The sequence below is a fragment of the Labrus bergylta genome, chromosome 6, assembly GCF_963930695.1.
Source record: "Labrus bergylta chromosome 6, fLabBer1.1, whole genome shotgun sequence".
Classification (NCBI taxonomy): domain Eukaryota; kingdom Metazoa; phylum Chordata; class Actinopteri; order Labriformes; family Labridae; genus Labrus; species Labrus bergylta.
The window spans coordinates 26,336,154-26,392,512 of record NC_089200.1 but is presented as its reverse complement, the minus strand read 5'-3'; the positions used below and the strand labels follow the sequence as shown (position 1 = coordinate 26,392,512).

Here is a 56,359-nt window from a genome sequence, read left to right as displayed (position 1 = left end):
AGTCTGAAGAATCAGGAGTTGAATGCAAAATGTTTAATCTCTCTGCACATCTGATCAGATGTGCAAACTGTACCCTCTGAATTTAGAAGAACCTAGACCCTCCCACCAAACCATCACACCCTGAACTCCTTTCCAGTCTACCAGTCAGTCCCACATTTAGACCTCATTTGCTTCCCCCTACCTGTGAGGATTGTTGTTCACTTAATATCACTGACACTTCTGCAGTAGTTCAGCCCTCTCTGTGTATGCTGCCTGTTAATTACAAGTGCTATTAATGTCAATGGTCAGGAGAGGGGGACGCCTCTATTCACAGAGCTATTTTTGGCCACAAAGCTAAAGTGCTGTACAGCTCTAGCAGTGGAGGCCTGAATAGCACTGACTCATTCACCCATTGTCTTGTGACCCTCTGTGTAAAAAGGCTTTGTCCCTCCCCATTCTGCGCAAGCACCAATAATTTCTGGGTTTCTCTTTTTGCACCGCCTGGAATGGGACTTCACTTAATTCCACCCTTGTCTTGCCTGTGAGCTATTTTTAATCCACTCAGCAGTAAATTTAGCCCTGATTACGTAGACAGAGGAGGCTGTGAAGAATGAGCTGTCATGAGGAGTCACTTCCCCCTTAACATTTCACACTACAATGGGAATTCTCCTCCCTTCAGTGTAACTAGATCCCTAAAAATGTGCAAAAGGTCAAACTCTACTAGAGTTCTAATGCAGGAATAAAGCTGATTTCAAGAAAAAGCAGCAGCTTTTAAAGCCGTAAAGAACAATTTCATTACTGCTTGGTGAATTTGAAATCTGAAAATTTGACTCAGAACTGCCTAAAAACCCAAACATTATTTTCCAAAGGAGAGTTGCTGGCTGCACTGAAGGTTAGAAATGTGTTGAGTAGAAACTGCAACTGTGTCATGCCAGGACATATTCAAAACCCTGCAGGGCAACATATGCTGTGCACGCTGTGAGAGTAAGAAGCATAAACTGTTGGTTACATCACGACACAGTGTGACTTCCTGCAAGGATTCTTAACTTGCAGTTCCTGGAAATGATGGAGGCAAAACCACTGAGATTTGTTCCTTGTTCATTTATTTCATTCATCTTAACAAGGCAGAATTTCATGAACGATGCACAATAAATATAATTTGTTAAATTAATGACACATAAAAACATTAGTTAATGGACAAGTCTTAACAATTGCATTGCCCTTAAAATAATAATAATAATAATAATAATAAACTGTGAAAAGTTTCCCTTTTGAGTTATCAAGGTGACAAGTCTTAAATACTATCAAACAAATGTGCCGTTACAGAAATGCTTGGATTTGGACTAATCTCCATGAGGAATTCTTCAAGCTGAGAGCTCTGGTCCGTTCCAGCATGGTCCAGTTCTGGGAGTCTTGTCAACGGTAAGCTCTCTGTGTGCTTTTTTCCCCCTCCCAAGTCCTGCACTTGTGCTCCTGCCGCGTGAACTTGTCCGCTCACATGATTCAGTTTCCTGTGAAGGCTTCTTTCCCGGCAGAGAAAGGCGCAGTCATAAGCTGGAAATCCTGGAACCCAGACTGCTGAGTCACTCCTCCTTGGCCCATGAGTTCACCCTGACCTGGTAAAATGTTGGAGCATTTTTCCTCCTCGTGTTCTTTTTTTTTCCCTGCCCCTCCCATCTCTTACTCTCTCTGAGGTACTTTCCAGAGAAGTCCAACACAGACATTAAGACAGGCCTTGTGCAATTACTTTTCACCAAATGCACACAAAATATTATATTCCAAGTAGTTTCATCGGTCTGGCAGGTTGATAACAGGCACCCACTGATCCAGACAGCGGCTGTCTCTGCAGAATCGGTTCAGTTTGCTTAGTGCAGGGTCCTTCAAAAGGGATGACTGAGGATTCTGCAGAAAAAAAGGAACAAGGCAGTTACAATCTGCAGTTTACTGAAAAGTGCAATCAAGCTGAAAACATTTTCTTGCAAGAGCAAACAATGGCCTTCATACCAAACAGTGCTCAGTGATTGCAAGACAACTCCCCTTACAGTCTGAAGGGAAGTGAGCAATACACAGCGCTTCTGTAGTAAGCAGACATGAGTAACTTCTTACCGTCACTAGAACACAGTGTAGATCCATGGGCTCCCCTCCAGGTTTCACTCCTCCCAGTATTTCTGACAAACGCCTCATATTGCTCACTCGCAGGATGTTGATGTCGTTCTCGCAGCAGAAAGCCTGGATCAAGGTGAAGTGAATCTGGAGAGCCACATCCTCTTCGTCATCTGTGGCCAGCAGACACAACACCACATTGTCTGGATCTCTAAAAGGCACAACAAGAAAGCGACGTACATGAAGGAAAAGGACAATGGCTCTTGTATATTGATGGATAACTGGCACTAACTGATGCTACAGTGCTTCTCTTGGTAGTAACTTACGCATTTAGAGACTTTGCTGCCTCATAAACTCCAACAGTGATGCAACCCTGAGGCAATGCAGAGCTCAGGACCTCCTCTAATGCTTTAGCCACCGATTCCATCCTGAGGGAGGACAAATGAAAACATATTTGTTCAAATATAAGTTCACAAAAAAGCTGCAATCGCAAGGACTGATTTGCATTTCTGATTTTCTACCTATCTAAGTCATACTATGGATTATAATAGGGATGGCAAATGATGCAACATTGCAGGACTGATGCACAAAATGCAACGTGTACGAACCAAAAAGTGACAATGAACACATCAGGTAATCACACACATAGGCTTGACACTGAAAAAGCACATTCTCAGCAAAATACCAAGCTTGTATAACTAAAGATTAGCAGAGCGACTTGACGTCAGCTGATGTTACAGTCTGAAGTTACGAGACCAAATGTCACCTAATGACAGTAAGAGCTGACATTGTCAGATAAACCTCTGTTGAATCAAAACCGGAATAACTGTGTCTACTTTGATTTGCATTAGTTCTCTAGCTGTCCCAAGGTTGACAATGAGCCGCCCCGGGACAAGGTTTAAAAACGATGTCAGCTGTTTCGCTTTAAAGTGTACACGGAATGCGAAGTCAAAAAAAAAAAGAAAAAGAAAAAAAGATGCATAAAAATAATATAAACACTGTGAGGTGAGCTTACCTTTCTGAAGAATTCTCTCCACCGGTTTCTTCAAAAGTCATATTGCACATCCGAGCGGCTTTGCTGTTCAGTAATATCCAGCGCGCAGTGTGAGTGCTTCTGTGTGCTCAGAGTCTCTGTGTTATTCTGCTCCGTCAGTCTAACGTTTCCAGTAGTAAAGCCCTTTGCACCTCTCCGCTCATTTACATAAAACCGGCCCCCCCTCTGGTCACGAGGAGCGACGCATTTCATTTTCAACTTGTCCTTAGGGAAATAGCGACACCCAGTGGTTGTAGCAAAAACTGCACCTGAGTTTTGAATTAGACTAGACGTAAAATAAGGGGGGATTTTAGCAGCGTCAGACTGCCAATGATACAATTAGACGATATAATAAAGTGATGCATTGATTGTTTGATTTTATTATTATGATGTGTTACGCTCGCCTATAAGGCATAGTCCTACCATATAGAGGCTAACAACAACCCAAGGGAACCAAGTTGGTTAAAACCAAGAGATTTATTATTTACAGACAACTAAATCATTAAACTAAGATCAACTTGAAAACTAAGTTAACAAAACACAACAGCCCACATTCCCTGACTGAGCAGTCCCAAATCCAATAGACACTGTCCTCCTGAGGTCAGCACTGGGCCAGGTGCACCTTATCGAGAAATCTGTAGTTTCACCTGGGCAGAGGTGGAGACAACAGATGTATATTTATGTGAAAAGAACAATATCCTGGAACTCACTACAGGATCACTTGAAACGTGTTGCAAACTTCACCACTCTAAAGAGAGCCACTAAATCCTGTCTATCTTGTATCTGTTTCTAATTTGATATGTCGATGTTAAATGTGTGTATCAGTGTATCTCGCTGTACCCACTTTAGCCTTACGTTTCCTTTTCAACTTATCTGTTTTATTTACACAAAAGCTCTTCTTGGGATAGCTGTTGCAAATTAGCATCCACTATAAACACTGTGATACTTGGTTTGCGGTCTGTTTTTGGTTTTTCCATATTGTGTCCCTAACACTAAACTATTGAAACTATGAAAACTATGAATTAAAGAAGGTAGTCATACTGGTACTTCCCAAATCATCAAGGAACATAATTGTCAAAGTTTAAAGCATTCAGATCTCAATTAAACAAAATTATAATGAGGCATATGAAACACAAGAACTCAGATCATCAGATGTCTGCTATCACTTTATGTTTGAAGTCTTGTCCTTTACATTGTCTCTTCAAACACCTCATGACGATCTGTATTGTGTGTATTAACAACATTGTTATGTCTTAAACTCCATCACAGTTATTGTACTTCAAGTATCCTGTACTTACTTAGATCTTTTTAAAAACGAGAAGGATACTAGATATATTTTCATCATATACCAGAAAAAGACTGCAAAAGAAAAAGAGTCTGAAAAGCCAGGCATGTTATAATAATGCAATGGTTTGTTTCTTACACACTTGGCATGATTTGAAGCCAAATGTTAAATTTCCTTCTTCTGAGACTTTTCATATAAGTGTGTAGACTTTATAATAGTAGCTACACTCCTCTTATATAAACGTTCTATCTATTGCTATTCTTATTACAGTCAAAATGTCTATTGTGGCAGCTTAGACTGAAGAATGCCACACAGAGATTTCCGTATACTGAAAAGGGTTTTAGGGTCTAAGTGGGTCTATACCATGGGATCCATTTCACAAATCAAATCAAGGTCCAGATGAGTTCATCAATCAATCAATCTTTATTTATAAAGCACCTTTCATACAAATCAAATGTAGGCCTAATTCAAAGTGCTTTACAGTGACTGAAAAACGAGAAATAAATACAATAAAATAGTGACAGAACAGGGTAGAAATAAAAAATAATTTAGAAGTAGAGACTAATTCACAACAATAGAAAAACGTGTAGTTAAAACAATTTCATTGTTTCATTGTTTCATCACAAGTTCATTTGATTTATTAAACAAAATTGTGAAACGTAATGATCAACAAAAGTCCAAAAGATGATGATTATTACGATGACTGATATTAATAACGGTGAACAGAAGATAAGCTATTCAAACCCACTCCCCCTCCGCATCTATTCTCCCGCCATAAAACTGAACAGGTCAAATTAGGTAAAACCACGCCCACTGCAAATTACCGGAAATTATAAACCCATATAAGGAGCGAAAAATCAACAGAGGTATAATAGGCTACACATTATGGCTCCCACAATAGTGCAAAACAGCGGAAGGAATCAAGAAACCACATTGTTAGGTGCATAAAAGAATACTTAACTAATTTAATGTAGTTATAGGCTACTGAGACAATAAGAGGAAACGTTTATTGTAGAGACTACTGTATATGTAAAGAGCGATAGACACTTAAATTAAACATCATATTCAAAGGAGACATCTTACTTGTCAACTCTAAAGTCCGAGTCGATCATTTATTTCAATGCAGACAGGAAAGGAGGGGGACAAAGAGTCACTGAACACAGGACGGATGTAGGCGGCTGTAAGAAAGAAATAAGCTGAGATTCAGCCAGCAAGAGTTTTCATTTATAATAATGCGCCTGAGCGCCTCTAGTGGGAATGCAAAAGAACTTGCGGCTTTTACAACAAGCCTCTGAGTTGTTTCCTCTGACTCGGGATCGGTTCCCGTTTCACTCTGCGCCCGTAAAAATCACAAAAACTGACCTGAGACCTGCTTGACTCGACTCCTCGGTAACCCAGTGTGACGGTCCTCCTGGCTGCATCTTCCCTACCGGCAACGTGGCAAGTCTACACACTTGAAAGTTGTACCTGTTCCTTCAGCATGTGAATGAAACCCCGACGACCAGGTTATTCACACCAGAGTGACACAGAAAAGACTCGCGATGTCTTATTTATTCTAATCAGGATGGACCTGGACGTGATTTGGTGTTTTCCAGCCTTGCGGGACAGCAGCTGTCAAACTCCTCAGGGCGTGCTCCACTGTTTACCTTCAGCTGACTGAGAACACACAGGCTGCTCACACAATGCAAATAAAACGGAGATGAAGGATTTTACACATTTATAAGCTGGAAGGTAGGGTTTATTTAGTTTTCATGAATGCTTTGGTATGTTTTTGCCTTTCCTATGGATGATTTAAACTACTCTGGAAGTGTTTCCTGTGCACTAACTTCCTTGTTATGGTTCATGTAGCCTGTGTGGGTCAGTGTTTGTGAACTTTATCCTCTTGTTATCATGCGAACTTGTTATCAGCACGTGAGCTCCCTGAGAAATGATGTGGCAGCTTTCAACGTACTTTGACTGTGTGTGAGGCATTTGTGAGCTGTTAGAACCTAATCAAAAATCTCCGTTTTCACCTCTCAGAATCGCAAACTAGACCTTCCTGTTATTTCAAGGGGTCATCATCATGGATCCGAGAGGTCAACCCCGGCCCGACTCTGCACGGAACTCCCACAGAACGAAAGACAGAGAGGACTACTACAGGTACTCTCAGCAGGACGGAAACCAGGGTCATCCACCACAGGACCCCAGGGAGAGGGACAGGAACTGGGCTCATTCTGATGCTCACTACAGGAGTCACTACAGCAGCCCTCCTGCCAGGCCGGAGCAGCATCCTTACAACAGTCAGCAGTATCAGTACGGGTATGGACATCTGGAACACCAAAGACCCCAGTCCAGGTGTGTACACAGACTGCACATACTATTCTTCTTCATTAACATTTGTGATGTTTTTACTAATGCTCAGGGGTTTCATTCAGTGATAGAGATAGTGCATTATTTTTCTTCATAAACATGCAGAGCAACTCAAATGCAAAAGGTGAAACACTTCATGAAGAATTACAAGGCTTATGTCTGGTGTAGAACTGCAACTAACGATTTTTGATGTTGGAAATTTTGAATAGGTCGGCACAATATGAGAAAAGTATGCAATGGGCAATTACATGGTTTCTACATTACTACAGCTATATTCATTACATAAATAAACGTAGCTATAACTTGTGTTTCTATGTGCATCTGCTCTTGTTCATGTTTTACACATTATTTGTTTTTAACCATTTTATTAGCACCAACTAATCTTAGCCTAGCCGATAGATAGCTAGTGCTTCTTGTATGCGGTGAAGGGGCCCATGACCTCACATCATTATGACAGCATCATAAATGGTGTGAAGGCATGATGACCAGTACATCCAGACTTTCATCCTACAGGAACATAGTGAGAAAGCATTGCCTGTTTTTTTTATTAATTGAAATTGCTCATATTGTAGTCACAATGAAATTACCATCTATTTTGAAGTTTAAAAAAATTATCACCAGAATTGTCTAGAGCGAGTGCAGTCTTCAGTCAGCTAAAAAGATGATATATTTCAAAGCAGGATAAAAATCAGCAACTATACAGTCAGGAAATTGAAAAGGAGAGTGGGATGCCAAGGTGCATGAAGAGTGAGAGTGATGAAACTGATCTTCATACTACAAGTTTTCCTGGAGCTTTTTGACCTCAGGAAACTAAAAAGACAAATATCTGACATTTTAGCTTGTATTATCACATGGTAAATGGTAAATGGACTTGAGCTTGTGTAGAACTTTTTTAGTCTTCTGACTACTCAAAGCACTTTTACACTGCAGCTCACACCTACACATTCACACACTGATGGTAGAGGCTGCGATGTAAAGGGACCACCAGAATTCCATGTATTTACATTGATACGCTGCTGACGAAGCAGCGGGAGCAACTTGGGGTTAAGTGTCTTGCCCGTGGACACATTGGGGTGGTGGCTCAGTTGGTAGAGTCGGTCATGTCCTAACATGTTGATGTGTCCGTGGACAAGACACTTCACCCCAAGTTGCTCCCGCTGCTCCGGTGGCGTAAGAATGTGTATGAATGGGATTCATTACTTCTGGTGGACACTTTGAATAGCAGCCTCTACCATCTCAGTGTGTGAATGTGTAGGTGTGACCTGCGGTGTAAAAGTGCTTTGAGTAGTCAGAAGACTAGAAAAGCGTTTACAAGCTCAAGTCCATTTAACATTTACATTGGATGACATGTGGCTTAAGGAGCTGGGGATCAAACCCCGACCTTCTGGTTGAGAAATTACCGACTCATTATGTTATGATTAATCTCAAAATATTGAGTTATTGATTTTCTTAGCGATTGATTTAGCGATTTATTGTTGCAGCTCTAGTCAGATACAGAGCCCGCTTGGTAGAGTGCATATTTTCCTTCCTGCTGGTTGGTGCATCCTGACACCTGACTCTTGTCAACCTAAAATATGTTAAAGGGAAAGCTGAACACTCAGGATAGGATAGATAGGTTGGATCTTTGAATTGATAAATCAGTGTCTGACATGGTTATGCTGTTTTGGAGTGAACGCATTAACAGGTGAAGAAATTAATGAATACAATGATTTCTTACAGACATGGGTACGACTATCCAGCCCACAGCCACTGGGACTACAGAGACCACTATGGTTATTATGATCAGGACTACTTCAGAGGACAGCATGGACGCCAAGGTAAAGAGACTCAAAGCACTTCTATGACACAACTTCTCTTTTTATCAGCAGTATTCTTCTTTCTTTGTCTCGTCAATAACATGATGTACGTGTGTGTTACTCTGATCATACAGATGCTGGACAGTGGGCTCCCCAGGACTCCTGGAGAACGGACAGTTACCATGAAAGAGCTTACAGCCAGGTACAACCAGGGAGCTCCCAAACGGAGGAGTACAGGTGAGCCCTGAGATTCAATTTTTATAAATGTAATCAACCTTCATTTATATCACGAGAGATGGTAGATATACCACCCTCAGTTATAATCACATGAAGTCAATTTGAGAAGCCATAAAAAAGACAGATATAAAAGTGTCTCTCTCCCCCCCTCAACAGGAAAACCAAAATAAACACGGACATTTAACACTGATGTCACCTTTTAACTTATATTATCCCACCTTCATCAGCCACCAGACACATCTGTCACTTTAAAGACAAAGACTTTTCACAATACACTGGAGCACCATCTTTTGACTTTTCAGTGCCTGATATATGTTTGTATCTAGTCTATGCACACATGTTGTTCTTACTGTTTTTAATGCACATCTTTTTGCACATTATCTTAATACTTTTGGGCATTTATGCCTTTATTAGATAGGACAGCTGAAGAGAGACAGGAGGTGTTGGGAGGAGAGAGTAGGGGATGACATGCAGCAAAGGGCTGGGGTTGGATCCGAACCCACAGCCACCGTGACTAGGACTATAGCCTCTGTACATGGGGTGCACAACATAACCGCTAGGCTTTCGGCGCTCTGTGTTAACTAATTTTATATACTTTTTTACACCGGGGTTCAGAGAGAAACAATTTTGTGATTTTCCTGTAAGTCCAGTATGTATGGCAAAATTGAGGATTAAGATGACTTTGACTTAAAAAGCAGAGGAAAGAACAGAATATAGTGTGACATGAAGGTGAACACAATTGAAAGGTGCAACAATACAATACAGCCGTGGCTCAGTTGGTAGAGTCGTCATCTCTCCCAGCCCCTGCAGCAACATGTCCGATGTGTCCTTGGGCAAAACACTGCTTCATCGGTGGTGTATGAATGGGATTAGTTTCTTCTGATGGTCTCACTACATCAGTGCGTGAATGTTTATGTTTGACCTGCAGTGTAAAAGTGCTTTGAGTATTCAGAAGACTAAAAAAGTGCTGTACAAGCTCAAGTCCATTTACCATTAAGCATGTTTTAGCACCGATAGAAAGTATAAATCTGGATTTATATTTGAATAAAAATTTAATATATTGATGTTTTTATAATCTCAGCTATGAGGGGAGAAAGGGAGAAGGGAGAAAAACCTCGGAGCATTACTTCAAAGACTACGAGGATAATCCCTCCAGAGACCAGGAAGATGTTTCCCCGTATTACCTGGGGACGTTAGAAAGTTCTAAAACCTCTGGGATGTCGTCCAGCAGCTATGAACTGAGTCAGTACATAAATGGAGCTGAACACAGCGAGCCAGTCCCACAATCCGCTCAAACATCTGAAGCAGGTGAGTAGACTTAAAGTTGTTCTTTTTTTGTTCTGCCCTCACCTCAACCTTAGTATTTCCTGACGACTCCTGTTCCTTCCATCTCCTCAGCGCATCAGATGTCCGCCCCTCTGAAGTTCCCCATCCCTCATGCGGTGGTAAGTTTCGGACCTGCAGGACAGTTGATACGAGTCAGTCCAGGCCTGTCCACACGGGAGAACGTCAGCCAGCTGGAAATCCACAGTGTGGAGGTAGGAGCCATAATGTGTATGTTAGCTCTGTTGGTTATTTAATATGTTTGGCTCTTTATATGGCTTTGATATCACTCCTGATCATTTGCACTTGGGCCTGGTTTGACCTTATTTGACCTTATTTGACCTGATCATTTGTGAGGTGGGAGGCAGACAAAGAGGGGGAGTGGGCTTGAATATTTTCTGTAGATCGTCATCGTTGTTTTAATAATCATTATTATTATTTGTACTTGAAAAAAAACCCAAATCATTTTGAAATTCTTTGACTAATAACCCTCTTAACCTTTCTGGACTTATTTTGGTAATAATGAGGCACAGTTAAAGACCCACTTAGTCTCTTAGCGATATTTTTCAATCGCAGTCGACACAATAATATTTCAATCAGGAGAGACTTAAGTAAGAGTTTACAATTATTTATTTAACAGTTTAGGAAAAAGTTTTTGGCGATTAGACTCCGTCATGCTCCATGCACTCAAAGGGGTAGCTAGGCCAACAGCAGGATAGGAGGAGAGGAAGTGGGTAAGTTGAATGTTGCTTCAGAATGAGCTCAGCATAAGTTCAAGCAGGAACTTACGCCATATCTGTATTTGGGGTTACTATCTCCTTTCAATCAATCATACCAGGGACACAAGACAATATTAGTACAGTTCAGAATCTCAGTATAATGCTTTTTACTGTGTTTCAATGATGTTAAACACTTAAGCATTTTTTAGAATTGCTGTTGTTGTTGTTTTTTACTGAAAAAGGCAAATGTTACTTCCTTTGCATTGATTGCACACACAGACGTGTGATGATGTTGGATGTTACAGGGACTCTGATAGACATGCGGCAGTGACATGCAGATCTTACTGTTCAGGTTGAAGGAAAAGTAAAAAAAATTAAAACTCTGTTTGTATGATGTTGTGTCCCTAATGCTATGACAATTCTCCTCACTCAGGTTATACATTTGACTCATAACCCTGTATCATGATGCATAATGTACTGCTAGACTCTTGTCTATTCAAGGCCCTATCGCTGAAATCTTGAATAACACTGAACAGAATGAGTTTGTCTTCATGTCTGGACTCAGGTGATTCTTGGTGACACAAATGAACAGCAGGAGATGAGAAACTTCCCGGGGCCCTTAACCAGGTATTGTGTTTATGTCATTTTGTCTCTCCTTTAGAAGTTATCCTGCACAGTGTCATATTTTTATTTTATTTGTTTATTTAACAGGGACACATGCAATGAACACTGCTTCATATGTAAAATACAAAGTAGATGCATACAGGTTTCTAGGCCTGGCCATCAACCCCTCTCCTTGCTCAGCTTTTGGGATTAAAACAGATGCATTAGACCTAAAGAAATACTGAAATAGTGGTACTATACAAATATAGACATTATGAAGTCAATACAAATAAGAGACTCAATCACAACAAACAGTACATTTTATTATTATATTATAAGAGGAAACAGTCAATGCGCACAGACTTGCTTCAGTTTAAGCCATAGTTTTACCTGCATATATTTTATAATTATAATATGTATACATATAACTGCTATATTTATTTGTTCTTTTTGATGTTTTTGAAGAGAGGACTTGCACAAAGTAGATGCTATGGAGTTTGCCCACCAGAGGGCAGATGCGTGCATGAAAGATGACAAACTGCCTGATAAGAAATCTGCCGGCCTCTTGTGGAATCTACTGATATTGCTCTGCAGACAGAATGGGGTAGGTGGATCATGTAAACAAGTACAATTTTGCTTTACATCAAAGTAATAATGGTGATTTTTTTTATGACCCTTTTATGACCCCAGTTTTCCCTGATTTTACTTTATTTCAGAAAATAGTGGGCTCAGATATTGCAGAGTTGCTGATGCAGGGCTCACATGCAGATGGGAGCTGGGAGGCAGAGCCTCCCACACTCATTGACTTCAGTGACAGCTCCAAGGCTGAAGAACCCCCTCAAAGAGGAGACGACCTGCTCACAGGAAACTTGAGCAGCTTCAGCTCTGAGACGTCAGAGAAAGACCTGCAGAGCTACACTCAACTACTACTGGCTGGAAGAAAAAAGGTGTCTTTGTTGTTGACCTTCTATTCATCCGTTTTTAAATATACAACATTTAAAAATATTAAATAACAAGTCAAAGTCCTGAATATAAACTACTAATTATCAGCTAAGTCTACACTAAGCATGATGGATAAACAATTGAAGGTAGAGCTGAGAAGAGATCAAAGTTCATATAAATGTGGATTCATTCTTCAATATTTGCTTTGTGGTGAAACATTAGAAATGTTGAATTATTTGGGCCTCAAACTGAACTGTAACAATGTAAACTTTACACTTAGATAGTACTCTCCATACACAGAATGTTTTTTAATTGACTATTTGTAAGGGTATATATCAAAATCAGCTGCCAAAAGCTTAACCTTACATTTTCATCCAAGTTGCTGTTGATATCATAGTGTGCAGGGATCTGAGTGTTTGACCGTTCATACCTTTTCTGTGTTTGACAGGAGGCCTTGGAGTCAGCTATGAACAGCGGCATGTGGGGACATGCACTATTTCTGGCCAGCAAAATGGACAACAGGTCCTACACCACCGTGCTGAGCAGGTGACAAATGGGTGACAAAGTCTTTTGAGACATGACAGCTGCAATGTATCGTTACACAACTTTACACGTGGCGGTCATTTGTGAGGAATGATTTCTCTGAGTAAGCTGAGATATAGGCTTATTGAAGTCTGCTGTGTTGCTGTTGCATAGAAATATGGCTAGTATTTGTGTCTCTATTATGTTGAGTACATCCTCAGTTTCCTGCGCCTGAGTTTTAATCTAGCCCCCAGGAACGAGCTGGGCTCTAAAGTGACTTTGGCACTGGGGTCGCTCAGATTATTTTAACTCCCACGCATTCATCACAGGACAGAGGGAGCCCTGACAGAGTGTTCTCTTGTACACATTGAAAAAGGACCATGAAATAAAATCAGTCCAAGCCTGTCTTTAGCAGACAGTCCTATGAAAATTTCAGAAGTGGTAGAAGTCAATTGACAGCCTAAATTAAGACCTTCACTTGACTCACAGTACTCTGCTGCAAGTAGACTATGGCCCGGTCTCAATATTCACATTAAGGTCTAAGCACTGAACCCTCACGGACCGGTGCCAGGTGTGCATTGTGTGAGTGCGTCTGTGAGGGTGCGTGGCTGATGAAATGCCAGCAGTGAGAGAGAGAGACTGGTGCGATGGTCGGGCACATGATGAAGCAACGTCATACTCTTTTCTTGCCTTATAGCATCTTATACTTTGTATAAGGCAAGACAAGGCAAGTTTATTTATATAGCACATATCAACAACAAGGCAATTCAAAGTGCTTCACACAAGACATCAAAAGCATCATGGCAGAGGGAACAAGAAAATTTAAAAATCACTTACACAATCACAGATTAAATCAGAAAATATGTTTTAATACAATTAAAATCATTAAAATGAAAATAATTTAAATACTTTAAATACAAAAATAAAATATAAGAAGAGTTATATAATAAGCCTCAAAATGACAGTGCAGAGTTTAAAATCTCATTCAAATTGTTTAATTAAAGGCAGATGTAAGCAGGTGTGTCTTTAACCTGGATTTAAAGAGCTGAGAGTTTCAGCACACCTGCAGTTTTCTGGGAGTTTGTTCCAGATATAAGGAGCATAGAAACTGAATGCTGCTTCTCCGTGTTTGGTTCTGACTCTGGGGACAGAGAGCAGACCTGTACCAGATGACCTGAGTGGTCTGGATGGTTCATAATTAATCAGAAGGTCACTAATTTATTTTGGACCTAAACCATTCAGCGCTTTATAAACCAGCAGCATTATTTCTCTGACAGACTGGGAACCAGTGTAAAGACCTCAGAACTGAAGTGATGTGATCCATTTTCTTGGTCTTGGTGAGGACTCTAGCAGCAGATCAAGTTTTTCTAGGTCCTGCTGGGACATAAGTCCTCTAATTCTTGATATGTTCTTCAGGTGATAGTATGCTGACTTTGTAATTGTCTTAATGTGGCTTTTAAAATTTAGGTCTGAGTCTGTCCAAAAACAACTACCTGAGTTTTGTCTTTGTTTAACTGAAGAAAATGTTCGCACATCCAGTCATTGATTTGTTCTATGCATTTACCCAGTGCTTTTGTCTGCGTAGTTATGATAACTTATTTTATTGTTTTTTTATAATCTGAGCTAGTGGGAGCATGTAGAAGTTAAACAGAAGGGGCCCCAGGATGGAACCTTCTGGAACTCCACAAGTAATTTTTGTTTTATCAGATTTGAAGTTACCTATAGACACAAAGAAGTCCCTGTCCTTTAAGTAAGATTCAAACCAGTTTAATGTTGTGCCAGAAACTCCCACCAAGTTTTCCAGTTGGTTGAGTAATATATTGTGGTCAACTGTGTCCAACGCAGCACTGAGATGAAGTAAAACTAAGACTGAGGTTCTGCGACTGTCTGTGTTTAAACGGATGTCATTAAACACCTTAACCAGAGCTGTCTCAGTGCTGTGATTTTGTCTAAAACCTGACTGGAAGACATTGAAACAGTCGCTCAATGTCAAGAAGTTATTTAACAGTTGAAAAACTGCTTTTTCGATTATTTTACTTGAAAAAGGAAGATTTGATATAGGCCTGTAATTGTTCATTATTGTCTAGATTTTTCTTTTGAATTGAATTGAAGTCAGAAAATCAGCCACACTCACAATAACACCTATGGGCAATTTTAGAGTCAGTGTGTAGGCATGTGTGAATACAGTTTTAGGTTTAAAGTTGAATTTATAGTCTTATCAATTGGCTGCAACCTGGAACCTGCAAACTCACCACTAGATGGCACTAAATCCTACAAACAGGTCCTTGTACTGCCTGTACTCTCAGCAATGTCTACAGTCTGAAGTAAGGGAGGTGGACTCACAGATGCTTATAATACTTTTGTGGCACGTTTCAGAGAATACCTTTGAACTTCTGCTTGATCAAAGTCCTTTGGCTTCTTCGCAGCCCTGTGTTAAGAAATTCAGCTATTTATTACAAGAACTCCTGCCCATCACATCCCATCGTTTATTACAAGAGATTCCGCCCTTTATTACTGAAGATCCCATCATTTATGTCAAGAGACCCTGCTCTTTATTTTAAGAGATCCCACCCTTTATGTGGAACATTTTAACACAGCATCTTGCTCATAAACATTGTTTCACATCTTGATGAGGCGATGGATATGATGTCTTTTTTTTTAATCACTAGTATTTCCTACATTTATATTCTAAGTAGTCAAAGGTGAAACACATTTTTTAAAAGAGCAATAATAAAATCTTTCTGTGGGCAGACAACACCCCATTACTTCCTGTCTTGTTGTTTAGAGTTTGTCTTTGCTGTTAAGTTATTTATAGATTGTAAATGTGAGGGTACATAGCAGACCATTAACACTTTGCTGTAAATAATCTAGCTGGACATACAATAAGCCCAATTAAATCTCTGCGTCAGTCACAGTCATATTTTTGTGCCGAGTGAGTGCTCTGTCTTTCAAAAGTAGAAACGTTTGCACTATATCACTAAACTTAAGTTTCTGTAAACTATTTATCACGTAACCCGATCCATTTTTTCCATGCTATTTTAGCAACACCAGTATTTCCCACAGTAGCATATGTCACTGGAGGAATGTCTTGGGGAGGGTTAACAGATAGCCAAGAGGATTATTATTTGCGAGGGAAAAGAGGGTCTGAATTTGAGCTATTGCCGCTGTGTTTTACTTCAATAAAGAGTAGAAGCATTGATGCTTTTTAACTTGGGTGACTGCTGTTTAAGTACAGTAGCAATGCATGATGACAGACTCTTTTTTTGGCAGGTTTACTGGACAGCTAACAGCCAGTGATCCACTCCAGACTCTGTTTCAGCTGCTCTCTGGGAGAATTCCTGCTGTAGCAATGGTAAAAACACCCACAACATAAAGTCCTCAAGGATCCGAATGGTCACTATTTCAATCAGAGTATTTAAAAAATGCTAAAGATTTGATTGTGATGTTCTGTGTTCAGTGCTGTGGGAATGAAAAATGGGGAGACTGGAGGCCTCATCTAGCTGTAATGCTCTCCAATGAGACGGGAGACGCTGCTGTCCAACAGAAGGCCATCGTCACCATGGGAGACACTCTCGGTAGTGATTCACGAACTGACTGACAGACATTATGTTGTTTCAGCACGGATATGTGAGCTGATCATGTTGTGTCGTTCTTCCTGTGCAGCCTCCAAAGACCTCGTATATGCTTCCCACATATGCTACCTGACGGCAAGTGTTCCCTTCGGGTTGTTCACACAGAAGGCAGAGAGACTGGTGCTTCTCGGCAGCAGCCACAGGTTCTTATATTTCTCTACATTCTTAGAAGTAAAGGTGTGTATTAGAACCATACCAGGTTCTATGGGTTGTACCCATTGGAGCCTTTTTTGTTCCTGACAGAACATTTTTTAAAGGTTCCACCTTGAACCCTATGAGGAAGATTAACCTTTAACTTAACATAATTACACATACAGCTATGTGTGAGATGTTCTTAAGAGACTCCTATGGGGTACCAGTACTTCTAAGAAACCAGAACTGACCCAAATGTGCTGTTTTTTTTTTTTCAGAGGGCTGTTATAATAGTCCCATTGTCTTCTCGTGGCTTTACAGATAAGCATATTGCATTAAAGGTCATATACAGTATCATATTTATTTTCAACAATTTTAAAAAGGTTTTTGAGGTAAAAAAAAATCCACTCTGATCCTGTATTTGATCATGACTATAAACTCCTCTATCTCAGCCCTGCTCAGAACAGGCTGTTTCTGTGTCTGTAGCTTTAAATTCAAATGAGCTGTGTCTGAACACGCCCCTCTCTGGAAGGAGACATGGCTCAGGCTTTCTCGCTCCATGCCCTATTGTTTAGGTTGAGAAGGCAGACTCAGAGGGCAGAACAAACACCTAGCTGTGGGAGTGTCACTCACCTGGGGCAGGGGTTACTGCCCTTTGTGATGTCATGAAGGGAAAATCTCCAAATGGCCTGTTTGAGCACACATTTTCTGTAAAGTGGAGCAGGCAAAAGAGGGAGAGGATTAACTTTTCTCATAATTGGGGGGTTTGTAGACAGACTAGGGACTTCAATAAACTGTGCTCTCTACAACAGTACATCATTAAATATAAACAATAAACAAACAAATAATCAGTTTATGATTGTTAAAGAGAAGCTGTTTTGTTTCCTGTCTCGTGTCCTGTCCGCTCCTTTAGGCAATCCTTTCAACACTTTGCAACAAACTCTGCCATCCAGTGCACCGAGCTGTATGAGTACTGCCAGACACTAGGAGGCAAATTCTTTTCAATACCAACCTTTCAGGTAGCTCCTACTTACACAAGATCTCACTCCTCTCTGCAGCTCTTACTTAATGTCATTAATAATACTCTTCTCATGTTTCAGTACATTTGATGAAAAGGCATGTGACGTTGAATGTTTCTGCATTCTGCTCAGGTGTTTAAGTTTCTGTATGCATGTCGACTTCTGGACTGCGGACTGGCTTCTCAGGCCTTTCATTACTGTGAGGTGGTCGGACAAGCCATCCTCCGACAGAGGGAGCCTCTCTATGTGCTGACTGCAGAGGTTATTAAGGTATTCATAAATAATCCTGTGCATATTATTCATGCAGATCATTTAAATGCAAAACATAGTGAGACCATTCTGTATAAATGTAACTTTACATATTTATATGTCTTTTTCCTGCAGCTGTCTGACAGGCTGAGACACTCTGAGGGTCAGTTCAGTGATACGGGGGTAGACGGAGCCGTACAGGATCCCAACTGGCTAAAACATCTACGGGCTAGACTACATAGTTTACAGGTGGATGCTCCCAACTAGTTTCTCAATGGCTTTAATTTCAGAACAAATGATGAAATATAAAAGGGTAAAAAAATATTTTTTTTATGTAATTCTAATTTTGAGCAGGGTGAAATGAAGCGAAGATGCTTTATTCCCCAACAACAGTGCTTATAGACTAGACCAATATTGTCTGATATGAAATAGAAGAATATGTTTGGGGGAATTGTTCCACTTATTTTCTTTTATTTCTGAACCATCTATCCAGGCTGCTGGTTTAGAGTTCTAGTAAATTTATCATTCCAAATACAAGAGCTGCTTACATGCAAACATATACAAAAGCAGAGGTAACAGTTGTGAAAATTTGTTACCAGCTAATTTGTTACTAAGCTGCTGGCATTCCCCGAAGCCTCAGTTAAAATAAGGGCGCAGGTAGCATAGTGGTTATGAACAGAGGCTACAGTCCTCGTCGTAGCAGCCGTGGGTTTGAATCTGACCTCAGCGCTTTGCTGCACGTCATCCCCCACTCTCTCCTCCCAACATTTCCTCTGTCTTCAATTGTCCTTAAAAGCCCCCGTTTGGCATGCTAACAGCAACTGTTAGCATGCCAAAATGCTATATAAGTGAAGAAGAAGAAGAGCAGTGTTTCTAGCATTTCACTCAAGCTACTGCTGTGCCGTAGTACAGCTCCTGCAGGCTCTCGTTTTTCTTTTGCAGACATCAAATCTATGTATCTAATCAATTTTCTTTACTTAGATGGGGAATTATGACTGTACAGAAACATACCAGCCTGAAGAAAGTGCTTTGGCCCGCAAGGATGGTAAAGCTTACTTAGGTAATGTTGCAAACTCTCGTTACTTCAAATATTTCTACCATGTATAGGCTTTACATCTGCAAATGAATACTTTGAACATTACTCTTTAATGTTGCTTTCATTTTTGTTTTACGACAGAGTCAGGCTTCCAAGACCGAAGCAGTGACGTCCAGAGTCCAGAACCTGAACTACTTTATTACCGAGGCACAGAGGAAAAAGAACATTTCAATCATCAAGTTGAAGAACACAATGAGGAATTGACAACTTCCTCATGGGACACTAACCAGGACTGGTACAAGTGCAACAATGTGACCTAATCACTTCTGTCAACCCACACTTAGTGCACATGTGATATCCAGTTTTAATGGTCCCAGTTATGTCACCGTCATCTTTCTGTTGCTCTGTCCAGGCCACCCGCCAACCATCCCATGCCAGTAACAGTGGTTTATCCTCCCCCAGTGCAAACAGTGGCTGCAGGCCAGGACTTCAGTTATCATAACACAGATAGTGCTGAAGTCAGAACTGCTTTGCCACATTGTCCTCAGAATAATCTGCCATCAGCAGCCGAGGGTGAGAATCCGAAGCATTAAGAGATCAGTCATTCCAGTCTCTATTCAGGTTAACTGTGGCAAGTGAGCTTGTGTGTGATATTTTGATTTCATTGATCTTACAGGGGCTGGGTTGTCCTCTGTAGCAGGCACAGTGAGTAATGTTTTTATAACGTTACGTTGTAACAATGAACAAAGCAAGTACCTCAGAAATGTCAACTTCTGACTTTGATGCTGTTCTCTTTGTTTTCTTTTCTGAATTTATATCACTCAAACTTTAGTCCTTTGCCACAGTGCTTCAGTGTTGGTTGGTAAAAGTTTATAGAGGACTGATAACTGTTACAAAAAGAGTTACCTGGATGTGAATGATGTGTGTCTACCTTTGAAGATGGGGGGTCAGATGCTGGAAGTCACCACCAGTCAGCAGCAGCAGAGCCAGCAGAGCCAGCAGAGCGTACCACAACAGTTTGTGGACTCCAAGGTGACCAACGACCCCCTGAAACAGGTGGGTGGAGCCCCTGTTATGTTGACACATATTCAACTTAATCACAGTCGACATTTGTCTCATATTCTCCACGTTCCGTGCAGAGCGCCAAGGCGGGCTGGTTTAGCGGTTGGTTCAAATCAAAAGCACAAGATGTTTTGAAGGAGAGCACAGAGCAGGACAGCCCAGCTCAGACAGTGAGAGTTTAATACATCATACATTCAGTTACAAACATGTTTTTTTTTTTATTTGGTGATAGCATACATCATTTTGTACGTTTTATTTGAAGCAGCAACTGAGAGCTGGTTTCTGTCCTCCTCCCCCACCTGCGGCTGTCCCGCCTGGCATGTTTCCATCACAGTCTTCCTCTGCAGGGATCAATCCATTCTCAAGGAAAGCAGGTGAACTATCTGATAAATTGTTTTACCTGCAGATATGGCAAATGATCAGTTGTTTTGTAGTTTTGAGATTTCAACTACGCAATGTAGAAATATGTTGCTCAATTCCACATTCTTCTTTCATCACGGTGGATGTCTGAGGTCAGCGACGAGCTGTGTTCTTGACATTAACACAGATGCTGACCAACGTGTCAGATTTCATATCATGGCTTAAGCACAGTCATGGCATGCTGCCTGCATTTTTTTTAGTCATGAAATTTAAAACATTGGCTTCCACTGATGACATTTACCCGAAATTCAACTACGCAAATGTAAGGGTTTTCTATAAATATCCATGTTTTCTTCACAGGCCAGCAGCTGGGGTAGAGACCACTCGCCTGTGTCACAGGTAAATTCAACAACTCAAAGATTAAAGATGAATATGCAACATATTTAAGATTTTTAAATGTTCGCCTATGACCTTAAAATCTTTGTATTTTGTAGGATCACTGACGCCACTTAAACCAACGCTGGGATAATTTACCGAATGTCTTAGTGAGCACAAGTGAGATCGTTTCCACTCCCCTCGGACCACATGTCCTTTCACACTGCCAGCTTGTTCCATCAGATTGCATTTTAGATATAGAAATACTCCGGTACCAAATTGCAGTGACACATATCGCAGAAACAGATGAGGTCTTCTGAAAAGCTGACAGAAGGGAAATTACCGGTGGATGTAGGACATATTTTGACCCCAATAAACATATCAGTGTGAGGGATTTGACTCGGCGTTCTAGTGTGTCAGGGGAGAGTTTGGAGACTGTAAATGTGACCACTGCTGGAACGTGTGTAAGATATAAGACTCTTATAATTCAGGTCAAATATAAATAATGATCCAACTGCATGAGCTGCAAGAAAAGCAGCTCAACTCTAGTCGTATTAAGAAGCACAAAGTCATCATTCCTTTTTAATCTATTCCAATATACTTTCAATTCAACACAATGAAGAAATCATATTGATATATTCTCAACATGAATGGGAAACAAATTAAATATTACTAAATGTAAATGAATTATTTAAAATTAAAAGTCAATGCTGTGGTTATTTTCTAGCTTCAACGAAGCCAAATTCTCTAAGCAAAGTCTGTTGCCTGATGTTTCAAGGCAAGTAAAAAATATGATTCTATTTTTTACATTTTCATGTTGCTGTGGTGCATGATGGGTAATACCACAGGTTGAGAGGGTGGAGTCCAGACAGACCTCTGCCAGGCCAGCAGACATTTAAAGTGTCAAACTGTTTATGTGCTGATAATATCTGTGACGCTTTGATCTGAAACAGGAGGTTTATTCATAGCTCTTTTATAGATGTGACTGCATGGTATCTGTGGGCTCCTTAAAGGTGTATATAAAGCAGTGACATATGTGTTAGCTTATGAACATATTTTGAAGGAATTCATGTTTTTTGTATTTGTCGTCTAGTACAGTACTTACTGTATTACACTGCACTTCTATGTTTTTTGTACTACTGGACCAGCAGAAGATTTGATGCATAAATGACCACTTCATGAGTGTCATTTTATATCAGAGTCATTTCTCAGTATTATTAAACGTTTTCAGCCATCTTCATATTTTTATTTTTATGTGATATAAATCTGACGAGTGTGAATAGAACATCTGGAGCACCGAGACATTTCCCAACTTCCACTCTTTGGTCCCCAAATCTAACCGCCTCTGTGTAGTGATCAATCTGAATGTTTCTGGCAGGTTATTGGCAGGCAGTAAATGGTGACTCCCCTCTTGGCCGTCACTGTGAACTGAATTCCAGGCCAGTGTGTCCCACTCATAGTTGGCAACTGCAGACTAATGGTAAAAGGAGACCGCGATTGCTGTGTTGTCACTTACTCTAGTATATTAAGTGAGACGCCCCTTTTGGAATCCTTTTCATGGCAAAATGCATTTTTACAGCATCCAGGGGCAGACTGGGCTAATAATTCACGCCGGGAGTTTGACTCCATCCCAGGCCACCCTGTCCAAATGAACCACTCATGGTGTAAGCTAACTGCCCAGCATGATTACTTACAAAAATAACAAGATCGCAATATGACTGAGTGCAGGGCTGCATGGTGGTGCAGTGGTTAATGCTGTTGCCTCTCAGGGAGAAGGTTCCTGGTTTGAATCCTTATCAGGCAGGAGCATGTCTGTATGGAGTTTGCATTTTCCCCCCATGCATGTGTAGGCCTGTGTGGCTTCCTCCCACAATCCAAAGTTAAAAACTGATCCTTTTTTTAACTGACCCTTTTGTTCAAAAAATGATTATTGAGATTGATATTGAAAAACTATTTTTTTCACTTCACCCTGATCAATATGGGTCCCCTTTAATCCTTAAGAGCTTGACCTTTAACATGCTCAAGTTGTGGGCATGCTACAATATGACCCAAAGCATGATAGATGCAAATTTGACATTTAATGCATACTGACATTCAAAAAAAAACCAGACATTGACAGGACATTAAAAGAGTCTTACAAGTGCTTAGGAAGAACAAAAAAAATAGAATTCAATGACTGCAGTTCTACTTATAAAACTCTAAAAGACTGAGGCAGTGACATCCAGAGTCTAGAGCCTGAACTACGTCATTACAGAGACACAGAGGATCAAGAACATTACAGTCATCCAGTTAAAAAACACACTGAGCAAATGACAACTTCCTCATATGAGATTTCCATGTTAGCTAAAACACAACTGGTGCAATGCAGTTCACCTGCACCCTCACTCATGCTGTCACAACGTTTGGTTCCCCTCTCCTGTCCTGAAAAATATGAATATCATATATGCTTTCCTCACCCCAAGTCTATATTGCACACACTGGTTACTTAATTAATATTAAACTGATATGTTCAACAGGTCAACTTGAATCTAAACTCTGAGCTCAAACCAAATGTCCAAAATTGAAATAGCTATGCTGTTAAACACAATATGCTTACCAAGCACAATTAGTACAAGATGCATGCCGACATCACATAGCAATCTCTGATTGCAAAAAGCGATGACTTGCTGTTAATCTAGCTTCCCTGAACCATTTCAACTGGGGTCTATTAATGTTAAAATGAGTCCCTGGCATAAGAAGTGGACATGACACGTTGGTGTCAAATTTAAGGAAAAGTGCAGAAGTGCCAAACACGTGTTCTCTCTTAAGGCGACTCCAATGGCTGCACAAAAAGAAGTCAGATTGTATGCTATAAAGACCAAAATGTATTTGTTCAGTAAACATTTTGGCAATTAATTTATTGTATCAATGGCTTGTTCCAAGTGTTTTTCAATACAGCATGATGTCAAATTTATAAAAATGGTCCCTTTAGTGCCACCTGTTATCCTCGGTAGAGACATAGCACTGCCACTCTCATGTCATGGTGGCAGCAAAACAGTCTATTTTGCAGCCTTTGCTGTGCATGGAGAAATAGTGCATCAAAGGTCACTGGATAATAGACACAACAAAGTGTACCTGAGAATATTCAGCATTGATGTTGGTGTTTTATTATGTGTGTATAAGAAGCACTGATTGGTTGGGACATCAAGCTGCCCCTTCATCTGGCAGGACATCAGGACCCGTCATTAATACTGTTTTAAAAGAATGTCATGTATGCATCTGTGCTAATGTCACTGATACTATAGTTAGGTATTCAAATCTCTGTGCATCAATGATTTCAAGGCGAGGAAGTGATGAGCCTTCTGAAATGCAATGCTCAGTGCCTTTCGTAATTGCACTGGATCAGCATGTCCCACAAGGGTATTAAGAATGAGCCACATATACAAATATATCATTAGCAGAAATTGATCAGGATAAACTTACTGCATTTACAAAATGCAAAGTGGCAATGTTTTACAAACCACATTAGTAGTTTAAATGCTCTTGTATGCTCTGAAGCACTGAACTATCGAGCTTTCAGATCCAGTGCCAATGCTGTGCGTGTGGTAATTTGTATCCTACAACATTCTCATGGAAACCCAGCACCACAGAGACAGAGAGTACGCAAGAAAACTCATAAGACACAAATATCCAATACATACCAGAATATAAATAAACTGGTGCCCTTTGACTTTGAATGGAACCAACATTTCTGCAACTGCATATTTGAAATAATTAAACCACTGCATTGATGTATAACTTTATGAACTGAATGAAAATAACTATCTCTGGATGTTTACAGTAGCTGTCCTTACAAAGCTTCAGACACTCTTGTCCTTGTGGTTCAGCATGTGCTGTGCAAGCTTTGTTGCACATTGGAAGGATTTGTTGCACTCAACACAGACAAATATCCTTCCGGCACACGTTTGCTCCTGGTGGAGCTTCAGTGTGGCTAACTGGCAAAAGTTCTTGCTGCAGCCAGTGCAGCTATGTGGTTTCGCTTTACTGTGGATGTACTGGTGACGGACGAGGCGCGAGGCCATAGCGAACGCCACGCCGCACTCTGTACACTTGTGAGGCCGTTCACCGCTGTGAATGGCCTCGTGTTCAAACAAGTTGGAGGACTTTGTGAAACACTTGGAGCACACCGAGCAGGCAAACGGACGCACTCCTGTGTGGATCTTCTGGTGCTCTGCCATGCGACTGGCCAGGGCAAAGGTCTTCCCGCAGTCAGGGCAGGAGAAGGGCCTCTCTCCCAGGTGCTTCCGCTCATGTCGCTTCAGAGAGAGGGGTTTATTGAAGGTCTTGCCACAGTGCTTGCACGGGAACGGCTTGTCATTGGTATGCATGTTCCGCTCGTGCTTTCGCAGGTCAGAGGAGCGAATGAAATCCTTCCCACAGGTGTCACAGACATAGGGCTTTTCACCCGTGTGAGTGCGGATATGCTTACGGTAATCTGATGACCAGATATAAGTCTTGTCGCAAAAGGGGCAGTGGTATGGTCTCTCTCCTGTGTGTAGACGCTTGTGCTGCTGCAGCGTGCCCTGGTGAGAGTAAGTCTTGCCACATATATCACACACATGTGGCTTGAGCCCGGTGTGAGTTTGTAGGTGACTTTGCAGGTTGCAAAGCTTCTTAAAAGCCCAGTGGCAGTGTGTGCACTTGAAGGGACGCTGTTCCGTGTCGACCTCACCGCGCTTTTTCATCGCCACCAAAAGGCGAGGGATCTTGCTTTCTGCAGACTTTTTAAGGGATTTCTTAATATGATGACTGTTCACATTATTTTTCTTGGTCTTGTCTCCACCTTCAACTGAAGAATTATCCTCAACGTTTCTCTCCTTCAGCTTGGATGCCCTTGGTTTGACTGCGGCGTCACTTAGTATCTTATGACTGGTAAGGTGTTGGGAGCAGTTCCTTTTCTTCTTTTGCGCAGCATCCAAGTGCTTGTCATTAGATCCATTAATTTCTGTGTTCTCACTATATTTAGAGTATTGTGACAGTTCTCGCCCAGCTTTGTTTTGGTCACCACGAAGTCCTGAGTCCTCTCCGGGCGAAAGCTCCGAAAACTTCTCCACAAGAGACCAATTTGGTGTCTGAGGGTTCAGATAAAGGATTTCAGTGTCGTTGCTCTCTGGAAGTGAGTCCACACCTGCACAAATGATTGAGGAGACAGTCTTCACACTGTTTGTGTTAATTAGGATCTGTCCATCTCCAGAAGAAGGAATGACACCATATCTTTCTTGATGGTTCCTTTTGCCTTCATCAGCCATAGTCACTTTTTAAAAAAGGCATGAAATTCATACAGGGAACTGTTGTGTGTCCTTCGAAAATTCCTGGAAAACAAACAGAGAACATCATTATCGTTAAGCCTTACAATTCATGCCCACTGGAACCACTTCTGCATTCACCAGTATCCAATGCTTCACATGACCTTGCAGTTATATGACAACCAATACCTCAGAGTTCAGCAAATACTCCAGCGTAGATTTTCTCCTGATCTCTCCATAAAACAGAAAACCCACAGTAGTCCTCATGAAAGTGATAAAAAAAAATGTTGCTAAGCTTCTTACTCTGTGGTCTTGTTCCGAGCAGGCCAGGTCCATGAGATGCCACAAGATATACTAGCAACCCCCCCCCCCCCCCCCCCCACACACACACACACACACACACACACACACACACACACACACACACACACACACACACACACACACACACACACACACACACAACCCCCCGTCTAGTAAAGGTCCATGGGAGACGTCCGGTGGTGTTTATGGGAGGGGTTTGGCTGTGCTGCTGACGTCTCTCTGGGGAAGCATCTGTCCTCCTAGTCAGCAAAAGCAATGATATGCTTCAGGCCTGGCTCAGCTTACATTTCACTGACTTAGCTTACTATGCGTTTGTATATAGCTTGTTGACTAAGTTACACAGTCACTATGCCTGTACTGTACAAAGGTTGAGAGCATCAAATTTAAACTTAGAAAAAACAAAAAAAAAAACAGAAAATATAACATTTGCTACCTCAATTTGGGTCCAGTTGAAATCATGCAAAGTCTGCTAACTTTCCGGTCAACTTGCTCTCAAAAGCTGTTAATTGATTTTCCTGCATTTATTAGAGGATAATTAAACTGACCTTGAAATAAGTATCCAAAAGTATAATAGACACTTTAATAAGAAATTCTAAACTTAGGAGCACATCTATATTGTAAGTTATCAAGTTGGCTTGCGCATTAATTAATCTTAATCTTAATCTCTAATTTTTTGCACATGCTTTTTTTTTTTTTTTCGCGCATTCATATTTTCATTTGCCCACCGTAACTTTTGGGCTGTGACGTCACACGACACTTGGCGAAATAAAGGCTACGCTGCGTTTTCATGCCAGGAAGATCTCTTTTATAAAAGTCAGATCCACTCTTAATGATGCGATTGAAATCATGTACAGCAAAGGTCGTGGAGGGCGGCTGTCATTTCTACTTCAATCCACGTGTGTGTTCGTATAAGGGCCCCCAGATGGCGCCGTTTACTCGTCATTTTTTTATGACCACATGAACAACAGGCTGTGGAAAATCCCCGGCTTCATACACAAAAAACCTCAGAGGAAATTGTATCTTAGAGTACATCTTATTGTAGACATGTGTGTTGCTGAACAATAACAGAGTTCTGAATTAAATAACCCGTTGAAAAAGTATCTGCTGCAGCTCCTTTTCTTCACTTTTCTTCCCACGAAGATGGAATTTGTTTTGAATTACTCTGTTTTGGAAGAAGGTTATAGTTATATGTCTAGAATATGCTTTAAAAAAAACACTGGAGGGGGGATGAATGTAGTTTATGTGACTCATTGTTTTTATGCCTTTATTTAGGGATAGTATAGGTTGGAGTCAGAGATCATGGAGAGAGGGAGAGAGAGAGAGAGAGAGTGAGAGAGAGAGAGAGAGAGAGTGGGGAACGACTTGCGGGAAAGAAGCCACAGACCGGATTCAAACCTGGGTTTTCTGCCTTTGGGGCCACAGCCTCCATACACGCACTAACCACTAGGCTCCCAGCACCTCTATACGACTCCTATATTTTGAGAACATTTTGTACTGCTGATAAACAAGTTGCAATTCAGTTTTCTGTCAGTAGATGACCTCGTATGTCTTCCCTGTTGATAGTTTGGGACCCATACAGACATTGAACAAGGATGATGTAGTTTGTGTTCACTTTATGAGGCCATAATTTTTAGAAGTACTATTTTTATTCTTAGAAATGAGCATTCATCCTTCTGCTGCTGCTGGGTGGGGGATCTCTATCCCACAGGCAGAGGAGGCTGTTTCTTTCATTCAGAAACAGCAGACATGGTTCAAGCAGCTTATTGTGTTGTGTAAATGAGAGCCTCTCGTGAGACCTTAATGTCCTAATTGAATGGGCTGTGCTGGTCTGCATCCCATTTTCCCAGGAGAGCAGATTGAAATTGGATACTCCACAAAAAGGACAAAGCTGTCCTTTAAAACCGTATGCACACTGTTTTGTCTAACATATCATATTTTAGTCTCTGTGGACTCCTGTGTACGGTTTCACATGCAACACCACACACACACATACAGGTACATTTAAAGCTTCCCTGTGTTTGTTGTGTCTAAGGCCGTTTCACAAGCAATGACAAATACTGTTATAATGACTTAGTATCACAAAATGAAATCTGTTTTTTAACAAAAGATCATAAGCTCAAATGTAGTTCTCCTACTTTTGAGATATGTAGACCAGAGCTATGCAATATATCTTTATTTTGTTTTCTTTGGGATACATGAGCACACAAGAACAACACATTGCAAAAGCCTGAACATTTTGAATCACACATGCCATGAATTTATATCAGCTTTCAAGCATGTGGCCAATCAAATAAGGCCCCTGCTCGCCGTCAGCTATCCTCAGATATGTTATTTTGTTGGTATCTGAGTGGTGTACGAGTGAGGCTGAGAAAGCAGAGAGAAGCGAGGAAAAATGTTGTTGGTGTAGACCTTGTGGTGAAAAAGAACCAGAATCCTGCTAAATATTTGTGTTTCGGACGGATGATGTGTGAAGGAAAGAACACAGGTAGCTTACCGTGTAAATACACAGCTGAACAGCAGAAAGTCATTTGACTGCAAGTATATAAGCTGAAATGGAAGCTTCAACACATGTATATTAGTATTTATGGCTCTCTTACAGATAGAAGAAGACATTATTCTTTATTAATCACTGAGGGGAAATTCAATGTTTTCATTGTGTTGTTGAAACATGCGACACACACGGGCAAAAACACACATTTACAAACGGCATCCTATATGGACATGCTGCACATGAAGGCGTGCCTGAGCAGTGTGGTGAGCACAGTGCTTTGCTCAAGGGCACTTGGGCAGAGCTCAGAAGGTGAACTGGCACCTCTCCAGCTACCAGCCTAACTTCAAGACTTGGTCTGCATCGGGACTTGAACTGACAATCCTTTGGTTTCCAAACCTGGTCCCAACAGCCTGAGCTACTTGTCCTATATAAGTCGCATTAACATCAAACTTGTTTTTAGGTACTCGTTAATTTCTCGTTAGTTAAAGAAACTTGTTGTTATGCGAAACTTTCATTTAGTTTTAAGATGCTATGTTACTTCAGAAGTTTCTAATTATGTTTTATATTGTAACCTAATATTTCAAGAGAGTATTTCATTCTCCTGAAGGTTGTCCATGTTTTGGTACACGTGTTATTATTTGGAGTAATACAGTAAGGATCTCTTCTTTTCATAATTTCGGAACAAAACGGCTTCTATAGTCTGTTTCTGCCTGAATTTGGGTACTTGTTGTGCAAAGAAAATAATTTTTTCCTAAAAAAAAAAAAGTGAAATGATGGTCTGTTAGAAGACAACAAAAAGCCCAGTTGTGGTGTGGCCTTGAAAAGAGAAAGCTAGTCGTAGGCCCACGCTTGTGACTACTTTCCTTTTGATGTTGTATAACTGTGCACATGTTGTTCAAAACAACTTGCCTGTTCAACAGGAGTTTCATTTTGAATCAAGGTCCTGAATGATGAAGTCCAAAAAGGACACATCAGGTTACAACTTGTACCTTAAGCAGCCCAAAGTAAACCTGTTTGTTCAATGGAAGATACACAAAGTACACATTCCTCACACTTGTAATGTAAATCTGTTGCTGGTCAGAGTTGGTTTTGAAATGTTCATGGCTCTGCGTCTTGGAGTTCGTCTGTCTCAACGAAGCTGTGGGTGTGTTACACAAGTGTCCTTTGTGGTGACGCAGTACATGAACCCGGATGCTGAAGCTGTGCCAACAACAAGACTGACAGGAGCATCACCCAGGAAGTCCCCGCTGGGATTAAAAAGATTGCGGTTTGTTAGTTTTCTGGGCGTTCCTGTTTCTTCCAGGCTTCCAGAGAAGAACGTGTTTCCCTCTTGACCGCCTTAAAAGAAATAAAGGCAAACACATGCGCAGCCTGCTCTGACCTCCACCTCAGAGGCAAGGAAGTGTCCTGCATATGATCCCATATGCTTTTTTGTAAAGCGTCTTAGCGTCACATCATTTATATCGCTCCGAACTGAACAACACTGACGGGGATAGTCAATGAATGGAAAATATTTTAGAGACGTTAAATAGACTTTCCTTTATACTTGGACATGAATAAACATCTCTTTGATCTATATATGTAACTGGCTGGCACACCACACAGAGAGTGAGAGGGTGCTGAGTCATTCTGCTGGTTCTTGAGTTTCATGGTGGAGAGAAGTCCACCTTAATTGAGAACATACCAGACCCTGGAATTTTCCACACAACGCTGTTTCTCGACTGTGGAAATTGTTGGATTTTTTTTTGCTATGCATCAGGTTGCATAACTTGTTCTCTGCAGGACATGGACCCATATGGTACCTCTTAAGATGTACATTTGATGGAGTTATGTAAGAGAGTTGTTCTTCCAATGCTGCCCATTGCAGTTACACAAGATTTACTACTTAAATCAGAAACATGGGATGATTTCCTTGATTTCTCTGAAACTACACATTTTGACCAGTTGATGAACAAACACTTTACATATAAGAACAATTCAGGGACAGTGATGATTCCATGATGCCAGGGGAAAAACGAACATCATCCTCTTTTCACATCTTTATGACAAACGAGACAGTGAGAATAACTTAAAAAAAAGTAAATGGTAAATGGACTTGAGCTTGTATAGTGCTTTGTCTTCTGACTACTCAAAGCGCTTTTACACCGCAGGTCACACCTACACAATCACACACTGATGGTAGAGGCTGCTATATAAAGTGTCGATCAGAAGTGTCTTGCCCAAGGACACAGCGGACATGTTTCTGCAGGGGCTGGGAATTGAACCCCCAACCTTCCAAATGAGGCACAACCATCTCTACCTGAGCCACAGCTGACCAAAGTGGTGACTAGGGGTGCAAACGAGTACTCGGGTACCTGAGTTTTGTAGTCCACATTTTTGTAAATGTTTCTTGTTGCATTGTGGGTTCTAGGATAGGCCTAATTCAAAACAGAAAAAAAGGAGCACGAGCGCAAAAAGAAAATAGATGACAAACAAAGCGCTGATAAAGGCTCTGTACGCTGCTAACCTAACAAAAATATCCCTTTAATTAACCCCCCTATGAATTCACAATGAACAAAAAGTCCCAAACAAACGAAATATGCAATATGATCTACTGAAGTTCAGTTCAAATTGTCTTTTTTTAGTCCACAGAAAAATAAGGACTTTCACTTTGCGATTACCGCTTTACTCTGCTAAACCAATGACGTTTGATCATCCAGGACAGAGCAGCATAACTAGATGTTTTCCTGTGTTTTGGAATTTTAGATGATTATTCTTTTAATAACTACAAAATGGAACAACCTTATAGGGAGAAATAGCTCATAGCAGACGGACGAGCGAGATTGAGCGAGTGTGTGATTACGCACAGAGGAGAAAGATGAAACAGACAGACACTTAAATCATTCACCTGTTTTATTATAACTTCATTTACCAGAGTAAAGTGTGCTCTACACTGCAGACTGTAGTCTTTGTTAACACAATGTTGCTGTCAAAACAGCTTCAACGTGCGATGAGAGCGCACTGATGTCTGTACGTCCGCTCGCCACACTCACTGCTCTAATTATAATAAAGTGTTAAAACGGTCAAAACACGTCTGTGTGAATTTTTATTGGAGGTTTGCTGTCTGTTGAAGTAAGAAATGTCATATTTGAATGTTCAATACAAAGGCATTTTACTAACAATTATTGAAATCCCGAAGATTCAAATTAATCAATAGATACAGTCGACATTGCGTCATAGTTGGGGGCGGGGCCTTCTGAGGGGGAAAAGAATCACAGAAAAAAAAAGAACTACAAAACGATTACTCGAGTACTCGCTTTAACAATGGGAAGAGTAATTGATTAGAGTGGTGACTGTGCGATTTATCGCCAGGCCTCCACCCAAATCTATCATCATCTTGTCTTATTAAACACAGGTTTAAACACCAGCTTACAGAGAGACTATTTTCATTTAAAGTATTTATTTATTGAATTAGGACAGTGCACATTAATCATCAGACTTATATATAATAAGCTAATTAATATTGCAGGATGAGCCAGAAGTCCTCGGGAACGTGCACCAGAAGGGGACAGATATTAGATATAAGTACATGACTGGTTTGTTTTTAACCAATATTTTAGTTTTCTTTTTTACACTAGAACTCTTTCTGACGTCCTTAAGGACTTGACGAGTTATTCCATATCATATTAAGGAGGATACACGCTTGGCACTATCAGTGGCTTGCAACCTCTAGTGAATCATCTTTATATAGAATGAAGAACTGAAACCATAGTAGCACAGACAACAATGCCAGGAGAGTATTTTTAGCAGATTAGTAATGTTATTCTTCTGAGAAACGAGTGCTGTTGTCCTTACAAGAACCGCACAGTGCAAAGAGGGCTTTAGTGTTTGGTGGCAATTGTTACCCAACACAGGATCTTGATCAGCGAATCTTAGTTGACGGACAGTCTCCTCCCTGTTCAACCCAGCTTTATCCTTGCTGTTTGTTAGAAATTATAACAGCAGGGGGTAATGGTGGACTAGCGGTTAGTTCGTGCACCCCATGTTCAGATGGATAGACCTTCAAGTGGGCAGCCCAGATTCAAATCCGTCCTCTTCCGCATGTCGTTCCCCACTTTCTCTCTCTTCCCAATATCTGACTCTATCAACTCTCCTATCTCTCCAATAAAGTCACAAAAAGCCCAAAAATAAACCTTTAAAGAAAGTTGCTTTGGGCATGGGTGAAAGGAACGATGAGAGCTTATTTAGACCCTGATGTTCAAAATCAGAGCGCTCTTTCTTAATGCAGCTGGTAGGTAGCCTTATAGACGACCTATTTTGTTCCCTCCACATTGAAGCCATCTATCCATTCCCTCTATGACCTCATTTCGTAGAAAACAGCAGTTGGACTGGTTTTGCCTAAAGCTAATTTGACACCTTTAGTTCCTCAGTTTACAGAGAATTTCATTGTTGACTTCTTTGCCTAGCCCTTTTATATTACCAGATCAGAGAAGGAGTAAGGGCAGGACTCGACCTGCCCTAGTTTCTTTAACCTTATTTGTTTTTCTGCTTTAGCATTTCAACTTGGCTGGACTGTGTCGATGATGGGATTATAGTTGACAAGGATCTTATTAAGTGTCATTTTTTAGCACTTTTTTTTAAAGCACTTACACTTATAGGAACAATACCCATTGTTTCCTTATTATTGTTCTATTTTGATATACATTAGTTTGACTGTTCAAGATTTAGCTGTTGTGTAGCGTAATGTGACAAAGCCCTTTTCCCTCTTGACAGAGTGGTACTGCTCCTTGCTGATGTTGTTGTGAACATGTATTGTTTTCTGATGACAAATCTCATCCTTCTGTCCTAAGACAGTCAAAAAAATCAACTGCTTTTTCTAGGGGTGTTTAAATCAGTAATTTCTTCGATGCCTCGTGATGCAGACGTGCACGATTCTGCATTGATGCAGTGACAGGGGTTGCAGAGGCGTCTCAGAGGCAGGACATGACGTGAAAAGAATAAACAAGGAACGGAGGATGAAGCAACAGAAATAAATCCAAGTATATATTTACTTTGTGTCAAAATATTCACTTAATCAGCAAAATAGCAGTGAAGAACACACTTACAAACATAATGAAGTTGCATGACGTGAACAAAAAATGCACCGGTCGTGTGCCGGTCACATTTTATAAACATCACAACCCCCTCCCTCTAGCTTCAGGTGAAATTTCCTGAATATTTCTTGCTGTGTTCTCACTTCGGCTCGCTCTCATTTCATGTGGAACATTTACATTTACGGGGTCTGGCAGAAAAATGTCCGGGTCAAGTAAGAGTGAGAAAATGTGGCTGTTAGTGTTCCCACGTGGCTCATCCTGAATATTTCAGGACGTTTTTCAGGGGTTTTGTGCATTTGTGAATAGAGCTATAATCACATTTAATGCAGAGTGCAACTCACTGTGTCTGACACCTACCAGACGGCAGTCCTTACAGGAATTTAAAAAAAAATAACTTTATAGAAATGATCAATCCTTAGGCAAATGTCTTGTTTGCTTATGAATGTAAAATAGAAGCATATGATTAATTTCAGTCTGTTTTATAACCAGTGAAAAACTCCTCACAGGAGATTTAAAAATATGCTTATCATCTTTCCTGCCAAAATGCATATGAAGAGACAACTTGCATTTGTCTCTGTTGAACATGATGCTAGAGCCAGATGATGGTTAGCTTAGTGTTGTAGCAGGGGGACACCTAGCATGGTTGAGTCCCAATGTTAATGTTCTTCTTTACAAAACACCTAGTTTTGTAAAGAAGAACATTAAAGCCATTTTCACACATGCAGTCCTATAAATATCTAGATCATATTGAGATTGAGATTGTCTATGCACCGTGCAGCAGTCACAGGGTCTAAACTTTACTCCCCACTCCCAGTGGCTCGAGGTGAATTCTCCAGGGAATATCCTGCAACGTTCTCACATCAGCTCACTCAGACTTGCTGTGGAAAAAATACTAGGGGTCTTGCAGGAGAATTTCCGGGTGAAGTCCGACCAAAAAAAAATTTGGCTGTTTGCGTTCACACATACAGCTCCTCTTGGAAATATCAGGAGTTTTTAAGGAGTTTTCTGCAAGTGTGAAATCCCTATATGTTACTTGTTTGTGGATTTTGGCTGTCCCCAGGCTGACTGAAAATGTTTTCTAAAAGATATAACACTTAAAAACAATATTTTAGCATGCATGAAGCTGTTGACATGGATTTTATATGAATACTTCTAAAAATAAGCACTTTTGCCTCTGGGGCACAAAAAACAGAAAAGAGCAAAAGTTAGCAAAACCACAGGAAGTGTTTAATCATGCTTCCTTCAGTTCAGCCCTTCAGGAACATCCCATTTGCCCTGGATTGTCTTGGCACTGGATAGCATGAGGTCCAGTTAAGTTCAATAAGTTGCAGAGCACAAAACAAACATTAACATGGTTTCAACTTTGTATGAAACTGGGCTAATGAATGCTAAAAAGGGTGAACCTGTTTTTTCAGATGAAATTAATCAAACATTGAATGTTTTTCTGAACATACAAGTGGAAACAATTCCCAAAGTAGAGCAATGACAGTGCATTTTACCAGAGGTGCTGAGGTGTTTTTGTGGTATCAGGCCCTAAGGGTCTTTGTCTTTTTTTTGCTCACCCTGCGTGACCTTTGTAAAATTCCACTATCTTTGTTGTCGGAGGATGGGGGTGGTGTTACTTTCACGGTTCCTAAAGGTCTTGGAATGGGGGGACATGTAAAATTGGGATATGTGGGGGAGGAGAAAATGTTGAGCACCAGTGAACAAAACAACACGGACAGAAAGTCCAAGTTAACAAGCCATTATGAAAAAAGAAACCTGCCTTGCATTACTTTTGTTTAAAACTTAGCAGTCTTTTTTGTTTGCAGTGATGGATCATGTGTCTTTAAATTCAGATAAGAAGTTCAGTGTTTACTGCTGAGTAAGTTTGTCCTGCAGGGCAAAGACTAGATTGTTATGTGAAGTTATTTGTCAAATACTTCTTCCAACAAGGCAGATGATCTAGAGTGAAATCCTGCAGACAATGCTGCATTTTTTCACATTTCCCAAACAATCAACCCCTCTCGAGTATCTGACACGTGCACACGAGAGAAAAAAAAAGGAGAACTATTTGTCCTAGTTTTTCTTGGCAACCTGACAACACCGAGTTCAGCAAAACAGGATAAGAGAGAAAAAAAACTTTCAGGGGAGAAGTGTCTGGCCTGATCTGGTGAACCGTCATTTGAGGTGGAAAATATGTGAAGCTTTACACTTTTAAGTTCTCACGTTTTTTAATGACCTGAAGTCTGAAGTGCAGGACAGCTTACTGTGCACCCTTTTTTTTTAGCATCAAACAATCGCACACTGACTTGGTAGGCGACAAAGCAGAAACTCATGTCTGTCAGTTTTGTCTGTTGGATTGGAAACCTGATATGGCTGTAGAGAATTTCCCCTTCACATGAACTTTACCTGTTAACACATCCCCGACATCTTTTCACTCTCAGCTCTTTCTTAAACCCAGCAGAACAGTTATGGTGTCTGAACATGACCAAGTCGGTGGTCAACAGTGTCAGCTCTTGGGTAGGTAGGTCTAGGCACCAAAGTATTGACTGGCTTAGCAAAAGGTCATGGTTTGAGGTGAAATTATGAGTCAGTAATTACCTTTGGTTTTAACCCGGATGCATACAGTGGTTTGGTCCTAGCTCAGCCAAGGAAAGAACAGGGAGGAACACTTTTGGGAATAAAAAAAACATGAAATTACACCTCTGAATTTAAGACTTCTTTTATCCCTGTTTGCTAATCATGAAGCTATAGCCAATTTGCATTATTAGAAGTAACACTGTAATCAGGAAGAATTCACCAAGCTCAATATAAAACTGGAAATAGGATTGGTGGAAAAATTGCCAAAGTTGGTTGTAATTGAGACTGAGCTGGAATCAGTTGACCGCGTTCTAGTAACAAGTGAGACAAGTTGCAGGCAGCCACCGTGAGTACATTTGTTTTGTTAGCTAAATCTAGCAACATGACAACATGTTCACAGATAGAACCTGCACGATACAATTGGTGTGATTGATTTAATAAAACAGGAAAAGACTAAGTCACTAAGAAACACTATAGGCTAATGTACAGCTTAATTTTAGTGATGATGCATGGAGCTTGGGTAACTGAAGTTCCTCCGAGTTTCTAAGTTGGAGTTTCGACTTTAGTTCCGAGTAACATATCCGACTGGAAACTCCGAGATCTAATGGACACACCTTAACATCCTGGCGACATTAAATGAAGCTGCTGGGCACAGTGTCTCTAACCATTGCTAGCATGCTACGTTAAGCTAACAACTACCTGTCAGTAGCTTTGGTCTGTTGCTTAACATTTGTCTTACTTATTTCAGCCTAGTTTATCAAAAACACTGGTATATTGGTAGATTACTGAGGAGGAGCATAACTTTTGAGGCTGTTGTCTAAACTTGCAGGCACCCAGTGGCTGTTTCCCCCTGCTTCTCGTCTTTATGCTAAGCTTTGCAAACTGCAGACATGGGTACGGATATTTAGTTTCTTGTCTGATCCTTGAATAAGTCAGTTGTCTAAAAGAAAGTGGGTATGTGGTACTGAATATGTAGAGAAAGACTCTTTTTTTTTTAATCCCTTCAGTGCCTTGCATTAGGTTGAGTGTTGTTTTGCATGTATTTGTATTAATCTCACTTGACCTGAGTCTTCAGACTGTAATTTGAGATCCTGCTCACTCATGTTTCTAATAACTGGGTCAGCTGAGGTGCACGTGCAGCACAGACAGCCAAACTAAATATGACACACATATTGGGAAACACGAGGCTTCTCCTTGTGCAATCATTAGTGAGTTATATGTGCTGAATCTGGATCTAACCAGATACAAACCCTGTTCCTGTTATACAGTTAAGAGAAAGTATATCATTAACGCTGTACTGTACAACCTTTTTTTTTTTTTATAATTGATTAAAACAGATCAATAAGGTTCAGATTTGACCTTCCTTTGCTTGTTTGTTTGGTGGTGGAGGTGGGGGGGGGGGTGGGGGGGTGTGTGTGGGGGGGGGGGGTGGCACAGAGAACTCAGCCTGTGGCCACAAGTGATAGCTGTGTTCGCTGAGGGTAAGGGGTCTCGAAAGTAGACGTGACTGCACTCGTGATGAGATTAGAGCTAACCTGCCGAGGATGGTGCTTCATTTACTGTTCCCACTCAAGACACTTGATTAAGCATCTTCCAATTGAATTGCAGTTCATATGCTTATTTCCTGAATAACAGTTTCCTGTATTGTGTAAGGTCAATGTGAGATTATGAAACAATACCTTTCACCAGACTACACTGACTTTCTAAAGATGATTTTCCAAAAGCCCTTTGTGGTGTGCATTCTACATATTCTTGACCTGCCTGCTGTTATGTAATAGCCTGGTATAGAGCCCCACCCCCGCCTCGCTTCCCCACCACCAGATTGCTTGAGTTAAGTCTCCGGCTGCCATGGAAACAAAGCTGTAGGAGTAATGTTAGACCTCCTCTTTGTCCTGTGTATCCTCCGTGGTTATCTTATTTGAAACATGTATGTTAATCCTCATATTTTTGTGTGTGGAAATATTCTCACACTCCTACACCCCCCCTGTTACGTGCAGTACAATGGGTTCAGATTACATAGGACAAACTGAGGAAGGGCTCTGCCTTTAATACACCAGGAACATTTCATTAGGTTATGAAACAGTCCGCATGGAGCACAACGTGCAAGTGTAAGAAAAGGCATTTCAAATTGGTTTCCTCCTCGTCAGGCATTACTTCAAGTACAGCTAGTCTCAATCAATAGTTGGTTCTCTCTTAAAATCTAGTTTTGTAATCTGATTTCGTGTCGCCACAAAGAAATGGAATATGGTAGACTGTCTTTGGTTTTGTCTTAAATGTATCTCTGCAAAAGTGTTGTAACATTTTCTGAGCTTGGCCTGCAGACATGTTTCAAGGAGGCCAATGTAACATGATTCATACATGTATGCTTGGCATTAAATCCGAGCTGAATCAAATTTGGTGTAATCTCAGACTCATGTCAAACACATAGCTGCAAGCAAATGCCATTACACACTCTGTGAGGGAATGAAAGGCCTGAGAGGTGCACAAAGAAGAACTTCACTAGCTGTATTATTTATATGTATTAGCCCCTTAACTGCTCATACATATTTTTAAATACTTTTGATTTGATAGTTTTGATCCACTGATTGTTTTTGAGTCACTGTGTGTGATGGCTACAAATGTAAAGCTTGCATCTTTTGGGCAGCAGTGATGCACGATGGTAGAACACGTCTATTCATACAACTTAGTTTGAAAGAGGCTGTTTTCTATTTAAAAGTAGCAGAGTGGGAGAGTGGGACCACCACCATCATAAACCCATATTTTCTGACCACATATTTATTTTCTGACCACATATTTATATTCTTATCTAGAAAAAGCAGGTAAAATGCATCTCAGTTTGGCCACCACAAGTTTAAATCCAAATAACTCTATCCACACCTCTTCTTTAGACATGACAGCAGGTGAATAAGGGCTTCAAACCAAATCTGCCCATAGACAACAAACACTTGTTGTCTGTTGTTGTCTATTGATGGAGGCCATTAGGGAGTATTGTGACACTCACTAGATGTCCCAGATGGTTTCTCTAGTGAACACAGGTAGCTCAGAGCAGGTATGTTTAAGATCCAGTTTAACAGACCTGACTTCTGTTGTTGTTGGTCATGGAACATTTTTTTACAGATCCCAAGTAAAGTATGTCATGAGGCACACGCTGGGGCAAACCAAGCAAACTATGACCACCCTTACAGCACCTAATATTTACTTTTTGCAATAAAGGATCACCATGTATTTTGTCACACGTGTGTGGTATGTTTTCCTTGACACTATGTTGAAAACTGTGCTTGTTTTGTGAGGTCAACATCTCAGTCAAGTGCTCTAAGAATAAACGTGGCTTTTACAGAGAGGAAACTTGATGTGCAACTCTAACTGCGGCTCTATCTAAGTCACAGTGTCACCTCACTAAGGTCAGTTCATGGACCCTTGACTAAAATAGATTCCTAAACGTGACTGTTCATGTCCAAAGCAGGTCAAATGCTTCTATGACAGAAATAAAACAGAGTACGACATATTCTAGGAAAAAGTTCTAGAATACAATATGCAATTGCATAGTATAAAGTATAAAGACTACAACTTAGTGTTTTTGTTGTCAATATTAGGTAAATGTCATGATGTACAACAAGAATGCAGCCTTAGAAGGTCAACTTGAACATGAAGGAACTGGTTGGGGACGCTGCTCTTGCAGCAAAAGTCCCCCCATGGAGAATAAAGTTGAAGTTGAAGATTTTCTCTCATACAAGTCAAAGCTCAAGAGCAAATCACTTCCCTACAACTTGAATGACATGCCAGAGTGATATCTAAAAAACTTCAAGTGCAACATTTTTATTTTACAACAAGCAGGGAAACATTTGAGGTTAAGAAGAAAAGAATGAAAATGAAAGTTTAAAAAAATGACTCATTATGACTCACCATTTCTCATAATTATTTTTTTACTGTTTCAACACATTTCAGATCCAGTTTAGGAACACTTTGGAAATGAGAGGCACCAGATGATGTGTTGGGATGGATCAGGGGAAACCACAGAGAGTCACAACACTGACTCAGGCTGTAAGCTACAGTGAAAACAACACGGTGGGAAGTTTTAAAGGAGTATAAACAGTTTGCATGTCATGTTAAAAGTGAGGCTGAAAATCAGACGAGCATTAAGTGTCTTCTAAGTTTGACAAATCCTTACTCTTTTGACTTAGCTATACAAGTCGATGAAGTTGTCAGAAGAGCCAATGTGATACAGGAAGTTATAAACTAAACCATACAAGCACGTGCTCCAATCTATCGCAGTGGGTTCTCAGAACTTTAAACACATTTTGGAGAGAAATCCTCCTTTTTTTTCTCTTCTGGCCTAGGGAACTAGTCCTAAGGTTATCAGGGCTCGTGTCAAAACAACATGCCAGACTGACAGTTGCACACACACACTGGCACAAGTAAATTACACACACACTTACCTCTTCTCTGACCTATAGCATACATCTGCAAACCGTGACTGGTCAGCAAAGTCGGCGTCCTCTCCTCACGTGCATGTTGTCACTGCCTTTACAGTGAATGATTTACGGTTTGTGTGGAAACTAGTTTTTAAAGTTCAGGCATCCACTTGGCACGTTAACTCTTTAAATCAGTGCTAGGTTGTCTACTACCTTAATGCTCTTTCAGTACAAGATTTTTTTTCGTTTATTTTATTAGTTTATTTGAATCAGTGACAGTATACAAAATGACATTAGTCTCAGAAGAGAAAATATTCTTGGTACCGGATTTAGCTAACTAGCTCATTTCCATCTGTTGTTCCTGGAAAGATGATGTGAACTTATGCTGCAGTCCTCACACGCTGAGTCTCCTTCTTTATCTTTCTGTAAGCATTCAAATCCCTTCAATTCTTGTTGCAAACCTTGTTTTTTTTCCCTGTAGATTGTTATAAACACTTGCTGCATGCAGAGAAGAAATTGTTGCACAGTGCTAGCTCATTTGTGGATTTATGTTAAAGGTCACATATTATGGAAAATACACATTAAAATGGTTTTCAAACACTAATGTGTGTCCCTAGTTCATCCTCTGTCATTTGCCTGCTCCACTTTTCAGAGAATGTGTGCTCAAACAGGCTGTTTGGAGATTTTCCCTTTGTGACATCACAAAGGGCAGTAACCCCTCCCCGGGGTGGGTGACACTCCCACAGCTACATGTTTGTCCTGCCCTCTGAGTCTGCCTTCTCACCATAAACAATTGGGAATGTTTATGGTGAGAGTCCAAGCCCTTCCAGAGGGGCGTGGTCAGACACAGCTCATTTACATTTAAAGCTACAGACACAGAAACAGCCTGTTCTGAGCAGGGCTGAAATAGAGGGGTTTATAGACATGGTCAAATACAGGATCAGAGTGGAGTTATAACAAGAAACTTCAGACATGTTTTGGGGATATCTGAGACTTATTTAAAGTAGTTGAAAAGGAGGATATCATGTGACCTTCAAATATAACAAAGAACAGTCTAGCTCTTCATGTGAAGTGTTGTGAAAAATGTAAATTGATCAATTTTTGATCTTGGATTAAACAACTCAGAAGTCAGATATATTAAAAGAAGGATAACTATTTATTAAAGTTTTTTGCAAGAGACAATAACAAGTTGATAAAAAACAATGCAGAGATGCATTTAAAAAACATACAAATGCTTTGTGGCATATATATATATATATATATATATATATATATATTGACCTGATCCAAGGAAAACGTACACATGATAAAAACCAGCATGGTGGCCAAGACTGCAGGCAAACCTTCAAATGCCTTTGGGATCCTTTGGGTCAGAGTAACAATATCCAATATACACATATTGCATTAGCACAAGATAAAGACAATTGTATTTTTTATATATAAATGATCAGCTTTGATGACAAAATGTGTTGGCAATAAGGCAGTAATTGTGCCAGAGGTAAAGATGTTCTGCAAGACTGAATGCAAAAAGAGCGCAGAATACCCCCATTATCATTTCATCCATCAAGTAAAAAACAAACGGGTACAGATCAATCCATAGTCTAACAGGCTAAATACAGTACTGGTCATGACACTTTGTCTGACAATGTTCATTTGTTATACTCTGTTGGCTGCTCTCCCTCTTCTTTGAGTATACATGTGCGCACCATAGCCTCTGTGACGATGTACGGGTTGCAGTTTGCAGATGGCCGGCGGTCCTCGAAGTAGCCCTTCTTGTCCTGCCCCACAGCGCGAGGGATGCGAATGCTGGCGCCACGGTTTGCCACACCAGCAGAGAATTCGCCAATGTTTGAGGTTTCGTGATGACCAGTGAGGCGTCTGGCGTTGTCGAGCCCTCCTTTGGGATCGTAGGCTCGGATGTGATACTGGTGCCTCTTCGATAGCCTCTCAATGGCCTCTTCGATGACTCTGTGAAGCAAAGAGGGAATTAGAAACTCACTCAACCCAGATGAAAAATGTATTAGATGTTGAATACACTCAGTCTTACTTGAGTCCGCCGTCCTCTCTCATCTCCTTTGTGCTGAAGTTGGTATGGCAGCCAGCACCGTTCCAGTTCCCAGAAATTGGTTTGGGGTCAAAAGACACAATCACACCAAAATCTTCACACACTCTGTGGAGGATAAAGCGAGCCACCCACAGGTGGTCCCCCATGTTGATACCTTCACAAGGTCCGATCTGAAACTCCCACTGAAACACAGAGACAGAATCATTTATTAGATGTACAAGATTTAATACCCAAGATGTTTAAAACACATTAAAAGTGGGCCATTCTGAAAATATAAAACAGACAAATTTAGGTTAATACCTGAGCAGGCATGACTTCAGCATTGGTTCCACAGATCTGAACTCCAGCATACAGACACGCTCTGTAGTGGGCTTCCACTACATCTCGTCCATAAGCTTTATCTGCTCCCACTCCACAGTAGTAAGGGCCTGATGAGGTAGAAAAAAAAACACATATTAACCATCAGCTGGCCTGGATTACATTTATATAACATTCAGATCAGGCAGGTGCCGGATTCTCACCTTGTGGACCAGGGAAGCCGTTGGATGGCCAGCCGAAGGGATGTCCATCCGTGCCCAGGATAGTGTACTCCTGCTCCATACCAAACCACGGGTGGCTGTTCTCCACCATGCTCATGATCTGTTTGCAGGTGTGGCGCAGGTTGTTCTCTGTGAGGATAATGACAGGAATTAGCCGAGAATCCTAGACGGTTTAACCTGCAATTGACTGCTTAAACTTGGGCTCCATTATTTACCGTCTGGTTTGTGGTTGTACTTAACCACCTCACAGAGCACCAGCTTGTTGGGGTCTTTCCTGAACGGGTCCCTGAACATGGCTGCAGGGATCAGGTACATGTCGCTGTTGGAGCCCTCAGACTGGTAGGTGCTGGAGCCATCGAAGTTCCACTCAGGGAGATCTAAAAAAGAAAACCACCACAATCAATAATCTACTTTAAAATAATCTATTATGATGTTATCTGACACTAGTTGGAGCCTTAGATCTTACCCTCAATCGTCTTGGGTTCCGAATCCAAAGTCTTGGTCTTGCAGCGCAGACCCTCTCCAGATCCATCTATCCAGATGTACATGGCTTGGACCTTGTCTCCCTGGGGTAGTTCCATGTACTGCTGTTTAACAGCTTTGTTCAGTTTTGAGCTTGCTGAGGTGGCCATTTTCTTAACCCACAACCTGCAGAGTGAAGAGGACAGATGGTGAGCAGCAGACAGAGGAGCCTGTGTATCTGAATGCCCATAAACATCAGAGGGGATGTATGGAAAAAAGCAAATGGCAGACAGAAACCATTTGAGTTAAAGTGCTGACAACATGATCAGGAAAAGAACTTCAGCCTACAGTCTGTCTGTATCCTCTTGTTTTTGTTTCTTAAATTGCATTACCTGCAGTTAAAACTCATCATTCATGCATGTTTGATTATAGACATTTTTCATTCCTTTTGTGAATATTTGTCTATTCCTGTTTTCCACTGTGAAGCACTTTGGTCAACATCTGTTTCTAAAAGTGCTTCATAAACAAATGTCCTTGTCATCACGTTTCATCATCAGTTGCTCTGACAAATAATAAGGGAAATAAAATCTCATCTCGAGACGAGCAGCGGGAAAAAACACATAAATATAACAGATATCGCACAATATCTGTGTTTATAATCAAGTCAACATCAACAGTCAAAGGCAAACACTGAAACAAATAAAGTTTCTGCAGTACACAAACAGGAAACAAGTTTCACTTCGTAGAAGCCCGTGCAAGCAGAAGAAATCAGCAAGTGTACAAAATGAAGAAGTGCCTTACCTTATGTTACCTATAAAAATATATCAAAAGAATAAAATAGTCTCTAGACGCGTTGTCAGTGTGAATGAGTCTTTTGTTTATCATTCCTGTCTGTACCTCCCCGTCCAGCTTGTCTTTATAGTGCTGCTGAGCAGCAGAGTCGCCTCTGATTGGTCGAACAGGAACGTGATCAGCCCGTGATGAGGAGATGTGAAGTCAATCGGTCACTGTGTTGAAAAACAAAGACGGGGAGGGGGGGGTTTCTTTACATTTAACTAACTCTTTATCAATGCCTGTGAGACAGTTTATGAAAAAAATAAAGTAAAAGAAAAAGAAAGGGCAAATGAGCAACGAGTGAAAACCTCAGGTGAAAACGAGCATCAGAAAGAGAAAAAGAGACTTTTTCACTGGCAGTGCATGGTAAACAAGTGGTGCGCCCTCTAGTGACGATAATCCTGCAACTGTGCCTTCTTAAAAGTTGAAATAATGACAACACCCAAAGTACAAATAGTGTATGAGGCGATAATAATCTTATTACCCTGTTTGATCTGTCTGTATTTTATTTCATATGACTGTTGGTTTCTATTATCTCTTTTTTTTTTATTGTGAAGCACTTTGTGACGTCTGCTCTTGAAAGGTGAAATAAACTTTACTTACTTACTCACGGTGACAGATACTAAAGAGTCTATAGGCCAACTATTGCTTCTACACCTACTATACTACACCATAAGTGGTGTATGTGGAAGGTCATACACAAATATCAAAAAGCACGCACATCTGAAAACTAAAGTAGCCTACTGGGTGATGAACAGAAAAAATCCAAAAGTAGAAACAATAGTCCGCACACCAGAAGCTGCTCCAATTAAGTTCAATTTAAAGGAAAAATTACCAACAGTAATGTTTCGGAGCGTCGCCCTTCATGTGGTTCATGTCTGTTGAAGGGCGAAGGCCCGAAAAGTTACTGTATGTGGAAGGTACCTGAACTTCCTTCTGTGTTTATTAAAATGCAACTTGGATTATTTTTTAAAGTGGTAAGTTGCCTGATCTATTTTTATGATTAATAATAATAATAATAATAATGTGTGCATGTTGGCTGACATCTAATATCTTTGCTTTACACAAATACACAGTTTTGCATAAAATCAATAAAATGACTTAAAGTGCAGAAGCGTGCTCAGATAAAATAATCACATATAGTGCTCATTTTACAACTGTTCAAGCTGTGATCAAACCTATGTACACTGTGAGTTGGTTTGACCTATACCAATGCATCATTTTTCTTAGCACTTATCTTGTATGTTTATTCTGAATCTGCAAAGTTCACAATGGCTATAATCAAAAACACCAAACACACATAGTCAGATTCTAAGGAGGTATATGAATTTGAAATACTCAAGAGCAGTACAAGTCCCTCCAGATATTACTTAATGCAGTAGTTGAAGAATGCAGTGCATAAAATGTTATCATCATGAACAAGAGGTTATGCCATAAGCAGTTTTATTTTATATAAATGATAAAAGTGGAATTGTTGTGGGATGCAAGTTAAAGAAAGCATTTATGAAAATACCCGAACAAAGAAGCACAAGGAGAGTAGATGTGGGTCAATTAATGGTTGAACAGTCTCAGTAAATAATAAGCTTTGATACAGATGCTTACCACATGGCAATCCAACTAAACACGTGAGAGGTTTTTTGGAGAAACAGGATTTTATTTGCTCTTCCAAAAAAAATCATATATATGTTTTTAATTGTCAGGGATGCAGAACTTTACTCCAGGCTTTACTTTGTCGTCCACCTGTGTGTTTGAGGAATCACAAAATGATGTTTGCAGGCAGATATTCTCTGCATGTTGTTATTGCTGAATGTTTTTGGCACATATGTTGTGTTTTTGACATATTTACCACACAGTCACAGTCTGTAAGTGCACTAATCACGTTTGGCAGTGGTGAAAATGAATAAACAGCAGTTTGGCTCCTTGTAAACAAGTTTGTCAGGCGAGTCGTTGAACAATAAGAGCGCTGCAAGCTGAGAGGAGGATTCACCATCAGTGAAAAAAACAAATGAGCGAAAATAGGTCATGCATGCAAACGTGACAGATTTAAAGATGGCACGTGAGTTTTAAGTCAAGTTTCCACTTGTCTCCCTTCATAGGGAAACAAAGATGAATCAATCACATGTATGCAGGGACGTTTATGCAGGGCCCTCTTACAGGCGTGCTCCGAGCGTCATGCTGTGATGGGATCTCAGCGATAGTGTGCCCTTATGAGGGGTTATTGTGAGAAAGAAAAGGTTATAGCAGGTACAGCCTGAGATTATTAGTTCATACAGTCGAAGAAAAGTCATTTTAATTTAACTGTCAGAACGACTGAATCCTGATTGTGCACCTTAACCTAGGCCATAATGTTGAAATGTAAACAAAATGCATTTTGGATTGGAGAGATGGGTGTTTTTTTTAACATCAATGATCTCCATAGCTGTCTGCACAAGACGAGTTGATTTCAGCTGAACAGACATGTGACCACACCAGGCTGTTATCCCGTATCTGATAATGCTTTCAAAAACTGCAGTGTTAAAAAGTAACATGCATTTCTGCTCAACTCCATAGACTCTCAGTCTGTGGAAGAAGTACACTGTTCAGTCTGGAGGAGAGATTCTCAATGTGAGTCCTCCAGCTGAGTGTGTTGTCCATATGAACCCGGAGCAGACCTGTGTGACAGGGTCATTGTGGATGACCACAGGCCGATGGATGACCAAAGAATCAGCATGCTGTCAAATTTTTGAATTTTGTGCATGCGCGAAAGCACAGAGTGAAAGAAGACATGCGACACACTTCTTGACCACAGTGGTATTGCAGGGAATGAAAGATACACCTGTATATAAAACAGGACATACTGTACAGTGTTTCCTCACAAATACATACATTGAGAAAAGCTTTCTTAAGTCCTGCACATAAATACAGAGGGACTTTTACTAGTAAGGTGACTTTCAAAGCTTTAGTATGACAGCGGATTTCAGATCATTTTTGCTTTTTATTTTGAAGGATACATCAAGGCCCTAATTGGTGCTCTGGGTTGGTCATTTTGGAAAAATAGTATGATTTTGAAAGTAGCATTTCCTCAGTGTTCCATCTACACCCACCCCTCTTCCCCTTACTGCTACAGATGACAGAATTTCCTTAGTTCCTTTTTCAGAGCTCATGAGTTATTAATTTCTGTCTAGACCTGAAGACAATTTCAACCAAAATCTTAAAAAGGGTATCTGGAGAAAATGACCAACACTGCCTTTGAGCTAAAGAAACTGCAGTATTGGTATTGGTAATGGTGATGGTACTGGTGCTGTTGTTAACTGTTAGTGGTAAAGTTGATTATTTTTATTCCACATCACATGTTCATCTCCTTCACATCAGGGCTGATTTCAGCCTAAATAGGTGAGATCATTTCACACAGAACGAAGGAGTTTTAGCATGTTAATCATTGAACTCATCTGTCTGTGCTTGGCCGGCACTAGAGAGGAACGGGTGCACTCATTCAACCTCTGTCTATCTGTTCAGAAGATTTGTTCCCAGTGAAATCAAGATGGCCTACATAAGTCTACATAAGTCGTACAAACATCAGTGAGAGATTGAAAGATGATCCAGGACATTAAAGATGTGTTTTCACTTAGCTACCTGCACAACAACATGAAGATGAATCCATCTTGGGGATGCTGATACAGGGCCCAGCTATATATGTGTGTGTGTGTGTGTGTGTGTGTGTGTGTGTGTGTGTGTGTGTGTGTGTGTGTGTGTGTGTGATACAAACTGAAGAAACATGGCTATAAAAGTAAAGAAAAGCCATTTTAATTTAATTTGTCTGAATAACTGAATCCTGAGACATTTAAAACCTAAGCTACTTTATGTCAAAATTTAAACAACCACTGCATACTTCTAGATGCGAGAGTTTTAATGTTTGTGCATGATCTTGCAACAAAAAAACATGTGCAACAAAGCTGTGTAAACCCTCCTAAATGGTTGCTTACAATCTGAATGAGCTACATGGTGAGACAGGTTTAGGCTGGGGGAAGAGGACTGAGTCCCCTCATAGTGCCATGGACCTCAGAGGCGACCAAGACACTTCCATTATGTGTAATTCAGTCCACATGTACAGAGACTGAGGAGCAGCTAGACTTTTTCTTTTGGCTAAACCCACGAGACAGACCTAAATGGAGCATCTATGAAAAAGGGTAGAAAGTTTACAAGATTATTTTTGTCGACACTAAAGGTGAAAGTCCTAAGACTGAGCGGCCACACACCCGTACCAAACCCCTGTCCTGTGTTTTGTCTCTTCAACTTTTCACAGCAGGAGCACTTATTGTGTCATGCAGATGTATAGCTTTGTCGTGTGTGTTTTACTTTTGTTGATTAGAGGCCTCTCTGCAGCTGTTGATTTGTTTCTGAGGGGAGAAACATACAGATGTGATCACAAAGGGAGCAAATCTCTATGTTTCCTCTGACTCAAGCCGTGGGATTGTGCAGACCTACAGTGTTCTCATTAAGACACAGAAAGACAAAACCATCACTGAACTCTGCTTTGAGTAATTTCAGAATTTAATCACATGTTGTTCACAAAATGCTCAATCCAAACAAAGGTTAGGCCTAATCTCAAAAAAATCACTGTCCTATTTGTAAAAAGAAAACACAGAACAGTGTTCTCTAAACCTTCCCTTTATTCTAACATAAGCAACAAAAGATCAATGGTCCAACAGGGACACCTAGTGGCCAGTCTGCAGTATAACAGCAGAAAAAGAATCCTTTGCCCTGTAGGCTGTCTTTGAAAACCATTTCCCAACCTCATAGTAATAAAAGAATCTTATCCCAGATTAATGTGTTTTGTAGTTGCTGATAAGACTGACCTGTTGTTGGGGCTTCATGACAAAAACAAAACAAGGACTCCAAACACAGCTCAGTGTTCAAAAGACTTACAGAAAGAGGACTAACATGTAGTGATCCGATTTGAGAGGATTGGATTATTTTTTTGAACAGCCTGGGATATTAGAAAATAATTATTTAGTTCTCTTTTTCAAAGTGTCTCAAAGTGTACCTGGCATGATTTAGATATTGCCCTGGGCCTCCATAGATGTTAATGTTGTTAAGAAAAGTCTCACAGAATGATCTGAGGCTATGCAAGAACATTTTTTATAAACTAAAAAAAAGGAAAAAGGCCAAGGCTCTTGATATCTCTTAAATTGGCTGAATTTGAAAACATTACCATAGTGTCAGATGAAATAAAAACAAACAAACAAACAAACCTTACACATTCTGATTGCTCTTAAACTTTGATGTCATGCAATAAAATGCTGGTGAGGGTGTTAAACCAAGGACTAGTTTGACAATATTTTAGATGAATGGATGAATGAATGTTTTTATTTTACTTTGGTCATTCATTAAAAAATAACAAGAGTCAAAAATGTTCGTGTAAATATTCCACTTACAGAAACAAAACACTTTACGTGCTTACACTTGTCCATTTCGCAGCTTTGTTTGAATCAGGGCAACAGAAGGCCTGAGGAAGATTTCTTCAATCTCAGTGATGCCCTGTTTAAAATTAAGTTGTGCGTTGGGAGATGAACATACGGTGGCTAACTAAAATAAAATCCCACACACTACTCTTGCTAAGAATCACCAATTTACTAGAAAAATCAAATGTGTTCACTCATTCACGTCCAGTGTGCACACTTGACAAAGGTTCAGAGGGACCGAAAAGTTGTGATTTTTCTAATAAATTGGTGATACTTAGCAGAGTAGTGTGCAGGTTTGTTATCCTACGCACCTACTTTATGAGATAGCTGGATGTGCACACAGCTCTTTAAACAACTAAAATAAAATACATTTCACTTTAACCACTAGGGGGCACCATCACTCTACCTACAACATACAGTCTTCTCCTGATAGATTGATGTGAGCAGATCATAGACTGTAAATATTACTGGACAAACCCTGACCCGTCTGTTACATAGGCAGCAAATGAGTCCAATCGAGGGCCGCATCCATATTGGATTTGCAGTCTCAACCTAACTTCGGATCAACCTAGCGACAGCAGTAAGGCGGGACTTAACTCTGCCCATTGAAAACTCTATAAACTTCTACAACACATTTAAAATGAATTATATTCAACCCAAATATTTAATTAAAGTCTTAAAACTACACTTGTTTAAATATACAACTATGGTTATTAGTTTTTTTGTCAAAGCAGTTACTAGACTTTGTCAGTGTTAGCAGAGAAATACATTAACAAAGTTTTATCCATAAACTGTAAATAAATATGAGACATCCAGAAGAAATCAATATTACAATGCATACAGTTCATGTTACTGTTCTGACAAAAAGAGGAATGTCTGTGTCTTATATTTACTGATGTCAACAGCGATGTGGGTGAACATGACAACTGAAAAATAAATATTTAGTATTTATTATAAGACATTTGTTTTCTATTGAACCCTGTGAAGTCACACCAAAAACTGTAAGTATTAGAAAAAATAGTGTTTAAGACTGGCATCTATTATTATGAGTTGCAGCTACCTTGTTCAATATTATTCCTGCAGATGTGGCTAATAACAAAAAAACACCCTGAGCTGTCACATGTAGTTAACTGTACATTTTGTCTTGTCTGAGGCATTAATTGAACACCTTTGTATTTCTCCTATAGACACAGTGTGAATTATTGGTGACTTGTCCATCGAGGTGCCCAGAGAGCTGCAGAGACAGAGGAAGAAACCTGAGCCTCAAGAACATCTGCATTTGTTGGTTCTTCTGGGGTGGACTTCAGTTGTTTCTCTTCAACAGCTCGCTGTGAGGGAGGTCTCCCCTGGATGGCCTGAGTGATGTCACCTACAGGCTGAGAGCTGAGACGGGTTTTAAACCTCCTGACAAACCGTTACACCGCACCCACCTGTCAAGCTGGTCAGCTACACGCCTTATTGTGAATAACTCTTATCCTTCATCAAATCAAACGACCCCCGTACAGTGTGTGTCGATTGAGACATGAGCTAATCAGACCTATTTGTTTTTTTGTTCATCTCTGCTGTAAAAACAGGCTTGAATATGGTTTTTCAGATGAAATAAATATTTCTATATAAATGCACTCCTTTATGTCTACTTATAAGTATACATTTCAGATTTGAAATGACAAGACTAAAATGTGCATTAATGCTCAACTCAATAGCTTAGGGAAGGAAGTCTACTTTTACACAACTTCTTATTCTTTTGACATTTTTTTTTCACCAAATACTAATGTAGTTCATTTCTTAAAATGGGATGAAACAGAGTCATTACAAAAATATGCCTTTAAACACAGCCCCATTCTTAATAGAATAGAATATAATTACTTTATTGATCCCAAACTGGGAAATTGTGGAATTGGAAAAATTCAAGATACATGGAGAGTAAATAAGATCAATAACTTGTGAATAAAAACACAGTTAAAAATGATTTAGAAATGTAGTCTTCCCAGATCAATAGCACATAATATCAACTTCTCCCATCTAAACTGGACAAAGGGTTTTAAAATGGGAAGAAAATGGTTTGATTGCAAGTTGTTTGGAGGAGATCTATTTTTATTTGAACAGCATGAATACAGTCTTCCAAGGTGCAAACCCTCCTCCTTCTTCTGAAGCCTGTGGAGCTCGTTGATGTACTGCCGTCTTATCTGCTGGCCATCTTCTCTCTGCAGAACTTTTGACTGTTGAAAAGTCATTCTGAAGAAGCTTGAGCATGTGACATGGATCCAGGAGAACATGGACTTTTAGTGAGAGAAAATAGCAGCTATCCATTAAATCATTTTGTTTGTTCTCATCTATTTTTCTGTATTCATCTGTGTGTAAGAGCACATTTATAAATTCAACAGTGTACTACCCAGACAACAAAGGTACAGTATTCAGGTAATCAACATCTATTTAAAGTTAAGAAGATAAACATTATTGTAATCATGCTATTTTCAGCTCTCTCACTCACTTGCACAATGATATTCCACATCAAATTGTCTCAGATTTTGTGAGGAAAAATTGAGCAGTTTATTGTGGATAGTACTTCATCTTAACATGAAACAAATACTACCTGAATTATTTAAATAATCAACAGGTCCCAACTCTCTGTGCTTTAGTACAGAGAGTTGGGACCTGTTAATTGTTAATAAACATACAGTAGCTCATTTATTATTAACATGAGGTACATGGCTGTATTCTTCAAACTATTTCTTGTACTAATCGCTTTATATCTTATTTTCATTCCATATGTTATTTATATTTTACATTTCTACTGCTATATTCTGTGTAAGAGCATCTGTAACGATTAAGAACTATATTAATAACCATATTAAATTTCCCTGAACTCATACAAGTGAATTTAAAAAAAATTTGGTAACAGTTTGCACAAATCTTAAAGAGCGCATATTATGCCCTTTTTGGGGTTTGTATATTTAATCTATGTACCTAATTTTGTACGTTCATAATGGATAAAGTCCAAAAAAAGTGTCTGTTTTCATGTACTGCTCCTCCTTGCTCCCTCTATGCTCTGAGTTTGTCAGCTATGCTCTGCTGAGCCCACACTGTTAGACCCCACGTGGGCCAAGTCTGCTCTGATTGGTCTCCCGATCCGCTCTGTCGTTATTGGGCAGTTGCTCAGCACGCTTCTCAAAAATTTCAACATGAGCTGCTGGGCTTGCCACAATGAGCCAATGGACTTAGATCAGTGATCTCACATTGACAATGATGTCGGACTGACAATTTTTTATCGAGGGGGGCTAGAACCGAGCGTTACATGGCTAATGCTACAGCTAACAGGAGGAGGTAGGAGAAGCCGTGTTTCCGCGGACTTTGAATTCTTGCACATAGATGTGCCTAAACATGCACAGGACACTTGGAAAACACACTAAAGAGTATAAAACCAGAAAAAGCAGAATATTGGCCCTTTAAGACACTACATCAACCACGTAACGTTAATGTCACCCTCTATAACCTACACAGCATATTAGGTTCAGTTGAGTTTAGTTTATGTTAAGTACTGACGGATAATTACTACACAAAGTTTGTTTTTTAATGTCGTCAGATAACTATATTTACAGTCTGCCGTTAACCACCAAGGTGAACCTTTAGCTTCTAACATCCCACAAACTCATTATTTTCAACAACAACATCTTAACAACAAACATTTCTAAACCATTGACCGTAAATAATGTAAATAATGAGCTACACTGAGTACAGTTAGCCGACTAGTTTACAAGCTAACGCTAAACAAGCTAGGTCCGTAAATATACCGACACGAGTATGCAGTAAATATAACACTACTATATCACTTACCAGAAAAACTGAAGCATCAACTTGTTGGATGGTCTGTTAACCGCACAGCAAGCATGTATGTTGTCAGATATGTGTTAAACAAACTCTCCAAACGAAGTAAAAAAGAGGAGAAATCAGACGGATCAAGCTGTTAGCCTCCGAGGCTACCGAGCACACTAAGCTGTCTCACTTGGACGTTACGCCTCCTTGTGGAACAAATTGGAACCACACTCTAAATTTAAATATTTCAATCATGGATAGTCACCACAAGATGGCAGCATTGCCTTAATTTTAGACGGGCTCTGTATCATGCATGAGAAATTTTAAACTACCTTGACTTGAGAGCGTTATTAACCCCTCTTCCTGACATGATAGCGTGTCATATTTGGTACCAATGGATGCAGTATTTCGTGCAGGTTCATTTGATACCTGTATATCCCCTCTAGCTTTAAAATTGAGCCTGCGTCTCCGTTATTGTAGGTGTTGTCAAGATGGACACGCATAGTAAAATTCAGAGTAGTAGGTTCAACGTTCTGCGGGGGCTGAATGTTTGAAATACTGTAGATGAAATAACTACTTCCTGTTTGATGGCAAGCGACGCGTCTGTATGGCGACAGCATTGGATGTAGGCGTTTGAGCTTGAAAGTGTTGTATGGCCAAGGTGTTAGCATGTTCCACACCTACGCACTTGTCAGTGCTTCGGGCCCTAATAAAAAATGTTTCTTGGTTCTTTGGATTCCAATAGGGTCTTTGCTCACTCTGTGAGTGTTCGGGCCCTAATAATCATTTGACTGACCAGTTCTGGGGCAATACTATTCACAAACTTAAACATTAGTTTAATAAACAAGACAATTATTAATTTGTCAAAACTTAAGAGGTAAAATTCAGAGTTAGTGGCTAAATGATGTTTTTGTTACCAAGAGCATTGTAACATTGTAAATCTTTGAGGTCATCGAAGGATCTATTGAAGGCAAGGGAATAAAGGCAGTAATATTTTGATTGGCTACAATAACTTTTATAATAGCTCCATTTAAGCTGCTGATAAAAGCTTGGCGGGCTGCATGAGGACTGCAAAATGAAGAATGAATATCTATGACCTTTATGACTTGAGACAACAAGGAGTGAAGAGCAATACAAGACGAGCGATGCTCAACGGTTCTTTTGTTGTTTTATAGCAATGACAATAAAGATCTGTTCTATCTATTCAATACACTTGGCCTGTTATTCATTCAGGACTTTGACCCGTGTGGAGCTAATTGTTACATCCTTATTGACTATGCCTTTGCTCTGAAGCCATACAGTGTAATTAACTTTAATATGTGAGGAGATAAAGACTGAGAGCAGGTACCTGTTAGAACACAGACAAGAAGGGTGTGGGGATCATCTGATTATTTCATAATTAGATATCCACAGATGAAAACTGAGTTTAACTTTTTTTGGTTTCTCTTTGGCGTTCCACTAGAAGTGAACAGAATTTGGTTGCATAAAGGAAAACAGTTCTTTTGGGGGTACAAGAGGCAGAATTCACTGCACCAAATATAACCTTGGAACATTCCAGGTATCGTCTGACACAATTTAGCTCTGAACTATGTTGTAGTTTGTGTTGTTGAATATATAATAATATTCACTGCAGCATAACAAGGTTATTAGTGCATTTATTGTTCGCTAACTAACCAGCTAGCTATAGCCTGCTAGCAAAACTATCCGTTCGCATTTGGGGGCGGGAAACATCTCCATGGTAACGGCAACTGTTACGCCGCTACACAAACCCACAGCTAAATGCTATCCCTGAGCCTCACTCTAAGGCCAGTGAGCCTGTAACTTAATGCCTCTCCTTACGTGTTGCGTAAACGTGAAGGTGTATCCTGCCTTACCTGAATGTGTGTGTAACTGTCCTGTCTGTTTGAGGGGTGCGTGTAGGTGAGTCACCGCTAAGATCCTCGTACATGCCGCGACCAGCTCACTCGGACAGCCCGATCCACGGAGTCACTTGGGTACGATCTCCTCCGCCAGCCCTCTCTTCATATCAGTTTAGTTAATGTGAGGTAAAATTCAGAGTTAGTGGCTAAATGATGATTTTGTTACCAAGAGGACAAACCATCATAGTAACGCTTTATTAAGTAACATGTAGCTGTAACTCCACAACGAGTAGTGTATCTACTAATTTAGATTCAATAATGCCACTACAATTACAGATATTTAAGCTACATGATATCATGGTTTATTGACATTGATTCAACGGTTGAGGCACATCAGCTCTCTCCTTGGAGAATGAATAACGTACGCAGTAAACAAGTAAATAT

At 40.2% G+C, this 56,359-nt stretch overlaps 4 protein-coding genes across 8 annotated transcripts; 1 reads left to right on the top strand and 3 right to left on the bottom strand.

Annotated features, from left to right (window-relative positions):
• Window positions 1–1,065: 1,065 nt before the first annotated feature.
• gadd45ab (growth arrest and DNA-damage-inducible, alpha, b) lies at window positions 1,066–3,256 on the bottom strand. Its single transcript, XM_020632196.3, has 4 exons — window positions 3,098–3,256; window positions 2,409–2,510; window positions 2,086–2,293; window positions 1,066–1,881 (listed from the first exon to the last, which is right to left on the bottom strand). The coding sequence occupies exons 1-4, from the start codon at window positions 3,145–3,147 to the stop codon at window positions 1,768–1,770; spliced, it is 474 nt and encodes a 157-aa protein (XP_020487852.1). The 5' UTR covers window positions 3,148–3,256; the 3' UTR covers window positions 1,066–1,767.
• A 2,302-nt stretch (window positions 3,257–5,558) lies between these two features.
• On the top strand, window positions 5,559–23,790 carry sec16b (SEC16 homolog B, endoplasmic reticulum export factor). Of its 5 annotated transcripts, none has more exons than XM_020632049.3 (25): window positions 5,572–6,131; window positions 6,420–6,734; window positions 8,469–8,566; window positions 8,680–8,782; window positions 9,864–10,090; window positions 10,181–10,320; window positions 11,390–11,451; window positions 11,893–12,031; window positions 12,144–12,374; window positions 12,818–12,915; window positions 16,162–16,243; window positions 16,349–16,466; window positions 16,555–16,666; window positions 17,569–17,674; window positions 17,807–17,944; window positions 18,059–18,172; window positions 18,905–18,983; window positions 19,101–19,254; window positions 19,372–19,532; window positions 19,636–19,664; window positions 19,899–19,991; window positions 20,099–20,191; window positions 20,284–20,395; window positions 20,742–20,780; window positions 20,876–23,790. In XM_020632049.3, exons 2-24 carry the CDS (start codon window positions 6,463–6,465, stop codon window positions 20,756–20,758), a joined length of 2,778 nt encoding a protein of 925 aa, XP_020487705.2. In that variant the 5' UTR covers window positions 5,572–6,131; window positions 6,420–6,462; the 3' UTR covers window positions 20,759–20,780; window positions 20,876–23,790. The 5 variants fall into 5 exon arrangements, 4 of the variants coding, with proteins under 4 accessions (XP_020487705.2, XP_065812142.1, XP_020487696.2 ...); XM_065956070.1 differs by having other exon boundaries at window positions 5,582–6,131; window positions 20,287–20,395; XM_020632040.3 differs by having other exon boundaries at window positions 5,587–6,131; window positions 19,899–20,015.
• Window positions 23,791–24,446: 656 nt separating this feature from the next.
• znf648 (zinc finger protein 648) lies at window positions 24,447–25,480 on the bottom strand. The gene has a single exon (XM_029276816.2). The coding sequence runs from the start codon at window positions 25,478–25,480 to the stop codon at window positions 24,596–24,598; it is 885 nt and encodes a 294-aa protein (XP_029132649.2). The 3' UTR covers window positions 24,447–24,595.
• A 16,557-nt stretch (window positions 25,481–42,037) lies between these two features.
• On the bottom strand, window positions 42,038–44,927 carry LOC109982142 (glutamine synthetase). Its single transcript, XM_020631230.3, has 7 exons — window positions 44,770–44,927; window positions 43,973–44,154; window positions 43,722–43,883; window positions 43,489–43,635; window positions 43,268–43,395; window positions 42,950–43,149; window positions 42,038–42,870 (listed from the first exon to the last, which is right to left on the bottom strand). The coding sequence occupies exons 2-7, from the start codon at window positions 44,136–44,138 to the stop codon at window positions 42,552–42,554; spliced, it is 1,122 nt and encodes a 373-aa protein (XP_020486886.1). The 5' UTR covers window positions 44,139–44,154; window positions 44,770–44,927; the 3' UTR covers window positions 42,038–42,551.
• Between the last annotated feature and the right edge of the window lie 11,432 nt (window positions 44,928–56,359).

Bases quoted from the DNA above. Each gene is read 5' to 3' on its own strand.
- gadd45ab (XM_020632196.3), bottom strand. From the start codon at position 3,147: ATGTGCAATATGACTTTTGAAGAAACCGGTGGAGAGAATTCTTCAGAA. The intron at 2,511-3,097 runs GTAAGCTCACCT...GTCCTCCCTCAG, and splicing joins GGAGAGAATTCTTCAGAAAG to GATGGAATCGGTGGCTAAAG. The intron at 2,294-2,408 runs GTAAGTTACTAC...TGTGCCTTTTAG, and splicing joins GCAGCAAAGTCTCTAAATGC to AGATCCAGACAATGTGGTGT.
- sec16b (XM_020632040.3), top strand. From the start codon at position 6,463: ATGGATCCGAGAGGTCAACCCCGGCCCGACTCTGCACGGAACTCCCAC. The intron at 10,321-11,389 runs GTAGGAGCCATA...GTCTGGACTCAG, and splicing joins TGGAAATCCACAGTGTGGAG to GTGATTCTTGGTGACACAAA. The intron at 18,984-19,100 runs GTAATGTTGCAA...GTTTTACGACAG, and splicing joins GGATGGTAAAGCTTACTTAG to AGTCAGGCTTCCAAGACCGA.
- znf648 (XM_029276816.2), bottom strand. From the start codon at position 25,480: ATGAAAAAGCGCGGTGAGGTCGACACGGAACAGCGTCCCTTCAAGTGC.
- LOC109982142 (XM_020631230.3), bottom strand. From the start codon at position 44,138: ATGGCCACCTCAGCAAGCTCAAAACTGAACAAAGCTGTTAAACAGCAG. The intron at 43,396-43,488 runs GTGAGAATCCGG...CTACCTCATCAG, and splicing joins CGGCTTCCCTGGTCCACAAG to GCCCTTACTACTGTGGAGTG. The intron at 42,871-42,949 runs GTAAGACTGAGT...TTTGCTTCACAG, and splicing joins AGAGAGGACGGCGGACTCAA to AGTCATCGAAGAGGCCATTG.